General features: G+C 39.6%; 1 protein-coding gene across 1 annotated transcript; it reads right to left on the reverse strand.

Moving 5' to 3' along the window:
- Positions 1–4,281: 4,281 nt before the first annotated feature.
- heatr1 (HEAT repeat containing 1) lies at positions 4,282–37,625 on the reverse strand. Its single transcript, XM_053639937.1, has 45 exons — positions 37,576–37,625; positions 37,127–37,280; positions 35,258–35,474; positions 34,941–35,082; positions 34,455–34,556; positions 34,211–34,357; positions 32,905–33,116; positions 32,567–32,697; positions 31,332–31,437; positions 31,120–31,224; positions 30,352–30,469; positions 28,971–29,078; positions 28,728–28,823; positions 28,287–28,375; positions 27,953–28,164; positions 27,713–27,834; positions 27,382–27,576; positions 25,199–25,367; positions 24,915–25,063; positions 23,516–23,708; positions 23,234–23,406; positions 22,905–23,066; positions 22,103–22,345; positions 21,423–21,554; positions 21,195–21,298; positions 20,967–21,104; positions 20,604–20,719; positions 18,359–18,480; positions 18,121–18,249; positions 17,528–17,758; positions 14,360–14,489; positions 14,015–14,184; positions 13,850–13,902; positions 13,644–13,767; positions 12,648–12,788; positions 10,810–11,111; positions 8,664–8,814; positions 8,258–8,416; positions 7,950–8,084; positions 7,693–7,797; positions 7,435–7,603; positions 6,817–7,001; positions 6,146–6,304; positions 5,866–5,974; positions 4,282–4,674 (listed from the first exon to the last, which is right to left on the reverse strand). The coding sequence occupies exons 2-45, from the start codon at positions 37,266–37,268 to the stop codon at positions 4,586–4,588; spliced, it is 6,486 nt and encodes a 2,161-aa protein (XP_053495912.1). The 5' UTR covers positions 37,269–37,280; positions 37,576–37,625; the 3' UTR covers positions 4,282–4,585.
- Positions 37,626–72,089: the final 34,464 nt, after the last annotated feature.

The raw sequence follows: 72,089 nt of genomic DNA on the forward strand, positions 1-72,089 counted from the left end.
AGAGCAAAGGTGTTGCTATTTGTTGGTACCTCGAATAGCGAAGGCTACAGCAGGGAGAAGAGCTTGCTCTTATAGAGCCCCGCAGTTATGGAACAGTCTTCCAATTAGTGTTTGAGACTCAGACACAGTCTCAGTGTTTAATTCCAGGCTGAAAACATTTGCTTACTCAAGCTTACGATAAATAGACTTTCTTTTACGCAAAGCACAGTCTTAACAATCTCTCCCTCTCCCTCTCTCTTTCTGTCGAGCCACATATGATTTTATGGAGATGCCAGTGATCCTGATCCTTTCTGCTCTCCGGACCTGCCTGATCCATTCGGATGCCCTACCTATGGATGGAGCTCTCATCAAATCCAATTCCACATGGACATTCTCACTGTGGTTGCTGGGACTACGGTTGCTGCTATGGCCTTGGGACTGCAATTACAACACGCAGTTTTGCACTCGGTCTCCTTTGAACAGTGGACTAGTTCAACAAAGACGTCATGTACAAGTCATAATGAACTTTCTTTTACTTTTACACTATCTGTTGTTACCCAGATGAGGATGGGTTCCCTTCTGAGTCTGGTTCCTCTCAAGGGTTCTTCCTCATATCATCTTAGCTCAGCTCTGAGTAGCTCAGTAACCTTCTTTGACTCGTATACTTGGGGTGGGATTTGTGATTTCCAGTACAATATCATTTAATTCTTTCAAACTGTTCAAACACATAAAATTTTCAGTACACACATATAAACCACTTTATTTACAGCTGCAACATTTATTCAGTTGGTCTGCAGTGCTCTATAATACAGCAGAATCAGAAAAAAGGAAAACCATGGATTTTCCCCAGAGGCTAAATCTGAGAAAATAGTACACATTTCAGAACATTCTGTAAAATTCAATGTTTTAAAACTTTGTCAACAAAATAAGCCTATTAAAACAGAATACATGATTTTATACTTAAACGTCACACGGATTAAATATTGCATTTTGAATGGGTTTCAATGGGGACATTTTTGTCCTTAAGGTCCTGAGTGTAACTATTTTGTGTAGCTAGTTTAAAATAGATTTATAAAATCAAATGAGGGTGAAATATTAAAATTCCAATAAAAATACAATACCGTTTGCAAAATCTATGCTGTTTGCATTAACACAGACAATTATATAAAACAACAAAAATAAAAAGACAAAAATGTCCACAAAGGGGTTAAAAAAACGCTGAACAGCGACTTAAAAATTAATCTGACATTATTCTGCTGGCATGCTGACATTCTGCTGATGGTCTCTAATCGTATTTGTAGTGGAAACCATAAAATTTCTGAGATTTTTTTTGTGTAGTTTTTCAGCAGGGATGTCACATTGACACCGCTCAATGAGAAATCAGGCCACATGTGGGCAACGTGCATTAGACATGCAGTTTCTCTTTGCTCACCCAGCAGGCACACGACCGACCTTCAAGGCTGAAACATGCTTGAAATAATGCCACAGTTGTTTCAGCATTTAATGTTTAAACAACAATTGATGCTAAATGGTTGCAGAAAGGTCAAAAGCATACTTATAAAGCAACGTTGAAATTTTGCCAAGATCTGTAGGTTGTATCAACACAATGTTTTCAACAACATAGTTGCATTTTAAATTATTATTTTACAACTAATAATAATAATAATAATAATAATAATAATACATTGTAGTTGAGTATGAGTAGATATACAGTTACTAAAGAAATATCACAGGCCTTCGCTGATTGGAACTTCAGGACCTGGTGACGTAATCACGCGAGACTGTAGCATGTGACTTCTGCACATGTATGTATTCAGCGCGAAAATCTGCAACGGCAGCTCAAGGTTTTAGATTTAAAGGTAAGTCAGTATTTGTAAGCCAAAATGCTGTTTAATTTACATATTAATAGTGAAACTGCTAAAATGACTAATGCCTAGTGGTGGGCAGAGCGAGGGTTCGTGGAAGCAAATGTGCCGTATTGTGTCGAGACTTCGAAACAATCCGACTCCCGTCTCCATGGTGACACTTAGTGGTCACTTGCAGGTGTTGATCTGTGAGGGAGCTGATAGAGATCTCGACTGGTACACGCTGCCTTGGGTTCAAATCCTGGGTGAAGTGTCCCTGTCCACATCGTTGTAAGAGCCATTTAAAAATTTGTGTTTTTTTTAAATAAATGTGTTGAGTTTTTAACATCTGTCTGACAGCTACATGAGCTTGGTTTTGTAACCTGTAGGCTCCTCATTGTGAATAACTATAGGTTATTTTGGTCATGATGACCAAAATGAAGATTAATAAATGTAATAACCCACAACATCTGGCCCTGTCTTTTATTTTTATCAGGAAATTTGGTGGAATTTTGTCAGGTGATTAACAAGGCATCCTGAGGCCTGACCATGGACTATTGAATCATTTCAGTTTTATAAACCTATATAATAAAACTGACCGGAGAACAGTTCAAATTATAGATTAAACACTATTTCATTGGTTCACCTGGAGATCGGCGAACACCCCCTAGCGGCGAACTATGGAAATATCGAAACAGTAATGACCAAACGAAGCCTCGTTTGCTGAAATCACGTGACATGCCCAATATGATACACGCGCCGAACCCCTGAATCAAACAAAAGATTCATAAAGGTTTCAAAGCTTCAATAAGCAGTGTTTTGAAAGCGCCCATGACTGCTGATGCAATTCCTGGTAAAGCAAACACCACAGTTTGCTAATGGCTAGTTAGTCGGGGAACAAGCCATATTTCCTGTGATATAAATACATGTTCATTAACACAGCACACTGTCAACAATTTTCAGTAACTTTTCATTCATTCATCATTCATTTCACTCATTAGTTTTACTTTGTGATATCAGTGTACAGTGAACTTTTTAGAATTTTAAAAAGAAGGACTTGTCTCTCCAAGTGCAGCACTGCATTATCTGACAGGTCAGTGACATAGCATTTCCTTTGGCGATGCTGTCCATGTTTGTGCAAAGTGCTCGGTGATGGACTGCCATTCCACCCAGGGCGTCTTCCCGTCTTGTCTCCAGTGTTCTCAGGATGGACTCCAGATCAACCATGACCAGGATAAAAAGCTTATTGAGAATGGATGAATAAATGAATGAATATTGAGGTTAGTAAACCATGTTAATCCGTTCTGGGCAGAGCTTAATTTACTCAAAGAGCTGTAAATGTGTGATTTTCGTCGGGCTACTGCTCAGAAGGTCATGAGACCAAACCCTAGCACCGCCAAGGCGCCACCATCGGGCTCCTGAGCAAAGCCTTTAACCCTCAGCTGTTCAGATGTATAAATGAAAGTAAGTCTCTCTGGACAAGGGTGTCTGCCAAATGTAAATGTAATAAATTGAAAGGCATGTTTAGCACCAGTTTCTGAGGCCATGTACAACGGGTTGGGGTATAATAATTCATATGGACAGGGGAAAGTTCAAATAGCTGTTTCTGCATTGCCAGGATGTAAACGGTATAAATTTTGTAAAATAAATAAATAAACAAACATGGCAAGAACTGGTCACTGTGCTGTTTGTGATGGATGCTTGGACCACATAGCTTGCTTGTGTTTTTTTTTTTTTTTCTCAGATACATGACTACAAGGTGTCCCAAAAGTCTCCATACATGGGGGAAATGAACACTTTTTAGCTAAATGTCTTCCAAACATTTTATACTAGTTTTTAAATATTATATATTTTTCAGATAGCCTTTAAGAATGACTTTGACAAAAGAAGAACGTATTGAACTCATGCTTACTAACAGGAAACATGGCAAGCACATCACACAACATTGTTGCCAAACTTATTAACAAATCAAAAAACTGGAGGTGTTGCGGACGAACCGAAAAATGGACGTCCACAAACATCCACTGATGAAGACACAACCAACGTGGCGCTGGGAAACAGTCCACTATGTATGGAGACTTTTGGGACTACCATGTATATAAACTTTATAAACAAATAAATACACCTTATTACCGATTTGTCCGATTTGTGCTTTAAAAGACTAAATTCTTTAGAAATGGAAGGGTTAAATCCAAGGTGATGTGCCACTACAATCCTTCAGCACTCTGTCCAGAGGTGACATCACTGACCAGACTGAGTCTGGGTCAAAGGCCCAATAGGAGCAAAGTCCTGCAAAAGTTGATGTATAAAAGTTAAGGCAAACATGTAAAAATGTTAGAGTGTGAATACAGGGTGCAGCCATGGTGTTGTTTGTTAGTGTGAATAAAGTAACAACCGTGTTCAACCGTTTAGACGGTTGTAAGCGTGAGAGAATAAAGGGAACAGAAGACAACCCACATCATAGCACTCGGCAGACGAATTTATTGGAGACAATCATCTGGATTTGTTGCTTCATTACTAAACTGTGTTAAACAGAACACTTGCAATTCAAATGTCACTGCTGGCAGAAGAAATGCACAACAGATAGTCTGTTATGCAAAAGGTACAAAGAAAGACCATCTTGGCAGTGGCTGTGAAGGCTTTTTAAAAATTACTTAAAAAGTGTGTGGTACATGAGACAGGAAGAGTGGCAGAAAAAAAAAATTATGCTGAATCTGCAATAGAGCATGTTCCCATTAAAGAAGGTTTTTTAGATGCTTGTATTAGAAGTAGCTCTGTAACGATTCTCCCAGGATCATCTCCATCTCCTGAATAGTCTTCTGTACCTGGTGTTCCACTTCCTCACATTCATCTGCAGCAACAAGACACATTTACATGTTGAGATTTTAAAATACCCAGAGCTGATAATGAATTACCATAACACAACATGGTTAACAGATTAATCAACAAATTGTTCAGAAAAAGAAAAGTCACATGAGCACAGTCACGTTTATCAGATATAACCAATAATAACAATAATAATAATAATAATAATATCTTGAGTGTAATCAGCAGAACAGGGAAAACTGAGGCCATGATTGAGCAGTGAAAGCTGTAATAGGAGCGGTAGGTTGTTTATGGTCTGTCTGTAAAGTAGGAAATTGACTGGGCAGCACCAGTAACACCAGTAACACCAGTAGCAGAGAGTTAGGCAATAAATACATCATGGGAGATGGTATCAAATACAGAGCTGTGGTCAAGCAGAAGAATATTAAGATCACCAGAGTGAGTAGCAAACGAGGAGGTCATTAACAACCCTTATTAGACCAGTCTCAGTGCTCTGGAGGAGATGTAAGCCATGCTGGAAGTGTCTTTATTATTGGCTACAACTGCACTTGGAAGGTAACGACTTTTTTTTAGCAGGCCAGCAACAAAAAGCAGATTAGATGTTGCCTGGTTGTTGTTACTTAGATCAGTAGAACCTAAATCACATTTCTTCAAACCTGGTATAGCTGGTCAAGGCTCTATATTAACTGCTTTCATGACCCGGGGTTCAGGAGTGAACCAGGTAGAGTGAGAGGAAGGTACAAGCCTAGCGGCATGTAAATCAAGGGCTATGGAAACAGTGTGGCTGGAGTGAGATCTTATCTAGCATTAACATTTTAGTAGAGAAGCAGAGAAAAATTGTGAATTAATTGATGTAAGATCGCAAAAGGATATGCAAGTGGAAACTCCAGTGTGATGCCAAGTCAGATGTTTTGGTTGCCCTGCAATGTAACATAATGTCTGGCTAACTAGTTAGCAAGTTAAGTGGATTAATACAGACAAATGAGTATATGAGGGCACATTGTGTTTGTGTCTTCAACATAAAGTCAGCAAGATCAGTATCAACATGTATATTAATAGCACTTAAAAATAACAACACAAGTCAGAGACCAGAGCGAGTAGTCTACTAAGCTCAGTTAAAAATGTCAGAGTTTGGTTTAGAGGTGATAGATTAAGACCATGATTAGTGGAAGATACATAAGGAGGGACTGTATATGAACACACTCTCCTGGCTTACCTTCCATAAGCTCAGCCAGAAACGGGATGCTCTCTGGCAGAAGCACCATGTAGTTCTCCTTTAGTTTGCTTGCCAGCTCCACCAACATCAGCAGAGCAGAGAAGCGCACCTGCACCACAGGAGAAACACATACACAAACTTTGAGCAAATTACATGTGACATCATCAATTTACATATATGTGAGAGGCGAAACTGAAAAGATTTATAGTTTATTTATATATTTTATTTATATATAACAGTGCGACAATAGGGAGTGTTCTGCTATTTTTGCTGCTGTTACCTTGGGAGAGCTGTGGCGTGTCTTCAGCAGGATCTGGTAGTTGAGAACTTTCCACTGCGAGTCATCACCCATGGCAACAGAGAATTGTGCTACACACGGAACCAAGTGCTTGGTGACTCTGGCCTCGTAGACCTGCTCTCCGCCCAGCATGTTTTCCAACTGCCAATGAACAACATGAATATGTGAGTGCATAATCATCATAATCACAAACCTGATGGCTCTTTGCATGTTTGGGTCACATAACCAAACAGCAAGTGCATTACTGCCACTCATCCAGTTCGAGAAATTATTTGTCTTTAATCCAACAAAATAAATTTTATTTAATTGTATTTTCTCTTAAAAAGTGGCACATTACAGACACACTAATGACTATTTTGAATAAAAGCAAACAAACGGTCATCCTATTCTATTTTTATTTGCTCTCCGTGTCAAACAATTTTATTTTTGCCTTTGCTTAAATTTGAATATCCCATATCTTTTTTGTATATTTGCACTTTTAACAACAACAACAAAATAATAATAATAACAACAATAATTACCAAAGAAATGACCAAAAACTACACGCAGTTAAAGTGTCATTAAGCATCATCAGGGATATAATAAAGTTTCAAAATTTGCCAGGAAGTGTGCACATAAAGTATATAAGAAGTATATAAAGCTGTTAAACCCACCTGATCTACCAGGGGGACAAGGAGTGCATCCGCTCTTTCTTTGCTGAGGAATCGTTGTGTGTCATACAGAAAGATCTTATGAAGACAGTCCAATGTGTATTGCAGCAACAGACTGCTCTTCTGCTTGGCACCATCATCATCATCATCATCATCATCATCATCCTCTGAGTCAAAGAAGGCCTCATCTACAGGGGTTTCAAAGGCAAAAAGGCACACAATCATTTACAAGGGTGTTTGTGCCACTGGAAGACATGCACCTTAGTAGGCACCATATCAATTCAATCAACAGTGCTCTAGTTCTAATTATTAAAGCACAAACAGAGTCACAGGATCAGGCCAGTTCACGAGCTCTCAGGGCAGTGTAAAAAGCACCATTATAATTATGAACATCAATATAATTAACTATAATGGAGTTGTGTTTGGCAGACCTATTCTGTTATGATTAGGAAATACTAAATTTGAATGAAAAGTGCCTACATTAGATTCACTCTTTAGCATGTTCACACTACAGTATGTTCTTTCACTAATCTGTGTAAGAAGTGAAGTTGGGACGGAGGACACTCCTAAAAAACAATACAAATGGTGAATAAAGTGGCTCTGCAAAAAGGATTTCTCTACCGGTGTGTGCAGTATTCAGTTGACGGAGAAGGTCTGAGAATGGTTTCACCAGCTGCCCAGCAAACAGAACGAACAAGCCCTTCAGTCTGTCTGCAATGCAATCAGTCAGCCTGCAGAAGGTCAGCATTCGGTCTTTAGGCGCTCCCTCTGTCTTACTCCAGTCAAAAAGCTGCCACAAAAAAAGGTTTTGTTTTTAGCTTATTTATTAACTGATTAATTTAATAAGATCGACAGATAACTCGTGTTTTTTCCACTTACCTTGAAAAACAGTGGTCTAAATGTGACCTCAGAAAGCTTCATGACCATCACGAGAAGACAGTCTATCACACAACCCTCGATTTCAGCCGTCTTTTCCAGATCTCCCTGCCCAAACACATCAGGTGACACGTCACCATGATTCTATATCAGGTCCTGACTACACTTACTACACAATTCACATTAGCTTCGGCAGCAGAACTACTAACCTTATACTACTAACTACTAACCTTTAAATGTATGCTCAGAAGGAGTTTTACCTGACAATGTTTGGTACGGATGTCCAGAGCTGATAGGAAGAAGGAGGTGAGCTCTGACTGGTGGGAATTGAGTTGATCCTTTTCCATATGACCAATATGCTCTTTCAGGATGTTCATCAGAGGACAAATATGGCTCTGAACCAATGAAAAGAACATACAATAGACATACATGTGATTTTGTACTATAAAAGATTATCAATTTCTTTTAAAATGTAAAATTTCTCTACATACCCAAAAAATAAATAAATAAATAAATTACATGATACGATCAAATCTTTATGCTGTAAATAAAGGATAATCACACAAACCTGCTGAGAGTCCACCATGCTGTTATAGCACCTTGCCAGGGTGGGCATTAAAACCCTTGGTGGAACCTTTGTTGCGAGTGTGGAACTCAGTGAGGAGAGTCTAACGGCCAGCTGAGGGCAGGTGGAGAGACGTTCAGCAACTCGTGCCAGACGTGCCACCTACTCCACAAAGGCAGACAGCAGCAGATAGGTTAAAAATGATCATATACAGCATTGCATACAGACTATACTCAACAGAATATAGTAATGGAACAATTAATTATTTATCTATTATTGGTAGATTAAGATTCAAATTAATTAGATTAAATGCTCCTGTGGGGAGTTCATTCCACAAATCAGTAGAGTTTTTCTGCGAAAGTTTGTATATATGAGCATGTGTTTTTATTATTTATTTAATTTTGTTTACCTGTGATATTGTGTCCTCAAGGTAAGGGCTGATGAAATGAGGGAGAGTTTCTGCTGTTTTCTGTAGGGCTGTAACTGCACTCAACAGATACACCTCTGTAGAAAAAAGATCCTTGCGCTCCTTCAGGGCCTGTAGAACCGCTGGCATTAACCTTACCAACACACACACACACACACACACACACACAGTATAAATATTATTGAGTTTAGACAAAGGAGAAAATACAAGTTAAATAAAGTCAAAGTTAGTAACGAACAATGTACAAGTAAAAGACTGACTAAATATGTAGTTAGAATTAATGACTTCAATGACTTAATGACTTCAATAAACTCACTCTGCATCAGGGGGTAAGAAATTCTATTTTAAAACAGAATCATACTTCAAAAGCATTTCAGGGCAATACAAGTTAAAGACCTGAAAACACCAGCCACTTTATTAGGAACACCTGGTCATCCCTGGGATTTTCACTCAAAATAGTTTGTACAGAATGGTGTGAAAAACAAAAAACATCCAGCAAGTAACAGTTCAGCAACATAAACGCCTTGTTGATGAGAGAGGTCAGAGGAGATTGACCACATGACTGACAAGCTGGCCATGGTAACTCAAATAACCACTCTTTACAACTGTGATAAGCAGAAAACATGGCCAACATTAAGGTGGATGAGCTACAACAGCATGGCAAATTCACAGCAAGAATGTGCAGCTGACAGTTATGTGATGCAATCACAAAAAAATGTGATGCAATCAATCAGAATCCATGGGTGAGTCATGTGTCAAAAATATAAATTTTTTCAGGCTGGATCACGATCCACAATTTTTTGCTCATGTTGGTTTCTAAGAATATATGTACACAGAGGTGCTGAAGATATACTAGTAAACAGTGAACTTTTGCACTTAACATATTTTGGGGAGAAAAACTTGCTGCTTTCCATCTAGCTCGGACACCTGCAGTAACTTACCCATCTAAATGTTGAAGTTTGTTTAAAAACGAGGGACTGGAAAATGTTACCAAGTTACTTTGAGTGTTAGCTCAAGATCAATCAATAAATTATGAAATTTTGCTGTGTTAGCTGCCTTGGTTTATGCAATCACTTCAATCACACTGGTTTGCTAGTTAGAATACCAGTGGCTAGTACAATACCAAAAGGCTAGCTTAGACATCACCATGAACAACATACCAGATAAACTACAAAGACCTCCTCACTGAGGGTTTTTCCATTACAAAGACAAATATTGGGGATAATAAGGTCAACTGAACTTCCCAAAAATTTACGAATTTATGAAGATGTAATTTGGTTGAAAATAATAAATAAATATTATCAACTGACATGCTGGCTTTTCTGGTGTAGTGAAAGGTGTGGTTTCACCTATGAATGACCATATTAGCTTGAGAAGTATTAGTCCTAACACTGTCAGAAACCCCCACCTACAACATGAAAAAAATGTTTAATCCCATCGTGAAGAACAGCTTGGAGCTTCCTTCACCTGAGAATCACTCGGTCCTGCCGAGGATGGCCCTGCCGTGACATTGCTATGGACTGCACCGCACAGATACTCTGAAGACTACTGTGGATTGGTCTCACCTGGATAGCCTGAAGTTCGCACTTACTGAAAACAATGCTCAAGTCCCATTCATTATTCAGTGGATAACTGAAGATCTTTTCAAGACACTCAGTACAGTTTGACTTTATAGTATACAGCTGTGGATGAGCTGATAATCGCATCTGGTGTCACCCTGAAGAAGATAGGTTCCCTATTGAGTCTGGTTCCTCTCGAGGTTTCTTTATGTCATGTCTGCAAATCACTGCCTCAGTTGAGCTCTAAATCTAAATCCATATCTGTATTTCAGTAAAGCTGCTTTCTGACAATGTCCACTGTTAAAAGTGCTACATACACCCACCTAAACATTTTTTATTCAATACATATGAATTCATAATTCATAGGCCTCAATTATGAAACATTGGTGAGTTTGTGGCACCCAGCCCTAATTACAAGAGATCGATTTAAACGTGATCAAAAAATGTTCTACAGAGTAATATACCAACAAAGCTAAAATGTTAGTAGTGGTAGAGGAGAATCATTTTGACATTTGTTAGCATGTAGGAAGTTCTTTACACTTAATAGAACAATAGAACTAGCCCTGTACCTGTGTACTTGGGTGATGGCAAGAGCCTCCAGTGTGCTAGTGACTTCGGCCACACAGAGCAAAGCGCTGCTCATAACATTTCTCTCTTCCCTGGGATTTGCCACCAACTCCACTGTCCTACTCAGTACAGGTAAGAATGCCTTCTGGTGGTGGGCACCAAAACTGCGGCACAGCAGCTTCAGACTGTAGAGGGCTGTTTGCCTGTTAATGGCTTGCTCTTCTTCCTCTTGTCCTCCAATCTGGCCACAACCCCGCCCCACAATGCTCAAGAGGTCATCAATGAGTTCCAGCAGCACAGCCACCTTAAGCATAGAAAAGGCCAAAAGACTAAATACAACTGGTATATTCTACAGTTGCAGCTCAAAAAATGTTTATATCTTGGAAAAGTTCATTTATGCCCATAATTTTAATTCAAAAAGTGGAACTTTCATATATTCTAGATTCATTACACAAAGTGATATCTTTCAAGCTTTTTTTTTTTTTTTTTTTAATCTTTTTTGATAATTACAGCTTACAGCTCATGGAAATCAAAAATCCAGTATCTCAAACTATTAGAATAAAGAATTTATTTATTTCTTCTGAAAAGTATGTAAATTTATGCACTCAATACTTGGTCAGGTTTTTTTTGTGTGTGCATGAATTACTGCATCAATGCGGCGTGGCACTGCTGAGGTGTTCTGGAAGCCCAGGTTGCTTTGAGGCCTTCAGCTCGTCTGTATCGTTGGGTCTTTTGTCTCTCATAGATTCTCTATGGGGTTCAGGTCGGGCGTGTTGGCTGGCGAATCAAGCACAGTAATACCATGGTCAGCAAACCAGTTACTAGTAGTTTTGTGGGCAGGTGCCAAGTCCTGCTGGAAAAGGAAATCAGCATCTCCATAAAGGTTGTCAGCAGATGAAGCATGAAGTGCTCTAAAATCTCCTGGTAGACGCTGCATTGACTCTCAACGTGAGAAAACACAGTGGACCAACACCAGTAGATAACATGGCACCCCAAATCATCACTGACTGTGGAAACTTCACACTGGACTTCAAGCAACTTGGATTCTGTGCCTCTCCACTCTTCCTCCAGACTCTGGAACCATGATTTCCAAATGAAATGCAAAATTTACATTCATCTTCCCTGTGATTATGGTTGTGTACTGAACCAGACAGAGATTAAAGGCTCAGGAAACCTTTGCAGGTGTTTTGAGTTAATACGCTGATTAGAGTTCTTCTCAGGTCATCAGGACATTTCTGTATTATAAATTCTTTATTCTAATATTTTGAGATACTGGATTTTGATTTCCATGAGCTGTAAGCCGTAATCCATCCATCCATCCATCCATCCTCTACCGTTTACTCCTTTTCAGGGTCACAGGGGAACCTGGAACCTATCCAAGGGAGCATCAGGCACAAGGCGGGGTACACCCTGGAGGGGTGCCAGTCCATCGCAGGGCAGTAAGCCGTAATCATTACAATTAAAATACAAAAGGCTGGAAATATTTCAGTTTATGTGTAATGAATCTAGTATATATGAAAGTTCCATTTTTTAAATTAAATTACAGGGAAAAAAAAAAAAACCTTTCCCACGATATGAATTATTTATTTTATTTTTACATGCACCTGTATATATATTTCTATTTCTAAAAGCTACTAGTCAACTGTTCATCTCAGAGAGAATCAATAACAAATACCCAAACACTGTATTTGTGCATGAAACATCACATATTCTGAAACTAATCGGCCACAAAATGTATTCATTTGAAAAGAATGTGTCTCTGACTAGGATAAAGCCTGAATATGAACTAAGAGACAAAATTGACAGCCATAAAGCCCAAGGAGTTAATGTAGGTGTGCACCTGCTGCTCCTCCCACCGTGTCCTCTGCTGCAACCTGTTGTTCAGCAACTCCATTGCCTTCCGCCTTACTGATGACAGCTGATTACCCATCAGGCCCCGCACCACCATGATGAAAGTGTCAGTAGGGAGGAGGGCATTCACCTTCAGAGAAGACAAGGATCTTAAAATCACAAACACACACCCACCTTGAATACACCCAACCCAACACATGCACGCAGACCTGCAAGAGGAACACTGAGTATTCCTGGAGTGTAAAAACATTTTCGATATAGCCTTTTCACAGATCACTTGCATACGGCATAAAATTAAATACTGAAGAAAAACCCTCAAGACCACAGCTAGAAAGTTAAAACATGGCTACAACTGTGTCTTTCAGCAAGACAATGTTCCAAAGCATACCTCCATAGTTGGCTTAAAGATAACAAAGTGAAACTATTGGAGTGGTCATCACAAACCTCAATCCCATAGAAAACTTGGGGACTGAATTGTGTGTACGAGCAAAGAGGAACACAAAACTGACTGAGGTACAGCACTTCTGTCTGGGGGAATGGGCAAAAATTCCAGCAAGGTATTGCTAGAATACTTCTAGCAGGCTAACGCAAGAGTCTGATTCAAGTCAAGCAATTCAAAAGCAATGGCACCAAATACTAACAAGTGCATTCACTTTTGACCCACTACAAATCGATATACTAAGTAAAAGCTGAAATAAATCTGCCTCTTAGCTTTTATTTTGAAATTACTAATGCGAGATGGGGGAAGGGCACAGTGGCTTCTAGGGTGTCAGTTAATACAAAACTGTCAATCATTCTCGAGTTACAGAAGTGTGTATTTTTTCAGTGATAAATCATAGCAGCATACTCTGACGTTAAAATGCGGAGTTCACACGCAAAGGTTGGCAAGTCTGTGCTTGGGTCATAATGTAATCCACAATATGTTACTTTTAATATGTTTATGTTTAAAACATTTGTGGAAGTATCTGTGATGAGCTGATTGTACCTTATCCAAGACATCATACGACTTGCTAAGCAATGCTCTCCAAAACTTGGCTGTGGGTTTGTCAGAGTTCTCCTCGACACACTGAGCCACAGTGTAGATGTAGCGCAGGTTCTCCTCCAACAGGCTAGAAAACCATCATGATATCATAATATGTTTACAGAAGAACAGCATAAGCACACTGAAAATAATTTCTGACAGACACTCACCTTTGCTGAAGTTCCTGCAGACAGCTTTCAGTTAAATCCTCACAATCAGCCACCTAAATTAGTACATTAAAATAACTTAAAATGAATCGAATATAAAAGGTGTAGTTATTTTTAACCTTCCTTAAACTAGACCATGATATCCTTAATTGAAAATACACAGCTTACCTTTCCTACAAAGCTGCTGGCGGCTAGTAACTGTCCCATGAAGGACACAGACAGGAACTTGAAATGTCGGAGCTCTTTTCCACTGTGGGCCTCTACATTAAAAACCAGATCTAAAGCACTTTCCTCTGTTTTTTGACATACGGTTCCTCTCACCAGTCTCTTCTCCGGGACTGTAGAGAATGAACATAAACAAAAATATATCCTTTTGTCCATGAAGGAATTTAGAAGATTTTTCATAGGCATCACTGCATAACGGTTTGCAAAACCATACGTGTTACCTATATACTTGTTATAACATGTACTTATTACAAGATCTGGACAAGAGGGAGAACAGGGTGCACCTACCATCCTCTTTTTCCTTCGGGAGGCCCAAGAGGAACTGTAGAATTTTAATGAGAGATGTCAGCTGCTCATGAACTTCAAACTCACAACACAGGAAGACCCAGAACTCTTGATCCCGCTCCAGTGCTGCTTCCTGAAACACAGTTAAATCGTCAACAAGACTTCTACAATAAATACAACACTACTGCAGTTAAGAACCTTGATGTACACATAGATGCTGGCTTATTATTTGATTTGTAACATCTCTAAAATGGCAACTTTCATATAATTAATAGCCAAAATAAGAAATGCGCTAAATCCACAGAACACTGAAACTAGTGCATGCTAACTTCTACAGTACATTACGTCCTCTTCCCAGCATATTCATTAGAGCTCTGTTTAAAACATCTAAATTATTGTCCTAATAGTGGATATGGCCTTTTTTGAGAATATTGCCATTTTTATAGCTCGATTTTTGAAGGTCAGCAAACTTTTATCTAATTTTTTGTGTATTCTCAGAGCTTCCCCATGTTGATGAATTACTCAGGAAGAACTGGGAAAGAACTGAGGGAAAGATAAATACAGCCAAATACAGAAAACCAGAAGAAAACCATCTTCAGAGTGCACATGACCTAAAAGTAGGGTGAAGCACGATAATGAAGTCTCTGAATATCATAAGTGAGGACAAGGACAAGCAGTGTACAGTTTTGTTCTCTATACTTCATTTAAGTTGGCTAGACACAGTTTGTGGTCCTGCCGTTTGCAACATACCCCAGACATGTGCAGAGCCTCGGGAAAAGCTCATGGTCTGGTGCGGTAAGCATTAGGAGTGTAAATCGCAAGTTTCATGACAATACGATGGAATATCGATTCTTTTAGCCAGCGACTTGACTGCCACGATGCGATTGCGCTTTGACCGATTCAAGGGCCTGATATTAAACAGTGCATCAATTTCACACAATCTGTAACATTTCTATTAATTCACAGATGTGACCGAAACGTATTTTGAAAACATTTATTGCGCTTTTCAGTGCAAATAAGGACCCGTGATGAACTTAAACTTTGACATGAAGTGGCTGGAATTAGAGTGTCCTAAATAAAGGTCTATCTCAGGGCCGGAGTGAGACCCATTTTCAGTTTAATGCACAAGACCTGTCCATATTCTTTCATGGTGGAAGAACTTCTTACTACCCAGTTAGATTACTTACATGTTTCAACAAAAGTATAAAGATAAATAACAAATGACATACTGAGTATTGTTTTCTGTTACAAAAAGTCCAACTGTATCATTATGAAAAAAATGTTGATTTGCACTCAAACAAATATGAAGTATCTCAGTAAGAAATATACTTTTTTTTAGGCAGCTACCTCGCGCCACGGCATGTGACGACGGTTTGTTTCTCCATGGTAATGACCTGGGTATATGCGCTTGTGTATGCATGCATGCTCTGAGCCAAGTGATGTGAGAAAATGTCACATTTTAATGCATAAGAAATTTATGCGCTGCATTAAATATAAATGTAGTGTAATTAATTACTTTAGTTATCAGTCACGCAATAATGTAACACACATGCCTTTTCTGCTTGTGTGTGAGATACAGAGAGAAAGTGGGCGAGTGGCAGTCTGCCGGCCCGATTTATGAGCGGCCCACCGGGAATTCTCCCGATTCTCTCAATTAGCCACTCAGGCTATGGCCCATCTTAAAAATTATACACGCACTGATGTTTGCGCATTGCACTGATGCATCAGAACGTTGGTTATTTGATCGATACATCCATCCATACTAAGCATGCCTTGAGATCACACTTTTCCCTTCAAACAGCGCTAACACTAGGTGACTAGTGATTCTCTGTAGAATATTTGCTGATTACGAGCTCACAGAATGAGCAGTTGCAGCATGGCATGTTGGGAGTACGCGGACACTGACAGTAAGAGATAACCAGCTGATGGTAGACAAAACACAAGATCGTGCTGAGGGGAAGCGCAGGGCGATAAAACGGTAACGGTATTTATCGACGGTACACCTTTATCGGTAATGAAAGAAAAAATGTTCGGTATACCGCGCAATTACATTTAAACAGACATTAAGTTTGGTTGCATGAACAACGCTCATGCTTGCGCGGTCCCTGGATCATAAATAGCCTATCATATTCTTGATAAAGGAGTGTGCTACAAGTGTCAAGCAAACAGCCAATAACAAGTTGAGTATCTATGGGGTTCGGTTGTGCCATCGCCACGTGACATTAGAACACAAGAACACATTTGAAAATGAGTTCAGAGCCTGCTGAGGAGATTGTGAATAAAAAATATATTTTTTTGGTTTCCTTTCGTCTGACCAACATCAGAACACCGTTGTGTGTAAGCTTTGCAAAAAAATAAATACAAGCTGCGAGAGACTTGTTCTGCTCATGCGCAGTGCTCCGCACAGGTACATTGCGTGTGACTCTGAACAGCGGGCAAGGAAGAAATGTGACATTTTGCCGCTTTTTGTGTTTTCTGTTAAAATGTCGGCTCAGGACAGTGAGTGTTCTCAGAGCAGGAGCTCGACTCGTCAGACAAGGACAAGGACAAGGCTAGGCTAACTATGCTAACAGGTTGAGCACAAACCAGAGCACCAAGAGTCACAGGAATCTCCCTTAAAGTTTGCCTTGATTGTTCTACGTTTACACTTACATTGCACACATTTTTGTAACATTTTATTTATTAAGTTCAAGAGTTTCTTCAACACTTCTTTATTTAATTTTCATATAAGATATAAGAAAATATTTGTTTAAATTCTGTTTTGTTTTTGACTGTTTAAAATTATTTGTTGTTTGCCTTAATAAAGTGGGCAAATGAAAAACACAGTGGTTAAATTCAAACCTTTTTCCTAATGGTCTTCGTTTAAAAAACATTCAAATTTATAAATAAACAATGATATGAAACATTATATCGTGATAAATTGTTTAGCTGTACCGCCCAGCCCTACTGAGAGGTTTGGTCTTTCCTCTGGTACTCAGTAGCAGTCACACTGATGCACACAATCAAATTATTTTACTCTCATGACAATAGGAAAGTAAAATTGCACAATTGCAAGTTGCAAATACTAACAATATACAAATATGCAACTCAATTATTTTAGTAAATGTTGCTGACACCAGTATTCAAGAAACATTAAAGATTAAAATCCTAAGAAACATTAAAGCAGCGTACCTTCTCAGCTCCTGTGCTGCTGATAGCAGTGCTGGTGGCATGCTGTTTGAACAAGAGCAGCATTAAGACCCAGAGGAAATGTGCAGGCCCCAGTGTGCCCAGCAGCTGCCTGAGGATGGGTATACGCCTGTGTTCAGGGACGTGTGGAAGAGCATCAACAAAAACGTGTATAACACGCGTCACCACAGCCTGCATTTGCCCCTGTGGATGAGTACTCCTACCGTCATGAGCCTTATGGACAAAAGAGAAGCAACAGGTTCATGTGTGGCAACAGACGGAAAGAGGATCAGCATCCGTTTCAGATCAGTGCAGCATAAACGCGCAAACCCCCAAAAAAGTCTAATCGTTATAAAGAGAGGAAGCTATGCACACCAGTAAACAACAGGTAAAGCAGTTTTAATAAATCCCTAAAAGAATCCTACAACCTACTGAAATAAAGTGACTATAAACTGCTCTCCGCTACTCAAGTGTACCCAGGTATTCATCATCATATATGAGGAAAACATCCTTTAACATTTTCTATGGCACAATTAACCCATAGCCATTGTGAACATTGGTCCTCCTCAAGCAAAGCCACCATGGTTTCAACATACATGAATGAGGGCAGGGATAACCATCTGCACAGTCCTGTTGATGATCTGGAAGCTGTAGGCGTCATCAAGTCGCATAATGTTGGCCCCCATAAACGTGAAGATTGGCATGATATTGTGCAGAACTTTCTCCTGAACAGCAAAGAACAAAAAGAATCATTAATAGTCTTTGTAAAAAAAGATTAAAAAAAAAAAAGTGCAGCCACAAGCATGTTTATGAAAACGTATGCACATTACTCACTGGAAAGATTCCAGCTACGGTACCCAGCAGCAGGAGTGCGTGGTGGTGTGTTTGAGGTGTGTTCGAGGTCCTCACACATTGAACCACTAGCTCCACACTAAATTTATCCTCATCCAAGATGTCTGTAAAAAATGCGAAACAATTAAGCCAACAGAAAAACACTTATTTCACTGAAAATAAATATAGCTTTACAATTTCATTAAATAAATCCCTGTGGCACAGTCGATATCGGGGAAATTCTTTAAATGGTTCTTAAAGCGTCATGAAACACTAAACTACATTTTCTGAGATTTTAACAGAGGTGTTCGTATCGCACATCATAAAACACAACCTTAGCATCCGTTAATTTTAATCGTAGGAGAAAGCTGGTTAATTTTGAGCTTTTTTCTGCTTCCTGGTTTAAAATCTTGTCTGGTCATACGTCACAGGCAATGAGTGACATGGCAATGTACTGTAGTACTTTGATGACATGTTGGTGTCTCAAAATTATTCATGAGCCTGCGTGTTCTTATCCTACGAGAAGATTCTGTCTCTTAATTATTCATGACAGCACGTGGTGCTTTCCTACAGATGTAGTAGATGAGAGAGGCATTCAAATGGGACGCAGGTGTTCGTTTCAGTGGTGTAAGAGTTCAAGTGTGTTTACTTGGGAGAGCTATGAGAATTGGAGAAACGTGGACTTCAGACTTGCTCATACAAACAGTTTGTGTCTACACAATGATGCGGTACTCAGTCTCGAGGACTTTTGCATCCCTTCAAATTAAATACGTGTCTAATTTTTACATTTACATGTATATTTACAGTGGTCAGTGGTAGCTCGGTGGTTAAGACATTGGACTGCTGATCAGTGCATGAGTTCAAATCCCAGCACTGCCAAGCTGCCATTGCTGGGCCTTTAACCCTCAAATGCTCAGTTGTATAAATTAGAGAAATGTAAGTCGCTCGATAAGGGCGTCTGCCAAATGCCATAAAAGTAAATGTAATTTTTAACCATGACAGTTTTACTTGCCTTTTAGCTAATTAAACCGCTTAAAGCTCCTCAGGCCATCGCGTGCAAAACCATGCAAGGAGAGTCCGCGTTGAAGGGAAGAGCCTTCGCCTTTTTATTTGTGAAAAGCTCGAGCCTATTACCTAGTTACCATTCCCACACTTCTCCCATGTGCACTGCCTCCGGTATTATTTTATGTTTTCCTCCACAGTCACGCCAGGGGCTAATGATTCAAATAGATAGAGCAGAGGACCTGCACTGCTAGCTACTGTGTCTCCATTTAGCCCTGGGGGTTCAGGAGGAGAGAAGTCCTCTGCCTCGTCTGCAAACTTTTGGTCACTATCCGTCTTTAAGTCCTGCCTTTCCCTGCCACGCCTACTCCCCCTCCCTTCTTCGCACAGCCATCCACGACCATTTAAGTTGCATTTTTCAAAAACAGTAGCTGCATTTACATGGACAACAACAATCCACTCTTAATCCAATTAAGACCATACTTGGATTAAGAAACTACCATGTAAACAGCAATTTTTACATACCTTAATCTAATTAAGGTCATAATCGAATTAAGCTCTAATCGAATTAAGACAGGTGGAGTACTCCTGTTTTAGTCGCATTATGGACGTGTATTACAGACATGTAAACACCTTAATCACATTATGAACGTCGTGTGAGAGTTTTCACCGCATTTTGCGACAGGACACGATCACACACGGCAGTTTTACGTTTTAGGGCGAACAAGATAGTTCGGCTGTGACCCAAACCGCGTACTTACCTACTATAGTCCTGTAGTGGGGAAAAATACATGTATCTCGGCTACTATATAGACGGTAAGCACGTGGTTCGAGACGCAGCCCACGGCTTCAAGCAGTTGTCTATTAGCACGTATAGCATTACAAATAATTAACTGCATTTAAAGCGTTCGTAAATTTTTTTTAAATAAAAAAACACCCAAAGCTGTATACGGTACCATAACGAAGACGAACTGTATGTTGATACGTGAAATTCTGGAGGGACGTCGGACGGCGGATCTAATTATGCTCTATAACATGTAAAACGGGAACATGAAAGGAATATTCTAAAAGCGACTCATGTAAACACCTTAATCACATTATTATCTTAATCAGAGTAAGGTCAATAATTAGATTACTGCTGTCCATGTAAACGTAGTCATTGAGAGGTAGACTTGAGCTGAAAGAGGGAGCTTTCATGACCCTTTAAACCAGCATTTGCCTTTGATGTGGGCCAGTAAATACATACCCTTGCTGATTGGTCCACCCTGTGGGGAGAGCTTCTGACAGACATTGAGGAGAACACTGAGGAGAAGCTGTTTGGTGTACTCCATATTCCCTTGCTCCGTTGACACCTCCAAACATCTGCAATGCGGTAAAGAGCAAGCAATGGAGCATTAAATACAGATCTGTTCCACTAAACACACATTACATTGTGAGGAACTCTTTCATTAAAAAGAACCGCTACATTTATGATGATGAAAAGAATCAGATTTTTTAATTCACTGCTCTTATCACAAAATAGGACATTTCTAGCAGAGTGTACTTAAAAAACCTATGGTATTGCAAGCAGTTAAAACATTTAAATATGTATAAATATGTATGGCTGTACCTGGAGAGAAGGCTAAAAAGAGCTGGCACCAACATCTGAGGCCTTTTTAGCTTCTTCTTGTGCTGTAGGAGCTCCAAAATAAATGTGACCCTCGGCCAGGAGACTGCTCCACCATCTGTTGGGGCATCCTGCGCAGTCCTTTTGGTGGGGGAAAAAATATTAACATGCTTGACCAACACTTTAGAGTAATTCAGGTTGGGTTTGGATGAATTCAAGTTGGCCACTTACTTAGGCTGCACCTTGCTCCGGCGAGTCTGCTGCACACTCACTGACATTTTTGGCTTGTCCATTGGAGTCAATTCATTAGCCACTAACTCTGCATCCACAGCAATCTATAAACAGATATACCATCTATAAGGCATAAACCAACAAACACCATAGAATAGGAAAACTAATAATAATAACAACAAGATTTTTTCTGTTTCTGCAAGTGTCTGCAAGAAACTGCGCCCCTACCCCTTTGAAGACACTACTGATGGTCTGGGAGCAAGTCGGGTTTTTATTGTCCACCAGCAGGTCGAATAACACTCCCAGTATCCTCTGTTGAATGTTCTCATCTCGCAGGGCCACAAAGAAGGGCTTAGTGATCTGAGTTCAGAAGAACCACAACTCATTTAGGATTATTTTATGTACTAGTGATTAGTTTATAAGCATTAAAACTCATACAGCTAAAAATTTCAGAAGCTGTTTGAAAGAAAGCACCCCACCAAAAAGTAGAATGGGATGGGAGATGGGAACAAACTCTAGCAATTTGGCACAGAAGGGAAAGCACCTGATACCTTCTGTAAAATATAGTGATGGATAATTCAGTATGTGTCCATGTAAACGTACTGATTGATGATCTAGGGCTGTTTAGCAGATGGTGTGAAGACTGATGGTCTCAGGAATTTTTCCTTATGTATCAGGATATATTAGCCCAAAACCTAGTTGCCTCTCATAGTGTTTGTTTTATGTGTTCAGTGGGATCTAGTCATGTCTCCAGACTCATTTGTTAGGATATTGCAGGGGTGTCCAATCATATCTGCAACATCTTACCCCACGTGGCTTCTGCTTGGTTGGAATGAAAACCTCCACCCATACCGACCCTTTCCGGATAAGACCGGACACCCCTGTGCCAGAAGGGTACGGCTGCCTACCTGCTCCATGGCAATGATCTGGAAACTGTCCATGTGTGAGTAGGGTTTAGAGGAGCTGCCCAGTGCAGAGATAAAGAGCTCCAGGCTCCTAGCATCTCGAGCAAGCAGTGGGGCAGAAGCCTCAGAGTACTTGCCCAGAAGCAACTGCAGGAACAGAGCCTCATCTGGCAGAAAAACTAAAGTGTCTGGAGCACACTGCTCCAGCAAACGCTCAATGGCTGGCAGGAGGATGGCCAAAACCAACTGGAGAGACCAAGAGACAGAGAGAAACACACAAACAAGTAAAAAGACAAAAATATTCTTTAGTACATCTACAGCAATACCAATGGCCTTTCTACTATTGTCAGTACTCATTCACCCAGGATTCACCCACAGTAAAGTGAGCCATGGCATTTATTTGCCAGTATAAGCTATACACAGATCATTTGGTTATTTTCACAGCTCAACAAACAAAACAAGCATTAAACAGTCATATGGAATGCAGAAACCACAACCGTATATGCAGCCTTTTCTTTATAGTTTTATAGTATTGTTCTACTGCTGTATAAATAAAATTTAATAATCCCCTCTAATATCTCATTTATAACCAAGCCACTAAACCTAATTTCTTTAACTATACTCTAACTCTAACAAGCGTCTGGCTGAGAAGTGTGTTCTGATTGTGTGGTTAGTCTAAAACCACTGGATTAGTTTATGTCACAGTCTTCAATTTATGTCTAAAGCCAATCACCAGCACCTTGTAAAACATACCAGTACTAGATCTTTATCAGAAGAGATAAATTCACAGAAAAATTGCTTATACCTCTCCATTGACGTCTTGTAGTGCTCGCAGCAATACTTTAGCCATGTAGCTGGGGCAGTCGGGAGACCTCACACATTGTAGAAGCTGCTCTATAGCCGAGAGCAGCTTGTTTTTGCCCTTCCCTTTCATAGAAACAGCTTCCTCATACAGCCTTGACAGTGCCTAAACCCAGATAAGGACACAAACAGTAAGTAAAAAAAATCAATACAGCTGTTGCTCCAAGTAATCCCAAGGCAATTCTTTAAGAGTCCTTAAGCATAGGCACAAATGGCATTGATATTATACAATTATTTATGTATAGAATCTGTTAGCAACTGGCAGTGGACAACCTGAGCGAGGTAGGTTGGATCAGCGATGAGCTCTTCAGCTGATAGAAGCAGCTTCTCTAATAGAGGGTGGTATGGAGAGGTGGTGACTCCAGCAAGAGGTTGCAACACTGCCACTGCTGCCCTTCTCACCTCTTTCACCCCACAACTCAGACACCCCAGGAGAGATGGCACCACTGCCGGCAGCAAAAAATAAGCTTTCAAATTCAGAATGAACACAAATAATAAGTGCTTTCTGTAAGAAAATAGCATTCTGTGTTGATGAAGGGGAGTACGTTTCTGTACCTGTTGAGGAGGGTGAGGCCAGAATGTTGAGCTTTTTCACAGGGAGGGCACTAAGAAGCACTTTACCCACATACAGTGCTTGGGTCTGCAGCAATGCTGTCACACAGAACTCTAACTGGTCACTTAGGTTATTGCTGTAGCCCCACAGCAGAGACAGAAACTTAAAGAGATGCTCTGGCTCACTCAGGTGCACCTGAGAATCCACATTAAAAGCAGAAAATAAAATTAATCGGTTACCTAGTGAGGGGGGGGGGGGGGTTAATTTTGCATAATCAAAAACCATTTCCCAGTGGTCCATATGTTTGACAGAGAAATAATCAACAGAGGAAACTTTACTGCAACAACTTTACTGAATGTCACTTTTCTCACCATGCAGCAGCAGCTTGCACTCTCACCTCAGTTGTACTTTGTAAAGTTTAGAGAGTTATAACTGTCCCAGAGTTTAAAAGGCTAAAAAGCATGTTAATATTTGTGCGCAGGGCATCGGAAATTTTTTTACTGGATTAACAACATTTATACGATTGCCACTGTTTATAAGGGGGCAGTGGTGGCTTGGCGGTTAAGGCTCTGGATTACTGATCTGTAGGTCGGGGTTCAAGCCCCAGCACTGCCAAGCTGCCACTGTTGGGCCCTTGAGCAAGGCCCTTAACCTTTTATGTATCATGGCTGACCCTGCACTCTAACCCCAGCTTCCTGACATTCTGGGGTATGCGAAGAAAAGAATTTCACTGTGCTGTAATGTAAATGTGATCAATAAAGACTCATTATCATAACAATCTGGAGGTCAGTACAAATATCTCATATGTGTCATATCTACAAAACCAGTGAAATTTCCACAGAACAGTAGGACGCAGCGTAAAATAAAAAGCACTGTGGAGCAACTGGAGTCAGTGTAGTAGAATACTTTCAATGGAGATGTATTAAACTTGAATGTAAACGTAATATCTCACCCGTGTCCTGCTGTTTCACCCACATGAGAATGAAAACCACCTGTCCCCGAGATTTGTTTTAGTCCTGTTATCTACATTATCTACACTGACATACTGAGAGAAGTGTTATTTCTTTTGCCTCTGTCTCTACGCATCTTTATATCTGCGTAGTGATTTCAGTACTTGAACACAGGTGCCTCATACAGTTAGCTAGACAGTCAAATACATAATAAGCATGTTCTGTTCTGGCGTGGCACTGTTTTTGTTTATAGCAGTTTTGTGGCTACAACCCAGAACACACTGCTACCAAAAATTAGACTACTGGCAAATATTTCTGCTCACGCAGCATGTTCTGGGTGTGGCCCTTGCAGTGTACATAGAAGGGTCATAACAAAGGCCTATGAGCATTTGGGCTACTTTGTTCACAATGCACCACTAAGCAGTTAATGCAAATAATGCTGTTGTGGTACCTGTAATAAGGGCTGCAAGAGGGCTCTAAAACTGGAGACCAGGGGTCCCTGACTAGCCCCAGACATCGCCATGTCAAACAGGTGGCACAGCAATTGCAGGTAGCAGCAAGTATTCATGTCTAGCTTCTCTGGGTTCCACCAGAGCTCACCTAAAACATAAATAAGATCCTGAAAGTCAAATGACAAATACTATCTGGGTTCTCACACCATATTAAAAGGTAATGTCAATTTAAAACTAATAAAAATAAAAAACTCAGGATGAAAAATAAATCACTCAACTCTACCTTTGAATGTAGATGCAGGACATTTGAGGTTTTTAATGAATTGCTGGAGGAGAGAGAGGAGCAGCAAGCTATATTCCCTTTCTCCTTTCTTCCCAGTGCGCAGTTGAACTAGGAAGCCTGCAAGCACCTCGTACATAGGCAAAGATGCTTTGTCCTGGCCCTCGTATAGCTGCAACAATGCAACACATTTACCACAAACCAACATATATGGGGTCCATCAAACACTTAAAATATTGTTAAACGTGAAGGAAAGCTCACAGTGCCATGAGGTATTTCTGATTATTAAATTAAATCAACAATGTTAACATTGATACATGAAAAAGTACAACAGTCCAAAAATCATCATCACAAACTGTCTTCAATTTTCTTTCAACTTCAATTTCAGTTTTTGATTGTAATACATTTGCAAAGAAATTCCAAAAACCTTGTTTTTGATTTGTCATTATTGGTTATTGTGTGTAGATTGATGGCCAGAAAAGTAAATTTAATCTATTTTAAATTAAATGTATAACAGAGTAAGTCTGTAAAAACTGAAGGAGGCTGAACACTTTCCAAAGTAATAATTAGATTATTACCCCACTGAAGTAAAAGTGACCAAAGATCATTTGAGCAAATCATGGTCAAATTGCTTCAGGTGATAAAACTAGAGAGGCTAACATAGGTGAATCTGATAACCAAATTGTGACCAAATTAATGGCCAAAACCCTGGACAAATTACATAAGTTATTGAATAAAAAAAAATAGAAAAATATAGTAATTGTGTCCTGTGCAAAATATTGGACACTCTTCCAGTTGTAAAGTTTCACAGTTTAACTAGTTAGCCTTAAGTGATTTGTCATTAGGAATTCCACAGCATAAAAATATATCTGACTCATCAAACCTTGTCCTAACACTTAACCACCATCGGAGGAGCTGACTAAGGATCTGAATATGATGCCTACAGAAGAGAAGGTGGTAATAAAAAGAAATTGAAGTGTTTCCATCTCCAATTTCCATTGTCTGTTCCAAAGATCTTTAAGAAATGGCAGTCAAGGGGAACTGTGAAGTCAAGGCAAGATCTGATATAAAACTTAAAACTGGAACTTACTGGCCACAAAATCAACAAGGGTCTGTTTAAAGGACAAAAAAGAAACAGGAGACTTTGGTGAAAAGAACACCTTGCCAACTGCTAACATGGAGGTGGATAAAGTTTGTGTGACAGCCAGTGGCACAGGAAACTTTATAGGCAGATGGTAGAATGGATTCCAGCAAATATCAGTAAGCAAGTGTAACACCTTTATCCAAGAAACTGAAGCTGAAAAGAGGCTGGCTTCTGCAACAGGACAATGATCCTAAACATACCTCAAAATTCACCATGTACGACTTCAAGAAATGCAAACTGGAAGCTTTTGGAATGGCCCTCACAGTCCCCTGACTTGAACATCATTGAAAATATGTAGGTATTTAGAATTGTAAACAGTTATCCAATAACACTATTAATATTTTTTTCCCATGAATAAATTAGGTTACAAATGTAGAGGTAGGCAGGAAGTTTGGGGTTACAACCTAGGATAATTTTAATCACATTAAGATAATTCTGACGTTAAATAGTTCATGAATTAAATATAATGATTTTTAAGTAATTATAAAGGTTATTTGATCTCCTAAAATTAAAAAATATTTTCTTATTTTTATTACAACATGGAATGACTGCTTGATGGGTGAGACATCCGAGTAGTTTATCAGGCAGCTATGAATCTTTAAGAGTAATTTTCTCTTTCTCTGAAGGAAACCAGCTTTTTAAATTGCACTACCTTGTGACTGAGATATGTGCAAATAAGACAACATGAACAACATACAGTATGAACAATTTACATCATAAGTTGTGAACAAACTATTTTTTAGAACAACATATAGTAGAAAATGTCAAAACTTCACTTTGTGAAAGGTTTCCCAGCCTACTTGAGGCATTACCTCTTTAAAATACCATAAAAATACAAATGTATTCTACACAGAATTGGTAAACTTTATACTATTTCTCTCCAAACCTGAAAAGTGTCATTTTATGAATACAATACTTAAAAATTAGTATTGTATTAATTTGATATCCTAATATTAATGCCCTTAATGTTTCAATGACACCATCATGTAAATAGTAATTTATTTTTTTCAGTGCAAGTGTAAGTATAAAGCAGTATCGAGACCTTTTCAGTCTGTAGTGCGTACAGCTTTCTCAGCGAGGGCTCAAGCAGTCTGAAGAATGTCTGAGCTGTGTGGAGGTGCATGCTCTCATTCAGAGACTCCAGAGACTGCAGAAGAGCACAAATCAACACCACGAATGCTGCCCTCTCTCTCATTCCAGTACCCTGCTTGGCCAGCAATGCGCACACACTCTCAATCTGTCTCACACAAAGAAAAACAAACAAACAAAAATATCAGAGAGCCCTCCTCTGGATCTGCTAAATAAGAAAAACAAGCTCAATGTAATCAGAACAATCAGCAACCAAGAATTCCAACAGCCGGATAATGACTTACAGCATTGCGCTTAGTGGATGGCTCCATGCGGGCCAGGTTTTTTGTCAGAGTGTTGATGAGCATCTGGTTGGCCACTCGGATAAGATCTGCTGGAGGAGTTTTCTTCAGCACCCCGTGTAATACTGTAACAAACAAAGACACACCATACTCAGTCAAAAAACAAAATTAGTAATGACGAAAATTTCTCTATGTCAGACACTAGCAATTGGGATGTAAGAGAGTCAGCAACTGTGTATGTACCTTTGGCCCAGCCCTCGGTGAGAGGATGCTGGGATAATAGATGCGTCTCAGCCACAAACAGCGCCAGCTTCAGCTCTGCTGACTCAGGTACCGAATTTGTTATTAGCAGGAAAGGTAGTAGCTCCCAGCTAATTTGGGCTCTCAGATTAGGGTTAGCCTCCCTGACGGGCAAGTCATCAAGAACTCGAACCGCCTCCTTTAATACTGAATACCTGTCATGGCATCAATCGCAGAGATTATTAGTTCTAGAAGGTGCACATCCGGCTGGACAACGCCGACACTAATAAAGCTCATAACGTGGAAATGTGGCATGTCTATTGCTTTGTGTACGCACCAGGGATCAGCGTCGGCTGGCTGGACCCGGTGGAGAAGAGAAATCAAACAAGAAATTGTCTTCTCTGAATCCATATGATCGATATAGAGCTGGCGAGCCATCATTAGAAAGAAAACCCAATCAGAGTTCATGCAGAAAAAGGAACAAGTATTCAGAACATTCGAAAGCAAAACCTTTCCTCATGTATTTTGATATTAAGTATAAAAGTGTTTTGTGAAAGAATTAGGTAAAGTCTCGTGAAATCGCAATGTGTTACATGTGCGTTAGAAATTTAGAAGCTCATGACATACTGGAAAACTTTTGCAATAATTTGATATTTAAATCAATCATGCATTTGTGATTGCATAAATAATGGGTGAACTTTTCTTTAAAAAACAACAACATATCTGTATGTCCATTATACAGCATGCTTTACTGGTGGCCATAGGGCTTTTTTCCTACCCGCAGTGCCGAGAGTGCTGACAGGACAACATCAGGCACATCATCCTTCAACCTCTCAAGCAAAGCATCCTTCAGGAATGCCTCATCAAAGCCCTCCTTATAGAAGACACACACAAACCATACAAATTACAATACATGCAATTTCCATAAATAAAGGTGTTCACACAATGAAGTATAGGGTCTTTCGGAACATTTCCTGCATGCCGCAACACAGCAACCACGCAGCATTAAGGCTGAACAAACCTGTCCAGCAGCGAGAATCTCTTTCACATATTCTACAGCCATGTTCCTCACAGCGGACACAGGGTGTTTAAGACTGAGCATCAGAGAGGTGTCCGAGTTTGCCAGAACCTACACATTAAGTACACAAAATGGAGCAGATATTACAGTTAGAATTATATAAATATAAACTAGTGATAGCAGAATTTTACACAAGAAATTACACAACAGCGCAGCAGATACTGCTTTAGGTTAAAAACAACAATTAAAACAACCGAAACAATGAAATGTTTCAGAAATGAATTATGTAACAAAAACAGCATGCAGCTTTCATGATCAATTAACACGCCAAACAGTAATATGATCTAAAATTACTACCACTAGCTAAACAGTAATGGCAGCTTGGTGATGTATACTCTGCAAGTACTAAACCAAATGATTACTCAAGTAAACCTGTATTTGTATTCAGTTCACTTTGTTGCACATTATATAGCTTACGAAGTAACATTAAAAAAAACAACTAAATAAATAAAAAATTTTAATCTAAATAGGGAAATGCCCTGGAGAACAAATATTTGTAAAGGTTACATGAATGCACAATAAAAGTTTTATTGTCAATGTTTTATCATCATTTTAGTTTATAATCCTTTTAGTTGACTGTTCATGGCTGTGTGAAGCCCTTAAATAAATTGAATAACATGCAGACAAACACTCTAGCAGCTATATTATAGCTTAGGAGCTATACCCTCCGAAAAGCTATATCACTGAGATAATCTGCAAAATGATTTTCACTCATTGATGATCACGAACATTTCTCGTGAGTAACTACAGTCACTCTGATGGTAATCCATAATTATGAGTGGATAACATTTTAATCCAATTCCTTAATACAATTCTTGATAGATTCTTCAGTCAGATTTTAACCACGTTGCTAGGCTATGCGGGTCTCTTTTTGTTTACAAACACCCAAGTGATATAGTAGCATGTCACACATGGCATACACTTTTAGTACAATTCATTTACAAATGATGCAGCTGGTGTAAAAGGATACCACTGATACCATATTCACTGGGTCTGGTTTAATATGTTCTTAATTAGATAACATTTTTAATTTGCTGTCAAGTCAGTAGGGTTTCTTTTCACCTTTGCAGTCAGATGTGTGCGTGTGCACCTAATCTAGACTTGGTAAACAGTACTGTTATGTTTCAACTTGGTACAGAAGCACCAGTTCCAATACTGAACTGAAGGCAGCTTTTGCATTTTTACCAGCTTTTAGAAGTACCAAACATCTAGTCCAGATTATCCTCAAATCTTCTTTACATTTTTATCTTCTTTTCATAACACTTCCTGGTCTTAAACTGTACTAACATGCAGAAGGAAAAGACACAAATGCTACTCTGCCTACCTGGTGCTTGCCACAGCACACGGTAAGAGAGAGGAACTGATGGAGAAGGTTCTTCTGCTGCGCTGCGCTGATCTCACCCACACAAGCCACCAGAACAGCATCCAGAGCACCAGGATACCTGCAACACAGCATTAGCATTAGAGATAAACACTCTCTTCTCATCTGGATAAAGTCTGGGAAAGAATGGGCACAGTTATTCAGATATTTGCATAACTGAACCCAGCTTCATGTGTGAATGTGACTAAGGCATCTGCAAATTTGAATCTAAATAAAATAAACTGTTTATTACAGTGTCGTTTTTAAACGTGCATGCATAAAACTAAAGAGAATGATAGAACACAAGCAGCAAATATTGTGATTCATCAAGTGAAATGAAGCTAACAAAAGCAAACAAAAAGGTTCAACTGCCAGATTGAGAAAATACATTATGTACATCTATAGTAAATAGAAGAATGTAGAGTGACAGTGAGGCTCTGTAACCCAACACACAGCTGTGGTGGAAAAAACACAAACTCTTAGCTTCTTTTAGCTGGGAAAAGTTTCTTAAGCTTCTCGTGTATATTTTCAAAAACTATTCATGTAGGAATATGGATATTTGAGTATCACAAAAGGTTACAGTGCTCAACCCTTTTCCAGATACTACATCAGCAATATGCACATCCCATACCCGGTAAAGAAAGTCAAGACCAAGTAGGGAGAAAACAAAAAAAGCTTAAGATTCTAGATTCATCACAGTTAAAGCAAAGTTGGAGGTAGCTGAAAACTCACTTGTGTTCAAAGAGTCTGACAACTGGTTGGATCTTCTGATTAAGGACGGAGAGTTTGTCTGAGGGGAGCTCTGTACCACAGCACATGTATCCCTCAAGGAGTAGTCTAGAAATGCCAACAAATCCTTATTATTAGTCTTCAGCGTTCATACTCCAGAGCACTGTGCACACAGCACATAATGACGACACAGATTTGAGCCTAAAGCAGATTACCGTGCCACTGTGCTCGCCAAGCCAGTGGTCAAGGGAAGGTTCTCGATGACTGACTTGAGAAGGCCGCAGTTTGAAGCACTGTGCGAGTCCTCCTTGCCTGACTCATCTGTTGGCAAGCAATTTCAGTCAAATTATTATTATTCAAAAAAAGGTATAGAAAATTGCTCAGGTAGCTCCACAAACACTATTTAAACATACTATCTTTACTATTTAACATAAATGGACAGACAATCTGAGTTCATAGAACATTATCAATGAGTCATTAGTCATTAAAAGAGAGCACAAGGGGACACGAATTTCATGCACACAAAGTTATCCGAGAGCGCGAAGCAATGACGAGAAGTTGCTGCATGTGAGAGTGAACACTGAGCCCTTAGACAGGTGCACTTCTTTTCTGCTCACCAGGGTCTAAATTTTTCTTGTGGGTCAAGTTGATTTTTTGAGACCTTTGGGGCAGGGATAAGATGTATGTTCCCACTCCTATGATTCTCAGGCCAACGCTTTCTACCGGAGAACCAGATCTCGATCTGTCTCTTATAAGAGTTACCAAGATGGAGAAGAATTACTTTTTACCTATTTGAGTTCCTGTATTTGTCACTTAAACACAAAATCAGTTATAAAATTGTATTGTTTTAGCGACCAACATTTTTTAAAAGAAAATTTCAAGCAAGTGGCACTACTTGGCCACTTCTTACGCAAAGGTAAATAAACTAAATTTAAAGAAAATCTATAGAGTGATATAGATTTATAGATATAGTGGAATTTATAATGGTGTGTGATGATTTCAACATGACCAGTGGTTAAACTAAGGCATCAAATGGATTCCAACTTGAAACCATCACAAAACATTTGAATCCTATTAGCAAATATCCCAATATCAACTATTTCACTGCTCCATGTTCTTGGACACTTTTGTGTACACGTAGTTCATGGCAGCTTGTGCTCTTTTAATATCCATGCTCACTGTAAACTACTGCGCACTCATCTCTCCTTACACTATTAAAGATACTTTTTAAACGCCATAGTTCAAGAGCCAAGTGACAGAAGAGAAACTTATGGATATTTTTTTTCTCTGTAATTGAAACGGGAAAGAGAATATATTCCCGGCCATGGGTGACTGTTGCATCACTAGGATTCTGATCCATGATCAACAAAAAATACTTTTCAGGCATTTATCCAAGATTAAGCCCAAACATTTATCTAACAGTTTTAAAACTAGCAAATATGAACTCTACCATTTTGCGTGATGACCATGTGAGTGAGATGTGGCAGGAGGTAGTGCAGCAAGGGACTGATATCGTAGGAGGCCGCTATACACTGCAGGGTGGGCACCAGAGAGGGAACTTGACAGAGGTACTCAAATGTCCTGGGTGGAGGAGGATGGGGACATTACTGATAAAACTCCATCCATCCATCAACAGATCACAATCACATTCAAAATTAATTTAAAAAAATTAATAAATAATTCACTGACTGAAAAAACAATATGTCTGATTTACTGAGTAGATCGGTTATTAGTACAACAGATGAAAATAATCAAAGTACTAGTTTTGGAGCAAGCAGAAACACTCACCTTTGTCTGATGACTCTTTCCTTCTGATTTTGGAGGAGGATTATGAGGCACGACAAGCCCTCAGAAGTCAGCACTGGAGCTCTACTCACTGACCTACTCAACTGCCGTGCCAGTGAATCCAGCAGGTCTGGCTGCATCACTACCTTCACAGCAAGCTGACACACAATCATGTAAGTGGCAGCTTTGTAGTCCAACAGCTCTGATTTCAGGCCCTGCAAAAAATGTTTGCTGTAGTCATCTCTGCTTTTTCCAGTGCTCTGAGGCCTCGCTTTTATGTCAAATATTTAAATTGCGCAATTGCAGTTTTAAACAATTTTAAGTTAAAATCTTAATGCTGTCTTTATGATTTACAGTCAACCCTTAAAGACTGTAGAAAATAAACAAGACAAATAAGTATTCAGATTTTCAAATTTATCTGAGTGGAGATTCTACTTATTGTTCTCTAACTGTACCATTTCCCCAAGAACATTTTGAAATAATGTTTTTTCTATTGCCAAGTTAAAAAAAAAACTTGTAAAATTATTACTCCTAAAGAATATCTAAATACTTATTCAAGCAAACTACCACTTTTGGGGAAACTAAAATATATATATATATATATATATATATATATATATATATATATATATATATTAATATAAATGTTTTTTTTAGTGAATTGTTTTCAGTCTCCACAAACTCTACTGTTAACTTAACCTTTTTTTTTCATTTCTGCTTCCTTATGGTATAAATATGAAGTTACACACATGTAAAATCTCTATTTTATCATGTCATCCATGACGATAGTAGATTACCTGCATAAATTATAAGTAATGGATACACATGCAGTAAAACTGTGCACTATCAGAGTCGTAATAAAGATGTAATAACGGTCTGGAACAAGTGAACACCTGACAGGAATTTAGCCAAAACCTAGTTTCCTCTCCAGATAGAGATAGATGGCCATAAATTGAACTTTCAACAACTCAATTACCCCAGCCATGCACCCAAATGAACAAAGAAATGGTCACAGAATGCCAAATTAATGTTTTGCATCTCAGTCTCAGGTTTTGAATGCTACTGAAAACCAGCAAATTAGCTGAAGAGGTCAGAAATTAGACAAAATCCTAAGTACAAGTGCAAGGAGGAGTGTACTTTAATAAAATATTCCCCATACAAAAATGGTTTACGTTTCAAAGAAATATTGTGCTAAAATGAAATTAATTACTAAAGGCATGCTTTTTTAAGTTTCAAGAAGGGGGCCAAGAATTGTGGAGTTGACTGAAAGTGTATTAACATTTTTAGGTTAAGTAAGATCTGGACTTACCAGTTGTAAATATGGAAGCAACTTGGCTAAGACAGAATCTGTGATTTTCTCTACTGCCTCCAGTGCGGGAACAATAGTTGCCGAATAGAAAGAAAATATCACTCGCAGCTGCGCACATTTCCCATCGTGAACAAATCGCGAATAGGCCTAAAAGAACAATAATGTTGCCCAGTTAATCAGGCTACAACAGTACAAATCTCTTCATGATACCACAACAAATCAGGCTGGGGTAAAGATGGTTTACCTCGACTGACTTTGTCACCAAGGTGCAGATGAAATCCATAAAACCCAGATCTTTATAACAGTGAGTCAGAAGAGTCCCTCTTGGTAAAGGAACTCCAGGTTTCTATGGAGCAGACAGACAGACAGCGAGAGAGAGAGAGAGAATTCATCTGAGCAAGTTGCTGTCTCGCTGTACTGACTAAAAAATGCTGCCGGAATATTTCAAAATGGAATTGCATAACACAGACAAGTAGTTTATTTTGTTTGGGATGAAAACATTGGATGAAGACTCCCTAGCTTTATCTTATTTACTGCTATGGAAGAGTGAATAACTGCAGACTTTCTCAGTACTCATAATTTTAAAGAAGCACACCTATTATTTGTCATCAGTTGTATAAAATAAATAAATAAATAAATAAGTAATTTTTGACACATCTTTGAAATATAACAGACATTTACAAAAGCATAAAAGATCTCCCCCATCGCAGAGCAATTTAAAAATGTTTACCTGAAGTGCATGCAGCCAATGCCACCTGTGTGTGGGATCCTCTATCTTAAAAAGCTGAATGACTCGTACAAACAATTTGGTCTCATGATATGGCAATACACAAGCAATCAAACTGTCCTGGTTGTACAAGTGAATGTGGAACCTGAAATACAGTCATAAAAAAATTAAATAAAATAAAAATTCAGTGTATGCCTGCCTACATGTGTTCAAACATGAAATAACCAACAAGAACATACAGATAGCCAACAGCAGACAGTCATGACAGTGCTTAATAAATCATGAGCAAAATAATGATGTTATTATAAGAGATATTCCACCTGTGTACAAGCCATTCCAAACACTTCAGCGCAGGCTTGAGCAGGAAGTATGGGGATAGACGGACGAGGAACAGTGAGATGTCCTTGTCTAGTTTCTGGTTTACCTCCTTGGACTGCACGCTACGCTCAAGGCTTAAGGAAGCCTGGCTAAAGAGGGTTTCTTGAAACTCTGCGAACGCTGCCTCAATTCCAAGTAGCTCATCAAGCCCTGTGCAACCTGCATAATGGACATATAGACTTTAGCAGAATATTATTAAGGCATGATTTAAGCAATCCAGGAATCATGTATTATATAGCATTTAAGTAATCTGCAGTGTGTGTGTGTGTGCACATACTGTGTCATGTTTTGTAGTGTGTGTGTGTGTGTGTGTGTGTTTGAGCTGCATCAATATGGAGCTTGGAAACTGATAGTATCTGAATATGCATTTCATATATTAGAATTCTATCTGTCACAGAAAACAATTTTTTTCTGTATTGTATTTAAGAAATTTATGTGGGGGTTTTTTTCCCCACCAGTGTTTCTCTTTGTTTTGTCTTTAAATACATAATTAGAAATTACAGGTTACAGTTTTGAGATAATAATAAAAATAAAAACAAAACAAGAACCCTAAATACAAATCTAAAAAACAAAAACAACCTTAAAAATACATTTTATGTAAATTAGGTCAAAGGCGAAGCATCTGCGATTCCCAGGGAACAAATAAAAGTTTTGAGTTTTCTATGGTGATGTTAAACACTAAATGCCAAACATAACTATTTAGGTGGGGTTTTTTTTTTAACTACTAGAGCCCACCCATGTTTACAAAGCTCTGCCCCAGGATCGATTGTGATCTGTAGAATCTACAAATGGAATTTTCCACTGCACGATACGGCTCGACTCGTCTCTGCTCGCTTTCCACTGTGGATACCACGTACCTTTTTTTTAGTACCACCTCAGTTGAGGTTCCAAGTGGGCTGAGTCGATACTAAATGTGAGGTATGCACTGAGGGAGTAAAGATTCTCCTTAACATGTCATTCTGTATTGTACCTGAATAAATGTGTCATTTAATACATACTTTATGTATGGTAATATTCTATTAATTGAAAATTCTCTCATACAAAATATAATTACAACAAAGGTTTTTGATAAACTCCTGTTTGGAAATTGGTAACATGCAAGATATAAAAATCTAAGAAGATTTTTAAATCTTGCATGTTACCGATTTCCAAACAGGCATTTATCGAAATCTCTCCTGTTACAGCTGAATCTAACTTATATCATAACTTGTCATATCGAGCACTACGTAGGTTCTAGAGCACTGTTATTTTATATCCTCAATAGGGTCCATGTTTGGTGAATAGGAAAGGCATTTGGAATACGGCCTGAGCATGAATTTGTACAGGGTTTCGATTATACAACATTATTCCAGTGTGAAGGTGAGTGGAAGATGGCACCCACATATATATATATATATATATATATATATATATATATATATATATATATATATATGTGTGTGTGTGTGTGTGTGTGTGTGTATATATATGTGTATATATATATATATATGAATATATATAAACAAATTACTGCACCTCTAAATCTCAAAACAGTAAAACTTATTTTTTAATGATTAGTTTTCAATATGAAGAAAAAACTGGCAAAAACATAAATGTATTAAATAAACTGCAGAAAACATTATTATATATAGAGCATATAATTCAATTGTTATTATTTTTTTGTTATATATGGTGTGTATATAATTCATATTCATACTTTTGTCACCTTCCAAACTCCATACATCACGTTCTATATTGGGTGTGTGTGAGTGAGCTGCATAAGCATTCTGTAATATATATGTATGTGTGTGTGTGTGTGTGTGTTTTCATACCCAGGGCATAGATAGTGCCCCTGTCCATGCTGGCAGCATCTTTAGGATCAAAGAGAACCGAGGCGACCTCCCTCCGGCTCAGCAGACTCGGGTCACTTTGCGGTAGAGCGAGCCGCTTCAACTGGTGTGCTAATGACGTCATCTCAACTACTTTCTGTAGGTCAACACACAAATCTTGATTTAAATATGTTTATAACTACATTGATCTATGTTACGTTAAAAATGCCGAGGGGACCAAAATGTAACATCTGTCCAGCTGTGTGTATTCTGTGGGCCTTGCTGCCCGGCACGTTACAGACAAAACGAGCAGCCAAGATTATTCGTGCTCTTTCTTTGTGTTCTTCGTTAGCCATCAAAACGAATAATACAGTTCTAAGTAAAAACCGCTCGTTTTTGACATTTAATTGCCATTAAACTGGGAACAGGGTAAAAACAAAACAGACACTTACCTTCCTCACACGTGCTGCTGGAGCGTAAACTTCTTCGACTGTTTTGCAATAAGCGCGATGGTCCCTCTAGTTCCCTCTAGTGGAGAGGAGTCAATATTACTGCATTGTCGACTAGAGGTCGTAACTCGTAATTCCCGATTTTCTCACCAGGAAAAACCAAAGAAACCCCACCTCAACTCAGAATCCATACCCTATATATAAATATAAGGTCCCGTTTATATCTTAGCACCTGTTAGTATATGTTATGAGTTAGGGCATAACAGTGACAGCTTTGGGGGTCTGATAAAATGGAATCTGACTTGGTATGTTGAGAAGAATTTTTTTCTTTTAAGAGTTTTATAGGGAGTGGTAGTTGACAGACTTCTTTCAGCGAGTTAAGGTTTTTGACCCCTGTTAAGCAGGAGTACACTTTAGTGTAGTCTGTGGTGAAGTGTGTTTTGTATTTTCTTTCTTTTTCTTTTTCTTTTGGACATTACAGCGTTACTGAACTACAGTGGTACAGTGAGAGAGGTCGACTGTAAAGCCCGCCCACAGATCAAACTGATAGGTCTAGTTAACCAAAAAGAGAGACCAATCAGGATACACTCTCTGTCACTAGCTGCGTTTACATGGACAACAATAATCCACTCTTAACCCGATTTAGACCATACTTTGATTAAGACACTACCATGTAAACAGCAATTTTTACTTACCTTAATCTAATTAAGCTCATACTCGAATTAAGCTCTAATCGAATTAAGACAGGTGGAGTACTCCTGTTTTAGTCGCATTATCGACGTGTATTACAGACATGTACACACCTTAATCACATTATGAACGTCGTGTGGGAGTTTTCACCGCATTTTGCGACAGGACACGATCACACACGGCAATTTTATGTTTTAAGGCAAACAAGAGAGTTCGGCTGCGTCCCAAACCGCGTACTTACCTACTATAGGCCTGTAGTGGGGAAAAATACATGTATCTCAGCTACTATATAGACGGTAAGTACGCGGTTTGAGACGCAGCCCACAGCTTCAAGCCGTTGTCTATTAGCACGTATAGCATTACAAATAATTAACTGCACTTAAAGCGTTCGTAAAAAAAATGAATAAAAACACCCAAAACTGTATACGGTACCATAACGAAGACGAACTGTATGTTGATTCGTGAAATTCTGGAGGGACGTCGGACAGCGGGGGACGTAATGACGCGGGCTGTTAATCTAATTATGTTCTATAACATGTAAAACAGGACAGGAGTATTCTAAAAGCGACTCATGTAAACACCTTAATCACATTATTATCTTACTCAGAGTAAGGTCAATAATTAGATTAGTGCTGTCCATGTAAACGTAGTCTATGTTAAACTCTTGATATCGGGGTGAACTGCATCACCTACACAGTGGAGTCTTTTTCACTCTTCTTTTATTTTTATTTTTTGCATTCAGCCTTCCAGCTCTACAGAATTCGGATTTTTATTGAAGATATTGTCGTTGCATTACTTCGCCTAGATTTTGTGGACTTACTCCTCTTAAAATTACTTCTATATTAATGTGGTTCTCTGTTTTGATGCTCTGACTGGGTTACAGTTTCTGTTTATTTAATTTTATTAGTGTTTTTTCCTCAGTTTTACGTGCTACACTGTTATGTTACCTGTTACAAGTCTATAAAAGTTAAGAACATTATATTTGTTATTGTGTGCAGACTGTTTATCAGACGTGAAGTCAGTAGGGGCTTTTTCTCTTACCGGAAATTTTTGTTGAGGTAATTTTGTTGGTTAGTTCAGCTCACTCCCCAAGTTGTTTTCACATTGTGGACAACTTTCGGTTTTGTGGGAAACACTGCTGGGGGGGGGGGGGGGGGGGGGGGTCCCACTTTGGCTCTAATTGGCTATTTATATTCCTATGGTTTACTTTATTCAAATGGTTAGAAGTAATATGGGACAGGCACCCCTTTAAGATTTATTAGTTGGAACGTCAGAGGTATGGGTAATCCTGTCAAGAGATCTAAGGTTTTTACACATTTGAAATGTTTAAATTCCGATATAGTATTTTTACAGGAGACTCACCTACGTATTAAAGCTCATCATAGGTTACACTGCTCTTGGGTGAGTCAAGTCTTCCACACGAACTTTAATTTGAAGGCAAGAGGGGTCACTATTTTAATTGAAAAAGGTCACAGTTTTCCTCCACTAACGTTATTGCTGATGTGAATGGTAGATATATTATAGTTGCTGGTACTCTAATGCAAAGACAGGTGTTGTTGGTAAATGTATACGCTCCAAACTTTGATGACGTGGAATTCGCTAATAGTTTGCTGAGCAACATTTCTTTCTTAAATACTCACCTGTTGATTTTCGGGGGAGATTTAAACTGTGTTTTTGACCCAAACTTGGATCGGTCTAATCCCCGTTCTCTGAATCAATCTGCTATGTCTAAAATATTTTTCGATTTTATGTGTCAGAACGGTCTCGTTGATCCCCGGAGATCCCGTAACCCCTCTCTAAAAAGTTTTCTTTCTTCTCCCAGGTGCATCATTCCTATTCGAGGATTGATTCTTTTTTCATAGACAGCACTCTTGATCCTTGTGTAGTCTCTTCTAACTATTTGGGTATTGTAATTTCTGATCATGCGCCTCTACAATTAGATATACATCTTTCTATTTATAAACGTAGCCCACTGCCTTGGAGAGTTAATTCTCTTCTTTTGGCAGACAGTGTATTCTGTGAGTTCATTTCTACTTCTATTGATGCCTTTCTTTTCTTCAATCAGAATGACTCCACCTCTTATTCATTGTTATGGGAGACACTTAAATCCTATGTCAGATGGCAGATTATTTCTTACTCTGCTCTCTGTAATAAAAAACGCACCGCTAGGGTGAATGAACTTACATCTGTGATCATTAACCTCGATCAGAGATGTGCATTGAACCCCTCTCCAGAACTTCTTAAACAGCGTCTCGACTTACAGGCAGAATTTAATCTTATTTTGATAAAGAGGCGGAACGCTTGTTGTTATGTACTCCTGGTTCATACTATGAACATGGCGACAAGCCGAGTCGTTTACTGGCACATCAGCTACGGCAACAGGCCACTTCCCGTCTCATACCTAGTATTAAAAACACTTATAATATCGTCACTACAGATCCCATGGAAATTAATGCTACTTTTAAATCGTTTTACTCTTCTCTTTATAAGTCAGAATTTCCTACAGATAATACTAAAGTGAATGCATTTCTTCAAAACCTTTGTAACCCTGTTATTGATTCGAATACTGCCATGCAACTGGACTCCCCACTCGCTCTTGAAGAAATTTTAATTTCAGTTAAAACTATGCAATCTAACAAAGCTCCTGGCCCGGACGGGTTTCCAGTTGAATTTTTTAAAACGTTTATTGGAAAATTAGCTCCACTGCTTTTGGCTATCTTCAACGAATCCTTGGAACGTGGGTCTTTGCCTCCAACTCTGACACAAGCCACGATAGCTCTCCTTCTTAAGGAGGGTAAGGATCCATCTTTCTGTGGTTCTTATAGACCGCTGTTTAATCTGCTTAATGCAGATGTAAAGGTGTTGGCAAAAGTAATGGCATCTCGTTTAGAGAATGTACTCCCTTATATTATATCTGAAGAGCAGAACGGCCTTATAAAGGGACGTCAATTGTTTTTCAACACCCGTAAACTCTTTAATATAATTTATTCAAAGCATTCGGCTGAGCTTCCTGAGATTGTGATTTCTTTAGATGCTGAAAAAGCATTTGATAGGGTTGAGTGGGAATATTTGTTTGCAGTCTTGAGGAAGTTCGGATTTGGGGAAAAGTTTATTTCTTGGATTAGCCTCCTTTACTCATCCCCTAATGCCAGGGTTCAGACAAATTATATTTATTCGGATTATTTTGCTCTCGGACGTGGGTGTCACCAAGGTTGTCCTTTATCCCCTCTGCTTTTTGCTGTCGCTATCGAGCCGCTGTCTATCACATTAAGATCTTCCCCCTGGTTTAAAGGAATAGTTCAATATGGTGTAGAATACAAATTATCTCTATATGCTGATGATTTGTTATTGTATGTAATCGATCCTATTGCCTCTATGCCTGCTGTCTTGGGTGTTCTGGAATCCTTTGGTGTTGTCTCTGGTTATAAATTAAACTTGGACAAAAGCGACTGCTTTCCTGTCAATACTGAAGCATTTTCTCTCCAACAGTCAGATCTACCTTTTCGATTTAGTCAGTCAGGGTTTAAATACCTAGGTATCAACGTGACACGTTCATTATCTAATCTTTTATCAGCTAATTTCACTCCCCTTATCTCAAAGGTTAAATCCAATATTCAGAGTTGGGGTAACTTACCCCTTTCACTGATTGGCAGGATCACTGTCGTCAAAATGAATATATTACCGAAGTTTCTTTTCTTGTTCCAGCAAGTTCCTCTTTCTCTGCCAAAATCATTCTTCGACTCATTGGATAAGATAATTAGTACTTTTATTTGGGGAGGGAAGCCACCAAGGGTTCGTAAATCTTTATTGCAGAAATGTAGACTTAGTGGAGGACTTGCATTACCCAATTTTCAATTCTATTACTGGGCTGTGCACATCCATAAACTTTGCTACTGGATTAAATCTCCTGGATCTTCTTGGTCTAAATTAGAACTATCTTCTTGTAGGGAATCCTCTTTACCTGCTTTACTCTATTCCTCTCTACCTACAAAACTCTCCCTATATACTGATAATCTAGTTGTTCTCAACACACTTAAGACTTGGTATTAATTTAGACGGCATTTTAAATTTTTAGGTGTATCCTCTTTGGGTCCTTTAGTCAACAACCATCTATTTCCTCCGTGTTTTGACTCCACATTCTCAGTGTGGTATGACAAGGGTATTAAACAAGTTAGAAATCTGTATGCCGATGGTGTCTTTGATAGCTTTGCCAATTGTCATCTACTTATGACCTCCCTGTGACGCATTTCTTTCGGTATTTTCAAATTCGGAATTTTGTTTCTAGATGTTTTTCTGATTTCCCCTCTGCACCTCCTGAACAGGCTTGAGAAAGCTTGTTTTCAAACAGTCCACATCAGAGAGGAACGATTTCTAGGATATATGATTTTATTCAGGCGTTAGGTAGTGAGTCGAGCACCAAATTTAGGAATGCATGGGAAACTGAGTTAGGAGTACAGATAAGTGAGGAGTGTTGGGAACATGCTATAGGGAGGGTACAGTCTACCACTTCTTGTGCTCGTCTTGGACTTATCCAGTTCAAAGTTTTACACAGAGTCCATCTGTCCAAGTCGAGACTTTCTGCAATATATCCAGACGTAGAGAACAAGTGTGATAAATGTCATGGCTCTCCCTGCCATCTTGGCCATATGTTTTTCTTCTGCCCTGATCTCCATGGTATTTGGTCTGGTTTTTTTTACCATCATGTCCACTATTCTTAGGGTAGATTTAAAGCCTTGCCCATTGATTGCTGTATTTGGGATTCCTGACGCCTCAGTTCCACTGAACTCGATACAAAAGGATATTATTGCTTTCACATCCCTTATAGCAAGACGTTCCCAACTGTTGCATTGGAAGTCTGCTAAATATCCATCTATCTCCCAGTGGCTAAAGGACGTAATGTTTTTTTCTAAAACTTGAGAAAATAAGGTATACGATGAGGGGTTGTACGGACAAGTTTTTTTTTAATAAATGGCATCCCTTTATTGTATACTTTATGGAGTTACAGACACTTCCCACCTAAATTTTTGTGCCTGTTGTTGGGTTTTACAATATCTATATAACCAGCGACGGGGTGGGGGGGGGGGGTTGTTTTTGGTGTTTGTACTTTTAATTTCATTTTCCTTTGTTAGTATATAAAAAAAAAAAACTGTGAACGATTTCTGCTGAGTGTTGCTTGGTTTGTTTTTTCTTCTCAATGAAATATTTGGGAAAGGGAAGGGAGCAAAAAGTATTGTTCAGCAGGAATGTTCAGCAGGAATGTTCAGCAGAAATGTTCAGCAGAAAGGTTCACTAGAAATGTTCAGTAGAAATGTTCACTAGAAATGTTCAGCAGAAATGTTCAGTGGAAATGTTCAGCAGAAATGTTCAGCAGAAATGTTCAGGAGAAACGTTCACTAGAAAGGTTCACTAGAAATGTTCAGTAGAAATGTTCAGTAGAAATGTTCACTAGAAATGTTCAGCAGAAATGTTCAGTAGAAATGTTCAGCAGAAATGTTCAGCAGGAATGTTCAGCAGGAATGTTCAGTACAAATGTTCAGAAGAAATGTTCAGTAGAAATGTTCAATAGAAATGAAACTGGAGATTGTTAGTTTGAGCTGAAATAAAATATAAACACACACAAATAAATAAATAAATAAATAAAACAAAAAAAGCACATTTACATAAGTATTCACAGCCTTTGCCACGACACTCAAAATTGAGCTCAGGTGCATCCTGTTTCCACTGATCATCCTTGAGATGTTTCTACAACTTGATTGGAGTCCACCTGTGGTAAATTCAGTTGATTGGACATGATTTGGAAAGGCACACACCTGTCTATATAAGGTCCCACAGTTAACAATGCATGTCAGAGCACAAACCAAGCCATGAAGCCAGGAATTGTCTGGAGACCTCCAAGACAGGATTGTATCAATGCACGGATCTGGGAAAGGGTACAGAAATATTTCTGCAGCATTGAGGTCCCAATGAGCACAGTGGCCTCCATCATCCATAAATGGAAGAAGTTTGGAACCAGCAGGACTCTTCCTAGAGCTGGCCGCCCGGCCAAACTGAGCGATTGGGGGCGAAGGGCCTTAGTCAGGGAGGTGACCAAAAACCCGATGGTCACTCTGACAGAGCTCCAGCGTGTCTCTGTGGAGAGAGGAGAACCTTCCAGAAGGACAACCATCTCTGCAGAACTCCACCAATCAGGCCTGAATGGTAGAGTGGCCAGACAGTATTGGCCAGGTGATGACTGGAGGAAACCAGGCACCAGGCATCACCTGGCCAATGCCATCCCTACAGTGAAGCATGGTGGTGGCAGCATCATGCTGTGGGGATGTTTTTCAGCAGCAGGAACTGGTAGACTAGTCAGGTTCGAGGGAAAGATGAATGTGTCATGTCTTGTGACGTAAGGAAGATGAGGACGGATGCAAGTGCAGTAGGAACAGTTTTATTTAAGAGAGGCACAGACAGGTGAATCCGAAACGTGATCCAAAAACGTAATCCAAAAGATGCAAAAGGTCAGGCGATCGGCAAACAGGCGTAAACGGGGCAAGGCAGGAAACTATGTCGTGGTCACGGAAAGCAGGGTCGATATACAAAACATGAAACATAAGCTATGACTATGAACTGGGAGCGGAGAAACCAGCGTGAACTAAACAAACAAATCTAACATGAAACATGAAACATGACATGGACTATGACTATGGTTAACTATGGAAAGGACTCTAAACTAATCTACTCTAATATATCTTATCTATTCTAATATTCTGCGCCGTGTGCTGGGAGGCGCAAGGTATATATACAAACATAATCAGCCTTGTAATGACTGACAGCTGAGGGCAATTCAGACACACCTGAAACAATAACCAATGACAGAACGAGGAGGAGACATAACAGAAACATAAACAACTGCACGAGTCGAAATGTCACGATTGTCAACAAGGGAAAAGCAGGTGCTCGCACACCTTGCTTGTCCATGCGCGCTCACATGCTCTCCCGTGCGCTGCCTAAAGGGGAAACTGTGACAGAATGCAGCAATGTACAGAGACATCCTTGATGAAAACTTGCTCCCGAGCACGCTGGACCTCAGACCGGGGTGAAGGTTCATCTTCCAACAGGACAACGACCCTAAGCACACAGCCAAGATGAGGACGTCGCCCAGCGTTCCAGTCCCTCTGAGGACATCACCCAGCGTTCCAGTCCCACGGAGGACGTCGCCCAGCATTCCAGTCCCGCTGAGGACGTCGCCCCGAGCGGGTTACACACACCTGTATAACCATGTTATAACCATTTTACACACATGTTTTAACCATGCAACACACGTGTATAACAATGTTATAACCATGTTGCACACGTATAACCATGTTATAACCATGTTACCCACTCACACATGTGTATTACCATATTACACACCTATATAACCATGTTTTAACCATGTTACCCACTCACACATGTGTATTACCATATTACACACCTATATAACCATGTTTTAACCATGTTACACACACACGTGAATAAGCATGTTATAACCATGTTACACACATGCGTAACGATGTTATAACCATGTTACGCACCCACACGTGTATTACCATGAGATAGGCATGTTACACACGTGTAAAACCATGAGCTAACCTTTTTACACACACGTGTATGACCATGTTATAACCATGTTGCACACACTTGTATAACTATGTAATATCCATGTTATAACAATGTTACACAAAAAATCAAGCTATTATTGTTACACACGTATATAACGATGTTAAAACTATGTTACACACATGTATAATCATGTAATAAATATGTTAAACACACGTGTATAACCATGTTATAACCACGTTACACAAACGTGAATGACCTTGTTATACCCATGGTACACACACGTATAACCATGTTACACACACGTATAACCATGTTATAACCATTTTACACAGATATGTGTATAATCATGTTATAAACATGTTACACGTGTATAACCATGTTATAAATATTTTACACACGTTTATAACAATGTTAAAACCATGTTACACACCCACACACGTGTATTACCATTTTATACACGTTTTAACCATAATATACCCATGTATCTGACAAGTGTAAAACAATGATATAACCATGTTACAACCATGTTATAACCATGTTACACAGACGTGTATAAGCATATTATAACCATGTCCACACATGTATAACAATGTTATAATCATGCTACATTCACATGTGTAACCAGGTTATAACCATGTTACACACACACACACACACACACACACACACACGAATAATACGTTATAACCATGTTACACGTGTATAACCATTGTACACAGGTGGATAACCATGTTTTATCCATGTTACACAAATATAACCATGTTATAACTATGTTATAACTATGTTAAACACGTGTATTACCATGTTATAACCATGTTACACACTTAGATAACCATGTTATAACCATGTTAAACACTTGTGTAATACCATGTTATCCACACAAACCCATGTGTATTACCTTGTTATAACCATGTTTCACACGTGAAAAACCAAGTTATAAACATGATACACACATGTATAATGTGATAACCATGGTATGTAATGGATATTACATGTTTATTCACGTGTGTGTAACATGGTAATAACCATGTGACACACTTGTATAACATGTTAAACACCTCTATAACCACGTAATAACCATGTTACACACACGTTTATAAGCATGTTATAACCATGTTACACACACGTTTAATGATGTTATAACCATGTTACGCACCCACACATGAGCATTTGCATGTTACACACACGTGTATAATCATGTGATAACCATGTTACACACAAGTATAACATGTTATAACCATGTTAAACACCTACACACGTGTATTATGTGATAACCATGTTACACACATTTATAACCATATTACACACGTGTATAACCATGAAATTTCCATTTTACACACGTTAATAACATGTTACAAAGGTGTATAATCATGTTATTACCATGTTACACACATGTATAACCATGTTACCCCCACACACACATACACAAGTATTACCATGTTGCTTGTGTATAATGATGATATAACCATGTTACCCACACGTGTAAAACCATGTTATAACCATGTTACACATATGTGTAAAACCATGATAAACACACAGATGTATAACTATCTTATAACCATGTTACACACATGTGTATAATGTGATGACCAGGTTACACACGTTTATAATCATATTACACACGTGTATAACCAAGTAATATCCATTTTAGACACGTTAATAACCATGTTAGAACCATGTTACACACGCATATAATTGTTATTACCATGTTACACACACGTATATAACCATGTAAAAACTATGCTACACACATATGTATAACCATGTAATATATTATATGTAAAACACACGTGTATAACCATGTTATAACCATGTTACACAAACGTGAATTACCTTGTAACACCCATGTTACACACACAAGTATAACCATGTTACACACGTATAACCATGTTACAACCATGTTATAACCATGTTACACAGATGTGTATAAGCATGTTATAACCAGACACACACACACACACACACACACACACACACACACAGCCACACACACACACACACACGCACACACACACAGACACACACACACACACACACACACACACAGCCACACACACACACACAGCCACACACACACACAGCCACACACACACACGCACACACACACACACCACACGCACACACATACACACACATACATAAGGATGATGAAAAATAAGTAAATGATTAATAATGAATTTCCATACACATCCAACCAAAAATATCACACACACACACACACACACACACACACACATACATACATAAGGCTGATAAAAATAAGTAAGTGTTTAATAATGAATTTCTGTAAACATCCTACCAAAAATATGACGCACACTCACACACACACACACACACACACACACACGCACACATACATAACCTGTCCAATCAGAACAAAAGAAAATAAAATTGATCCATCCGGTAGGTGACGTTATAAGCACCATAAGTTTATAGAAGAAGAAGGCCTCACCCACCCTCTAGGTTTAAAAATACTCTGTACTTCGAAGATCGTGTGTGAGCTTACAACATGTCTGCTGCTTGTCCTGATGCACCGAAAAAAAACTCACTCTTTTTTGGGAAGATTACAAAAAAATTTAGAGCATGAAAAGATTCAATATTGGGTAATGTCAAATGGATGTATAGCCGGATTTTTTTTCAATGCAGAAAAAGGAACCGTTGTGCTTTTCAAGTTCTCGGTCCCGGGTCACATCCACTGGAGCTGCGCTACTGAGAGCGTAACTTTTAACGAGTGTGACTGGAAAAAGTTCAGAAAATGGTGCAAGGATTTTGACTACATTATTAGAATGGACTTCTTTTCCCCGGATGCGTACAGGCATAAATGGAGCAGTACATCTCTGCAATGCAAATACCGCATCAGAGCAACAAATTTCTGCAAGAACCAGGTTTCGCTGCACTGTGTTTCGGTATTAACCGGTGACGATACACCCCATCACAAAGAGATCATAATTATTGCTGCATGTTCTTTACCATATAGCTTTCCCATGAATACCAACCCAACCCACTATCCCCCCCCCCCCCACACACATATATACAAACCTGTCTATAAAAGCGAACACTTCATTAGTTGGAAAAATCAGCAAAGAGTCGAATAGTTCGAAGGGATCGAAAGAATTTCCAGACTCTATCCTTCAAAACTTCCAGACACCATGGATTTCTCAGCAGGTAAGAAGATGTATTTTAAACAACTGAAATAGTTAATTATAAATTGAAATACAATGTTTATGTAATTATCCATTTGATATTGATATTGATATAAATTTAAAATTATTCTTTCTGAATACAACGATCATCATCCTTATCTGGTCATTATGTAAACAGGTACGATACTATATCTAAATTTAATGTTCAATACACTTATATTACAGAGCAAGACCGAACTAAGCTCGTCTGATTCTAGTGTATAGGATAACGTATCAAACGAATGCAAGTCTACTAGGTAATAAAATTTCGTCTCTTAGATCTGTGTAGCAAGCTAGAAAGGGAACTGTTAAGGTACTAAAAGTATGTTTTATTTGCTTTACTGTTTGTAGATAACAGTGTCGTCATAATTTCTGACGATGAAATTTCCGAGACATCTGATCGAAGCCTTTTGAATCTGAGCTCTACACGTAAGTCATAACATAAAATCATGAATGTTTCATGCTGTAAAGTCTTTCATACATAATTATAACTTTTTGTTTGTGTCATATTCAGAAGATGAGGGCGTCGTGACTATCAGTGCTTACGGCGGAGATATTTCAGGTGAGATGACGTATGTTTTACCTTCTATTTACCCAGCTAAAAATAAAAACAAAAATAAAAACTCTTTCACTTGTTCTGTGACTTATAGATACGAGTGATGTCGAAAATTTTGATGCAGTAAAAGGTCGAGAGGAACTCAACTCGGAAGCCGACATTCAACCCGATCTCGAATTGCAGGAGATCTGTACAGCGTGGCGTGAATTCTTCCAAGCAAAGACTGCTTTATTGGAAAACTTTGGGCAGCTTGATATTACATTTGAATCTGGTAAAGGTACGGATTTTGTCCCTTTACTGTATAACACACTTGAAAATTTGAATAGTTGTCTCACAGTGAATATAAAATTGATCAGAAAATTGTATGATAGATATGGCGCAGAAACGACCGAAATGCAGTTCGGATACAGTGACTAAAAAAATGAGAACCGAAAATAATCCATCACCGCATGATTTCTGTTGTGATGGAAACCAGAGTTCTTCAAATGGTCTGTTACATCGTGATCCGTACACAACCCTGAACCCATATTTAACTGAAGCGATCAACCGGCTGAATGAAAGTTTAATTCCGTCACACCAGGTTGTTAGTGAGAGACCTAATCAGAGTCCAAATTACAGCGTAACAAACACACCGGTGACGCCATACGATATATTTTCTGAATTAAATCAATGTTTGTTAGAGTTACATAATAACCTAAATGAACACGGTCATTCAGTACAATTAAACCCTGATCTAATCGATGCAGTCAATCAGTTGAATGAAAATTTAAGCTCGTCAGAACAGAGCAATACTCAAAATGAAAACCCCAGCCGAAATTCCAGTCAAACTGTATCAAGCACGCCGGTGGCGTCGCACAACATATTTTCAATCAATGTCTTTTAGACTTACAAAATAACCTAAACGAACAAAGACAATCTATGCAGATAAATCCATGTTTAACAGAAGCAGTGAATCAACTCAATGAAAATATGTCATTATCACCCGAACAGAATACCGTCTCAACTCCGGAAAATGCTCAGGAACCTAGACCGTCATCTTCTTGTGATATGATATACAAACTTAATCAAAGTCTTATGAGGATAAATGACAGTCTGGTTAACTTAATCGAAAACCCTGACAATATAACACAAAATTCGGAAAACGATAATGAGTACAACTATCCTTTGGAAAACATGCAATCGCCCAATATCCAAAATTCTCAAACGGAAAACATGCATTCGCCCGATATCCAAAATTCTCAAACGGAAAACATGCAATCGCCCGATATCCAAAATTCTCAAATGGAAAACATGCAATCGCCCGGTATCCGAGTTGAGCAAGATGGGGGTGGGTTAGATCCTAATATTAGGATAATTAATCGTGAAAGGTTCAACAACACTGAGATTAGGCGAAGACTGAATTTTTCTTTAATTGCTAATGTTGACAGCTTTGCAGATTTTTATAATTATGTTTTAGAGATTTTAAACAGTGTGATTGAAATTGCTAATAGTTTAATTTCTGCTGAGGATGCCGTCACCATTGAAATCAGAGGTGATACGGTCAATGTTTCATCACGCGTTCAATTAGACAACGGTGTCATCGATTTACATTCTTTTCTGACCATGCTCAAAAATGTAATTCAGAGTAAATGCGAAATTTTTACGGATGATACCCTTGAAATAGTCGTCCAGATCATCCGTCCACCTCAGGGTGGTGGAATTAGAAGGAAAATAGGCCATATATTCTATTCAGAAACCATGCGGAAGAAAATGAAGCATCTATACGTTTTTCACAACAGAGACAATATGTGTTTCGCCTTGTGTGTCACCCAACTTTTGAATCGCGAAAAAAATGATTTTGAAACCGAAAAAATCGCTAGACAATTACAACACGATGTGGGATTATCCGTAAACACCGCAGTCAGCTTTGCTGACGTACCGAGATTTGAGAGTCATTTGAATTGTAAAATCATAATCTTACATTGTTCTGTCAGCAAAGCCGGTTACTCTTTCTATCAAACTAGCAAGACTCCCCACGAAAAAACGATTTACTTGTTTTTGCATGACAACCACTATTATGGAGTAAAAAGTATCACCGGACTTTTAGGAACGAGTCATGTATGTCATTTCTGTCACTCAGGGTTTGACGTTTTTTGGAAACATGAATGCGAATATAGCTGCAACTTTTGTCAAGACCCCGAATGTTACAAACACCCAAAGAATGTAACTAAATGCCCAGAGTGTCAGAGATTGTGTAGATCACAATACTGTTTCAAGAGACATAAAGCGAAGATTCAGTCAAGCAAAGGCGAATATTCTATGTGTGAAATGGGATTCTACTGCAGTAAATGTAAACGTGTGATGAGGGATAAACCTTCTAATCGTGAGAAACATGAATGCACACATCTGAAATGCATGCTCTGTGGTCAAAAACTCGACGAGGATATCGATCATAGATGTTTTATACAGCGGGCTAGGAAAGAACGCGAAAATACGGATTATGTATTTTACGATTTTGAGACTAGGCAGGAAACAGGAACTCATATAGCCAATTTCATATGCTGTATTGATTTTAAGGGAGAGGAGTGGGTGGCTGAAGGGGATGATTGCGTCGGTGCCTTCTTTAAAAAGTTTTGGTGTAATACATACCACGGTTACATGTTTATCGCGCATAACGCTAGAGGGTTCGATTCATACCTTTTGTTAAACCATTTAGTGAAAGAAGGAATCACACCCGAAATCATAGCGCAAGGTGGTAAAATTTTGTGCATCATCGATACCGCGTTTCACCAGTCCTACATTGATAGTCTTTCGTTCTTACCCATGAAGTTGAGCAGCATCCCGAAAGCCATGGGTTTTTCGGAAAGCAAGAAAGGTTATTTTCCCCATTTCTGGAACACCGTAGAACATCAGGATTACGTAGGACCATATCTTGACCCTAAGTTTTACGGTGTAGATGGCATGATGCCTAAGGATAGAGAAGATTTCCTTAAGTGGTACAGAACGGTTTCTGACAAAGTCTTTGATTTCAAGAAAGAGATGGCAGAATACTGTGTGAACGACGTAGAGATTTTGAGAAAGGGGTGTATAGCTTTCAGAGAAGAAATTCTGGAAAGTACGAAGGTCGATCCTTTTAAATGCATAACGATCACTTCTGTGTGCATGAAAATCTTTAGAACCAAGTTCCTGCATAAAGACACTTTAGCTATTCCTCCGCTTGATAATTACATCACCACTCAGAAATCTTACTCATCACCTTCCATACAACGGCTCGAATATGTTTCTAAAACGCAAAACCTACCCATTCGCCACACTTTGAACGAAGGTGAAGTCAGGTTTGGTAACTATTACGTAGATGGTTACTGTGAGGATGGGGAAAAATGTAAGGTTTTTGAGTTTCTTGGATGTTTTTTGGTTGTGAAAAGTGTTTTCCCTCAATGACCCCGCATCCTCTTACCAAATCCAATGCTACCTTTTGAGATATCCGTCAGAAATCGATGGAGAGAATTAAGAATTTGCAAGACACTCTCAATTTGCATGTCACTCTGATGTGGGAACACGAGTGGAATGAAATGAAAAAAAACGACAACCGCGTGCTAAACTTTCTAAAAGACTTTGACTTTCCTGAGCGTTTAAACCCGCGAGATGCTCTTTTCGGCGGTCGAACAAACACGTTACATTTGCATTATGTAGCTCAACCCAGTGAGAGAATCGATTATTTCGATTTTACCCATTTGTGAATAAGACAAAGACATATCCAATCGATCACCCTATCATCATTTATCGTGACTTTCAACCTCTGAAATATTACTTTGGTATCGTCAGAGCAAAAGTATTACCGCCTAGGGGTCTGTGGGCACCTGTTCTACCGTTTCGTGTAAAAAGCAAACTCCTCTTTCCTCTTTGTAGAACATGCACCGAACATCAGCTAAAACAATGCAATCATACGGATCAGGAGAGAGCTCTTACCGGAACATGGGCATCTATCGAAATTGAGAAAGCTATCGAAAAAGGTTACAAAATTCTAAAAGTGTTTGAAGTGTGTCACTTTCCTAAAAGGTCCGATGAGCTTTTTACGAGATATATTAAAATGTTCCTCAAGACCAAACACTAAAGTTCAGGTTATCCGTCCTGGGTCGTTGATGAATCCTCTAAACGTGAGTACATTCGCAAATATAAGGAGAACGAAGGGATCACGTTGGATCCGAAATTTATCACCGTTAATCCTGCCAAAAGATCCGTGGCTAAACTCGCACTAAACTTGTTGTGGGGTAAGATGTGTCAAAGACCTGACAGATCAAACACGACCTTAATTCGCGATCCTACCGAGTTTTTGCAGTTCATGTTCTCCGATATTGATAATGTGAGTCAGTTCTCTTTTTTGAATGAGAAGGTGGCGATGGTGCAGTGGTGTTACACAGACGAGAGACTAATTAAACCACTGAACGCTAATGTATTCATCGGAATTTTCACTACCGCATACGCTAGACTTGAGCTGTACAATTTGATGGATCGATTGGATCAGCGTTGTTTGTACACAGACACAGACAGCATCATTTTTAAAAGTACGGAAGGTGACTGGATGCCGCCCTTAAGCGATTACTTGGGTGGTCTTACCAGCGAACTAGATGATGGCGATCAAATCGTAGAATTTGTAAGTGCAGGTCCTAAAACCTACGGTTACAAAACCGTAAAAGGAAAAACAACCATGAAAGCTAAAGGCATTACTTTAAATTGTATCAATTCTGAAATTGTCAATTTGAAATCACTGACAGAACTGGTGGACGAGCGAGTGAAAAATCCGGATCAAACCGGTCAACTCGTAACCATGCATAACCAAATCGTGAGAGATAAAAAGGGGTTTCATTTGAGAAACAAAACACAGATGAAAAGGTTCAGGGTTGTGTACGATAAGCGTGTTCTATTACCCGATTTTACAACTCTTCCTTATGGCTATTAAGACTATTCATGTATATATGTGTATATAGTCTCTGTTGATGTGGTTTGTAATGGAAAATATGAATGTGACAGCTTTTGATGTTAGGATGCAACTTCCCTTTTCATGTATAGTATGTGGACCGAGTAATAGCGGAAAATCTTATTTTATCAAAATGTTGTTGGAAAACTGTAAAGAGGTAATGTCGGTAGTACCCGAAAACATTGTCTGGTGTTATACGTGTTGGCAACCTCTGTACGATGAATTGATGACCAGAATAAATATAAAATTTCTTCAAGGAATCCCTGATTCTTTGTGTGATGACGAACTATTTCCTCCCAATAAAAAAAACTTGTTGGTAATCGATGACTTGATGGAATCCGCCAGTAAAAACGATGAAGTAGAAAAGGCTTTTACAAAATACACCCACCACAGAAATCTGAGTGTCATCTACCTCGTTCAAAACTTGTTTTTTTCAAGGCAAAACTAGCAGAACAATCAACCTGAACACCAACTACATGGTTCTTTTTAAAAACCCTAGAGACAAATTACAGATCAGCATACTGGCTCGTCAAATGTATCCGGGTAACAGAAAGTATTTTTTAGAATGCTTTCTCGAAGCCGTCTCTAGACCTTATGGGTATTTATTTATTGACCTGAAAGCACAAACGCCAGAAGAACTTCGTCTCCGGTCAGGGGTGTTTCCAGGGGAGAATCCGGTTGTGTATGTTCCTAAGAAGAAGAAAAAAAAACTTTAAAGTATCGACAACAAATGTCTGATCGATTGAAAAAAACCCTCCCGCTACTGAACACAGGTCTCCACCCCAAAGGAGAAAGGGTATATTACGTGATGCGCCCACAGATCTCACACTGAGCATATGTGAACTAGCTTTAAACGTACTCAGGGGAAACATACCGCTGACGACAAAACAGTACCGGGTTTTAAAAAAACAAAAAAAAATGGATCAAACTATTTGCGGATAAAAGAGCGTCCGTAGAAAGAAAAAGGAAAGTTATTAATCAATCCAGAGGATTTCTTCTGCCTTTGCTCAGTGTAGCCATTCCTTTTATAAGCAGCTTAATCGCATCCCGCAACAATTAACATGGAGACTGCAGAGAAAATGTATTTAGTCCCTCAACATCAGATCGATAAACTTAGAAACATCACAGCAGAGAAGGAAAACTTAAGAAAGACTGTCGAAAACAACTTGGACGATGCAATACAAGGTATTTTATCGAGGACTGATCTGAATGATTACAATAAGGCGAAACTCTACGCGTCGGTGCTGCAAAGTTTTTTAAACTTGGTTAAAGTAGGAGAGCAGGAAACCGCTCAATTGACCTTGTCTCTACCTAAAATACCGGAAAGCAAAACAGAAGCAGCGGTGACCGAACCACCCAAAGACGAGATCGTACAAGAGGTCCTCTCTAACATTTCTGCGAGAAACAAAAGAAACGCTTCGTACGTTATGGAAAAACTTTTAAAAGCCGGTGCATCGTGGAACGATAGCGGTGAATTTATTTTTAAAGGAAACACTATCAAAGGATCTCACATGGTGGATCTGCTTAAAGATCTCACTGCACATCATACAGTAGCCGACGATCGAGGCCTTTAGGCTGGAAAGAGTTCTTACAGACAGTAGCCAACCTAAATATACCCTTTTCAGCAATACCTAATGGTGGCATACGACGCAAAATATCTGACATAAAAAGATCTAAAGATATCTCTCATCTTGTTTCCCCACCTAAAAGCAAAGACTATGATTCTGAGCCAGTTTTCAAATCCCCCATTTTTTTTTTTTTGTAATTAACACTTTTATTGATTCACAAGTTAACACAAATAGACAAACAACATATATAATGAATCAAACTATTTTAACATAAATCCTCACTATAACCCCTCCCCCTACCAACCTCCCACCCCACCCTGGTCCCCCCACGAACACCCCTGTGGTCAATAGAATATAAACTCACATATCCAAAAAAAAATAAAATAAAATAAAAAAAATAAAAATACACACAATTAAAAAATAAATAAATAAATACAATAATCAAGTATAATCATAGACTAAACCCTAAATTATTCTCTCCACTGCCCCTCCTCGAGAGTCCCCCAAAAACGCCAAAATAACTACTCCATTTCTTCCTGAAGGAATTCCCAACTCCAATCCTTCTGCTCGACCCCTCCTCAAAGGCAGCCACCCTCCCCATCTCCATACACCACTCTGGAAACGAGGGCGCTCCATCTATTTCCATCCCCTTAAAATAACCTGTCTACCAATCATCACACTGGTCAAAACCCAATCTTTTTTGTACCTATCCTCCAATTTTGTGACCTCCCCATCTCCCAAAATACAGGGTCTAGGGCAGAACGAGATCTGAGTGTTCAACACCTCACATACAAAGCTCTACACCTTCCACCAAAATTCTTGGATCTTACAACACTCCCAAAAAACATGGGTGGTGTCTCCATCTTCTGAATGGCATCGCCAGCAGGTTGGTGTGTCTTTAAGACCGAGCCTATACAATTTAGAGGGGGTCCAATAGAACCAATGTAAAATCTTAAATTGTATAAGGCGCACCCTTGCGTCTCTAGATGCAGTTTTTATATTTTTTAAAATCCTAGCCCACTCTCCCTCCCCCAATTCCAAATTTAAATCTTTCTCCCATAATCTCTTGAGAGTGGTCGAGACTCCGTCCCCTAGACTCTGAATCAGTAAGGAGTAATACACTGATGCTTCATGCCCTCTTCCAAAAGCAGAAATCACCTCTCCCAGAGTATCTGCTGCTTTAGGGGGGTGCATGCTATTCCCAAAAATAGTACAGAGCAAGTGGCGTAGTTGAAGATACCTAAAAAACTGAGATCTGGGGATCCCAAAATGTTGAACCAATTTTTCAAAAGATATCATCACACCACTCTCATAAAGATCACCAAGTGTATTAACCCCCCCCCCCCCCCCCCCCCCCCGTGATCCACTCTGACCAACAAAAAGGGGACTTATTAATACGTAGTTTGGGGTTTAGCCATAGGCTCGAGGCAACATTGAGATAAATATCAGAATCAAACACTCTGGACACTCTTGTCCACACTGAGTGCAGATGTGAAATAACGGGGTGTGATTTAACTTCTCTGGTTAGATTAATGGAAAGGCTTTGCAGTGGCAAAATAGGGGCAAGAACTTCTTGTTCAATGCAGAACCAGGGAGGGGCTCTCTCAGGTGGAAGTGACCAATGAGCCAAATGTCTGAGACCAAATACATAATAATAAAACAGAATCTTGGGTAGGCCTAGCCCACATTTGTCAACCGGCCTATGTAACTTATTGAAATTTAACCTGGGACGCTTACCATTCCAAATAAAAGACTTTGCTATACTCTCAAATTGCTTGAAATAAGAAAGAGGGACATCTATAGGGAGAGATTGTAGCAGGTAATTGAATTTTGAAATACAACTCATTTTAATAACATTAACCTTCCCCATCATAGATAAATGTAAAGAAGACCTCCTGTCTACATCACTCGAAAACCTTTTTATTAACGGGTCAGCATTAACACTAACTAAATCGGACAAATATTTTGGAAATAAAATACCCAAATACTTAATGCCCTGTTTGGGCCACTGGAAGGCACCAGGCTGAAAGGCCGTTACAGGACAGTACGCTGTCAGAGCCAAAGCTTCGGATTTAGACCAGTTGACTTTGTATCCTGAGAATTTGGAAAAGGAATTAATAATTCTGTGGAGGCAAGGCATAGATCTAGTAGGGTCAGAGACGAATAATAAAATATCATCTGCATAAAGCAAAAGCTTATGCGCCACACCTCCCGCCACCACCCCTGGAAAATCATTCTCCTTTCTTATCGCAGCTGCTAATGGTTCCAGGGCAAGACAGAACAATAATGGCGAAAGAGGGAAACCCTGCCGGGTGCCCCTATCTAGAGTAAAATAATCTGAAATTAGTCCATTTGTTTGTACTGCCGCTACCGTGTGTCTATAAAGTAGCTTAATCCAACCAATGAAAGTATTCCCGAACCCATACACTTCCAAAATCTTAAAAAGATAATCCCATTCTACCATATCAAACGCCTTTTCAGCGTCAAGTGAGATGGCAGCAACCAGAGACTGATCATTTGCTACTACCACATGATATCAATGAGACGTCTAATGTTATCAGAAGAGCTACGGCCCCGAATAAACCCCACCTGATCTATATGTATAAGAGATGTCATAACTTTACTTAATCGGTTAGCCAGAATTTTCGACAAGATCTTTACATCTAACTGGATCAGGGAAATTGGACGATAACTTTTACACTCACTTGGATCTTTGTCTTTTTTAAGAATCAGACTGATCCGGGCTTGTGTCATGGTTGGAGGAAGCTTTCCATTCTTTAATGCTTCTGTATAAACTTCTAACAGAAGTGGAGCCAGTTCTGTAGCATAAGATTTGAAAAACTCAATGGCAAAGCCATCTGGCCCTGGAGACTTGCCTGTAGGCAGGGCCTTAATTACCTCGCCAATCTCCTCCAGGGTTATCTCAGAATCAAGAGCATTTTTTTGCTCCGTCATCAATTTCGGGAGTTCCAATGGTTCCACAAAGTTTCTAATATCTTCATCAGTAGACGAAGACATTGAACTATAGAGATCAAAGTAAAATTCTTTAAAAGCATTATTAATATCAATGGCCGAGGTAAAAATTTCACCACTAACAGACTTCAGTGCGGGAATGGTAGAAAGGGCCTCCCTCTGTTTTATATCTAGCCAAAAGTTTTCCTGCTTTGTCCCCCGACTCAAAGTATGACTGTCTTGCCCTGAATAACCAAAACTCCACTTTCCTCGACAAAATAGTATTATATCTATATTTCAATCTGGTCAACTCTCTGAGACCATCAGACGACATTCGGCGCTTCAGCTCTGCCTCTGCACTTTTGATATGTCCTTCCAACTCCACGAGTTCTCGTGCTTTGGATTTTTTAATGAATGAGGCATACTGTATGATCCGACCCCTAAGAACCGCCTTAAGTGCCTCCCACGCCACGCCCACAGAGGATACTGAGGACCAGTTGGTCTCCATATAAACATCAAGTTCAGTCTTTAACATTTGTCGGAAATCAGGATTTTGTAAAAGAGATACGTTAAAGCGCCAACTAAATGATTTCTTCTTCTCCATTTGTGGCCACATCTCTAAACTCACCAGGGTGTGATCTGAGACTAGAATGTTTCCGATTGAACAATCAGCAACAGATGAAATGAGTGATTTGGATATCAAAAAAAAATCTATTCTAGAATAAATCTTATGGACTGAAGAAAAAATGTATAGTCCCTACCAGATGGGTTCAAAAGTCTCCAAATATCTGCAAGACCAAGATTTTTACACATCCTGTGAAGCGTCACTGTTGCTCTAGGGGGCTTACACACTTTTGTACCACTATGATCAAGGACTGAGTCCATCAAAAGATTAAAGTCTCCTCCCAATATTATATCATGTGCGGTGCCAGCAGATTGCAACATCCCTTCAAGATCTATAAAAAAAGCCCTGATCATCAGCATTGGGTGCATAAATATTAGCCAAAATAAGACTTTGCCCATGAATTTCTGCTAAAACAATAATTACTCTCCCTAATTTATCTTTAAACTGTTTGAGACATTTGAATTGTAGATGCTTATTTACCAATATAATGACTCCTCTGCTCTTACTTGAGCCAGCACTAAAAAAAACATGACCACCCCATATCTTCCCAAATTTTTCAGCTTCCTGCGGGGAAAGATGCGTTTCTTGAAGAAACACAATATCATATTTCTTACGCTTAAGAAAAGTAATGACCTTCCTTCTTTTTATGGGGTGTCCTAACCCATTCACATTCTACGTGGAGAGAGATAGTACACTCATATTAACATCTGACATTTTGATATAACAGAAAAAATTAATTGTGTGCCAAAAACAAAATTATGAAGACCACAATTCAACCTTGATGCAACAATAAAACCCCAAGCTTCCCCCCGAACAAAACAATCAGAAAAAAGAAAAACATGCGCATCAACCCCGCGCATGACAGCGCCAACCGGCGCCAATCCCCCTAAACTCAAAGAGTCCATGTACGCCTACGAGAGCCCCCGCGACAACTCTGCCATCGGATTGCACGATTCTGCCTCACAAATTTGTGAGGCAAAATTACATACCATATTTTCTAAAATAAAATACACCTCAACCAATAAGCAGAGTAAACACAAATAATGTATAGACTAATTCACAGAACTGCCTCAAAGGTGTTCCTTCACAAAACAAAATAAATTCCAGCCGATATAGAGCCGTTCAGTTTCCTCGGACAGACAAACGAATAATCAGCGAGCCGGCTGTTATGAAAGAATGACGTCATTATTCCAAAGTCCCGTGGAAGTACTCCACAAATCGGACTTCAGCCAACAGGAGGCACAAGCGCAAGGAGCGAGCAGAGACATCTGCCACTGTCCTGAAGCAGTGTTATTCAACAAAAGAAGCCCCGCCGCTAGGCAGAGCGAGCACAAAAGGAAACAAAACCGCATCCCGGTTCCTCTGATGGTCAAGAGCCAATTCACTCGGAGGCCGCACAATTTTGCGGTCATCTGTAGTATCTATTATTAATCTGGGCTGGAACTTCATTGTAAAAGTGATCTTCCGTCCATGCCAAAGTTTCTTTAAGGAAGTGATATTTCACAAAACAACCTCTAGCCGTTCGGCGGCGCCAACGCAAAAAGAAAAAAAAAACGGCACCCATTTTCCTCCGAAATCCAGAGTACGCACAGCGAGTAGACCCACTCACAAGAGAAACATCCAATGGATTATTCACCCATTGATTCAATAAAAGACATTGCCTGATTGGGACACGTAAATACTTTGCTGCCGTCTTTGGTGTTTATTTTCAGTCTGGCCGGAAACATCAGTGCAAAAGTGATCTTACATTGGTGCAAGACTTTCTTGCATTCCTTGAACCGATCGCGTTTCTCTCTTGTCGAGTTTGCAAAGTCCGGGAACAAGAAAATATTGTGATTCTTCCAAGAGAGCTTTCCTTTGCTCCTCGCCTGGCACAACACGAGATCTTTATCGGATGATCTCAGAAACCTGGCCAGGATTGGTCGTTGCCTGTCTCCCTCGCCAGATCTCCGAGCCGGGACTCTGTGGGCCCGCTTGAGTTGTAATTTGTGGTCTGTTATGTCGAGCAGACTCGGGAAAAGCTCGTCCAGAAATTTCACCATATCTCTGCCTTCTTCATGCTCAGGAACTCCAATAATCCGCAAATTATTCCTTCGGCTTCGATTTTCCAAATCTTCCAATCTATCAAATATTTTTTCCAAGTCTCTCTTGGTCGCGGGCGGATTAGCGGATAATGCCCTTTCCGAAGACTCAAGATACTCGATTCGTTTCTCAGCATCCGCCACTCTTGTAACTAACTCAGAGAATTTTACTTCCATCGCGGTAATCGAACGTCGTATTACAGCGAGATCTTCCAAGTCAGCAACAACCTTCGTCAACATCCCCGACATGTTGGACAGTTGGCGCTGGATTTCTTCTCCCGCCGCACCACCCAAAACAAGTCCGCGGTCCACGGGCTCGTCCGGGCTTCCATCTTGAACAAGTAAGTGTCTTTTAATGTCTCCAGAACTCGAGGATTTTAACTTCTTTGCCATGTTTACCTCAAACAGCAAAAGTGTAACTGGGTATACCGAATTTCACCAGATTATATCATGAAAATAATTAGAAAAATTATCAAAGTGCGCAGAGCTGTCTTTCACACATCTGCCCTTCGCATAGCGTCACTAAATCCCCCATTTTTAACAGTTCTGAATGGTTTGGTTTTTGAAATGACGATGGACAACGAATGTTATATTGTGTTACTCTTTATTTCAATAAATAACTTTTGTGTAACAATTTCTTGTGAAGCGTCATCATTTATCATTCCACTACACATGCAAATGAAACATATCTAGACAGTTAGCACATTGTACACAAGTAAATGAATGCTTTTTATTTACTCTAGGGTACATTTTTTTAACAAAAGACACGACACTATTATCATTTCTATCTAAGACATTGCTATACATAGACATAATACGGTTAAACGAATAACCTCTAGCTTTGTGACACAGAAAAAACACGCAGTGTTGCCCGCAGCAAACTGAAGTAAAGTTTTGAACTTGTACAGGGTTATATTTTATTTTGCAACAGTTCTTTGTCAAAAAATAATGAATTGATCGAGGAAAGAGTTTGTAGTCTGGAGGGTTTCCGTATGAGTCAAAAAATTCAAGGATATTGAGTACCGTCTACATAGAGAGCGATAAACTCTGTGTCGAGTTAATTAAAATTAAATGGGTTTTTATCGTACGACCCGCTGAAGGCATCGTTGTCTATCTGAGAAGAGCTTGCCCGTGACCGATTTTTACAGACGGTGAGACGGTTACTTTCTTCACAAAAAGAGAAGCGTTGAGTATTTTCAGAAGGAAATTTGCATTTCCTTCCTTCATCAAGCAGAATTCAGCTTTGCTGCGAACCATTTTAATCCTCAAATCGATTCCGTTCAGTAAAAGTTTATCCTGAAAAAATATATCCGAGTGAATGTTTCCAATCAGGTCAAAGGTGTTGCTTTCAACACTGAAACTGGCCCTTTTTTTGAGACCTTCGTTTTGGCCGTCTGGGTCTGTGGCATCCATATGCCCAGCTGTGTCTTTGTAGAATAGCCGGGTGCAAAATTGTGTTTCCAGGGTATCTTTTCCATAGTTGAGAAGACTTTCAAAGGTAGCTCGATATGGGTATGTACTGCTAGACTGAGAAATAAGACGATCCCCGAGCATGACATCCACTTGTGAAAAAGGTGAGGCTACGGGGTAGTTAACGACCCCAACCTTTGCATCGTTAGCTATATTGGAACCGTCGGGATTCACGATTTTACAGGACAGATGTAAAAAAGTATTGTTCAAGTCGAGGTAATCCTCCCCGTTTCCAGCCACGTAGAACTCCAGGGGCCCGTTGTCCGTAAGAGCGGAAAGTGGAGGTATTTCGACATAAGTGTACTTCTCGATACTCGTTTGAGTATAAGGTAATGTGAAAATATCCAATTCTGTCTTGGTACACTCTGAGGATAGACTGTGTAAGAAAGCCATGATGTTAGAAAATGTTCAGCCGCTTTCTCTTGTGAGAGATGGTAGGATGTCTGTTGCCTCTCTGCTCGGTCTTTTTCACACTGGTCTTGATTTTAGTAGCCTTACGTCTTTTATTCGGAATCATGTGTCGACGTCCTGGGAGCCTTTTAGATTTTTTACGCGCAATCAATGCAAGGCCTGATCCGTCTTGATTCTGAGTTTGTGTCTTGCTCATAATGTTGCTCACTACGTCGCTTACGAAACCTTTAGCCGCTGTTTTTAAATGAGGTTTTGCAATAGCAAATCCCCTTTTGAGGAACGGAACAGCCATTCTAAATAGACCCTTGAACAGACCTCCTAGCCCCGACCCATACATGGTGGGGGCGCCCTGAAACCCCGGAAGGCCATTTCCAGCCTGATGGACATAATAATCCACGCATGTCTGCGGGTGAACGTAGCCCCTATCCATCATTTTACATACGGAACGAATGTTTAGCGGGTCTAAAGTGTAGTTTAGCTATAAATTTTCCGTAACTAAAAGGTATAGGCTTGTTCTGATCCATTTTGACTTCGATTACTATATCGGTGATGTGGTTCTTGGTGAGAGGTACGTAATGCAGCTTATCATAAGTAATTGTGATGACTTTGTTGTTTTCTCCCGTTATATGTACACATCTCAGTAACGGGGCAAAACTGTCACCAACTCGCTGATACTTGATAACGTCTGTATATACATACATCGTGTAAAAGCCTGCGTGAATATCAGCGGGGTTAGGCGCGTCTGGTTCTCGGGCCGTTATCGGAACACCGGGGTTCATACCGAGCATATATGCTAATTTTCCATTAGCTTTGAACGCAAAATGTTTTTGGGATGCAAAGTGTATTTTATTTTTCATAGGGTTATAGGTTATCCAAGTTCCAATTTCGTCATGTTTTTGTTGATTTCACTAACCAGTTCCTCGATACTTTTGTAATATCCTTGAGTGATATTAAAGTAGCTGTTTTGTGTTTTCTTTCCATCCCTCTGGATAATATGACACGGACAGTCTTCCTCTGTTAACGAGTACCAACTCTGGATATATTGAACCTCCGCGAGCGAGACTTCCCATATCCCGCTCAAATCGATTGGTTTGGCGAATTTAGTAGTGTAGTGCGCGATCTTATTATTAGGGTAAATGTCCAGCGACGCGTTGCTTGGAAGCGTCACAAAGAACCCGCACTCTTCCATGTTTTAATGAATATAGATTTCAGTTTTGTTCACGACGATCCTTCTGTTATGTTAACTACGTCTTCGACCGGAACCCAGGAATTAAATTTATCGGGCCACCCCACCCATTTCACCAGGCAGACTTTTTTCCGGTTTCTGGTCTTTTCAGACAAGATTTTCTCAATTTTAAACATCTTGTCCTTCCTGATAATGATCTTTTGTAACTCGGGTTCATAAAATGTTCCCTCAATTTTTTCACCATCATGGTCTAGTAATTTATATACCGGGGGATCTCTCGAGATTGTAAAATATTCATCCGTAAAGTTTTGTTCGTATCCTTTTTCAAACTGTCTTTTTAAACGGGAAATTCTAACGATATCACTGACTTTAAACTTGAATTTTATTTTCTTTAATTTAGGTGAGAACAGTCCGTAGAGGGTTTTAAATACTCTGAAGGAATTGGCTTTGTTGACCTCGGCGGGTTTCATTTTGATGCTGGAATGGTAATTATGATTGTACGCTTGAATCAGATCCTGGACTACGTCGATGTATTTTCTCGTGTTAAAAGCGGTAAAATATCTCCACATCCTGGTCTTTAGCGTTCTGTGGAACCTTTCACACACCGATGCTTTTTGCCCCGTACCTGTAGCAAAGTGAACAATGTCATGTTTTTTCATTAATGTTTGAAAATTTTTGTTAAAAAACTCCTTCCCTTGATCAGTTTGTAGTTTTTTGGGGACTGTACCTTCCTTTAGAATGGAATCAAAGGCTTTAGTTACCTCGTGTCCGGTCTTGTTTCGTAACACACGTACCCAGGCATATTTAGATAAAATATCTATGCACGTGATCATAAATTTCGCGTTGTCATTGTTCTCTGACAGGTTGCTCATATCGACTAAATCAGCTTGCCATTGTTCATCGATGTTCTTTACAAACCTTGTTTCTTTTAAACTTTGTAGATACTGGTTTATGTAGACTGTACGCATCCTGCTCTGCTAACCAGTTTTTTATTTCAGTATCATTAGCTCTTTTACCTATTTTCTCAACGATAGCTCTTTGCAAACTCTCAACGCCACCGTATGAACCAGGTTCTGATGGTGTATAATATATATTCTTCATCAATCGCTCAGTCATTTTTGAGTGTCAAGACCAGAATGATCAAATGCGTGTGTAGATTAAACATTTTATCTCAAAACACATGAGCATGGTATTACATATTCAATCAAAGTAACATTTTCCATTCTAAACAATTTATATCAAACATTGGTTTAGAGACATGATTAGTTTTACATTCAATTGTTTGAGCAATACATGTAAGATAAAACTTGATACAAACAACGTGTTAATTACACACTCTATTTACGAATGTCTTCAGCATTTTTTGTTTTTTGGCTTCAGGCTTTTCTTGCAGTCAGAATAGACGTGGCGTGTTTTGAAGTTTCCCACGAATGCGGTGGGTCAGCGGGTTCCAGAGATGAGTGAAAGGTCCAGTAGTCCACAATGTCTTTGTACACCTGCTCGTTGAAAATGTCTTTGGTTTTCTCCTTGACCTCGTTCAGAACGGTTTTGATGTGAGGCTCGTCTTTCCATTCACACACGATGGCTTCAGTGATACCTTGAATTTTTTCCAGGGATGGAGTGTGTTTAATACCGCACAATTTCAGACCTCTTGCCAACGTTTATTTGACCCACGGTTTAAACAGTTTTTTCAGCAATCTGTGGGTGTTTAGGTGCAGATAGTACTCTTCAGGATCGAACAAACACGCGTGTTGGAGTTGACTCGGATGATCAATCGTGCAGCCGTGGCAGTTGTCCTTCAGATCTTGTTGTATAATTCTGTCCAACAGTTCTCCAGTGACCGTGCGTATGATGGCTAGCACGGTGCTGGTTATACAGCCGTCGGTTTCATCGTTCGTTGTCAGATAGGTCAGGTTTCTTTTTCCTAGGTTTTCGCCGTCTTCAAACCCTGAACTGGTCACATCATCATACAGGGAAGCATCAGAGTTGTAGAAATCAGGTCTGAGTTCAGAAGCCATATCGAATGTTGATGCTCAGAATGTAATGACTCGATATGTATTCGGCGTCAATTATATATCATGTGGGAGGAGTCTTGGGAAGGTGGAGTTTCTGCTCAGGAGTAGTATATTGATGATCTCAGAAGAGATCTTCTAGCCTTACTTTTATTTTCGCTGTTTCTTTGTCTCTTCCAATTTTTTGGAATAATTCATCGATTTGTTGGAAATAGCGTTGTAGTTCATGCCAGCTGGTTTGTTCATACCTCACTTCGCAGATCTCTTTGTGATGGGGTGTGTCGTCACCGGTTAATACCGAAACACAGTGCAGCGAAACCTGGTTCTTGTTCGTGTGTGTCTGTGTCTGTTTGTGTGTGTGTGTGTGTGTGTGTGTCTGCGGAACTGCTTCGGAGCTATAGGAAAAGCTATAGGAATGAACATGCAACAATAATTATCATTGACCTTTTTTGACCTAGGCGTAACTCAGGAAAACAACTAACAACCTAAGCAGGGAGGGGCGGGGGTTATACGCGTGTGAAAGCTATAGCGATGAACATGCAGCAATAATTATCATTGACCTTTTTTGACCTAGACCTAACTCATGAGCGTATCACAATCTATGGGAAAGGAAACAACTTGTGTGTGCGTGTGTCTGGAATACATCGGAACCGGATTTAACGTAATTATAAGTGATTATGATGACCCTTCGACCTGTCATTATATTTAATTATAATGATTATGACCTTTGACCTATACCTGTCACATCCAATTAGTGATTTTCTATGGCTTACATAATATACAAACTATATTATATATCATGTGTATAATGTGATAACCATGTTACACACATTTATAACCATGGCACACACATGTGTATAACCATGTAATATCATTTTACACACGTTAATAACCATGTTATAACATGTTACACATGCATATAATCATGTTTTACCATGTTACACACACATGTATAAGCATGTTAAAACTGTTACACACACACACACTTGTATAACCATGTTACACACGTGTATAACCATGTTGCCCCCACACACACGAGTATTACCTTTGTGCTCGTGTATAACAGTGATATAACCATGTTACGCACATGTGTATAATGTGATGACCATGTTACACACGTTTATAACCATTTTAAACACACATGTATAACCAAATAATATCCATTTTAAACACGTTATAACCATGTTACACACGCATATAATCATGTTATTACCATGTTACACACATATGTATAACCATGTAATATATATATGTTACACACATTCATAACCATGTTACACACGTGTATAACCATGTTATAAAGATTTTACACACATTTAACCATTATGTAACCATGTACCTGACACGTGTATAACAATGTTATAAGCATGTTACACACGTATAATTGTTATGCCATGTTACACAACCACACATGTGTATTACCATGTTATAAGCATGTTACACACACTTGTATAAACATGTTATAACCATGTGACACACACGTGAATAAGCATGTTATAACCATGTTACGCACCCACACGTGTATTATGCTGGCTCAAATTTAGCCTATTACCCGGAGGCACTTAAAAAATCAACATAGAAGCAAATACTCACATCTGCAAACCCAGTTGGAGATAGAAAAATAAGACACCAGCCGTGAGTGAGAAGAAGCAAGGTTCCAGATTTATTGGTTCCGTTCCACCACACAAGATCCATGAGAACCGATGAGAATTCTCAGAAGTGATCTGACACCTGGAGCTGAGGCTCCTTTATTTATACAGTGTTCTACACAAATAATACCATTATTTTTTAGAAAGAGCTTATCAAAAATACCATTCTGTTTTAGAAAGGGCTTATCAAAATTACCAGTACGTTTTGGAAAGAGCCTTTCCCGAACACCATTAGGTTTAGAAGTGGTACGGGACAACACATTTCGGAGAGACCTTGGTCTCATGGTTATCTCGCAGGTGCAACGTGACTCAACACCCTTATAAATGGCCTCTTGGTTTTCTCTTAAAACTTAAGGCCTTCGTCTGTATTACTCCTGACTTTTCCTCGTGAGATAAGACTCGTCCCCACCTCCAAGTATATTATGAGTAAGTTTCTTTCACATTTTTCTGTATTTCTGGTTTATAATTTATTTGCTGTACATTTCTGTTTCATATATGGTTATACTGCTTGCAAGTGTTTTACTGTACTCCATACTTCATAATATCATTATATTATCCTTATAATATCTTAATACTCCTTTTATTATTCTTATAAAGTTATAGTGTTCTTTTATTTTATTTCTTTTATTAATGTTCTTATATATCCTTTTATTATTCTTATAAAGTTATAATGGTCTGCTTTCCTTCTGGCGGCACAGGCCTCTGTGTGTGTGTGTGTGTGTGTGTGTGTGTGTGTTATGTCTGCACACCTGCCCTTGACTGTATGAGAGTGTGTGTGTGTGTGTGTGTGTGTGTGTGTGTGTGTTTCTCAGCCTGCACTCCTCAGCTCTTATATTTCTCTGTGACTAATAAACCATAGTGTGTTAATCTTAAAGTGTGAATCCAATTCATCATTATCCGCCTAATACCGCTTCTGTGTGTCTAGTTGCCCGTCATTTTACCTTCTCTCCTTTACTGGCGGGGCTGGATTTGGATCTGAACACTCGCTATCAGCTTGCACATCTCACTGCTGACATCACGGTGCTACTTGACGTTCTTCGCACCCCCTCTGGAAATGGAAATGCGGGGTTCCCCCCACCTCTCAGATACAGAATCCGCCCCGCGAATGTGTGCATTGACGACTCTACACAAACAGACCCTCTGCCTGACCCTCCCTCCAGCTTTCAGTCTGAGGATGATGTCACCTTCTCTGATCTGGGCTCTGACCATTCTTCCCTCTTCTCACCTGCCAGTCCCGAGTACTCCCCTCATTACACCTCAGTCAGCTATCCCACGTTCCCAGGACGCCCCCCCTTTTATCACCCGTTTTCTCCCTACCGCTCCCCACTAGTCCTGTGAATTTTCAATAAAATTACATGCTGTTCATACTTATTTTGTGAACCTCAATAAACTTACGTTAATCATACTTGGTCTCCCTCGTGTTTATTTCATGCCATTTTTATCCACAACAATTCCCCCATCTGAGGCTATAAAGCCTCATAAACTATCTCAATTAAGCGGGTATCTGTGGAGAAACTGGTTCTGCCGCACCCCATGGCCGTCCCCCGCTAGCTTGTCGGAGGATTACTCTAACGAAGCCATAATTCCTTCGATCATCCTCGTCATCAAATGGGTCCCTTACAGTAACCACTTCTACGCTACACTGATCAAGATAGGAGCTGAGGAGGGTTTGTAGACCAGGTGGGAGACGTGCTAGCGTTGTGCGCCCCGGGGCTTCATAGTAGATTGGCAGCTGGAGAATGGGCCTTAGGGCCTCCTACATCTACTTTGCGCCGGACCTATGTAGATGTACCTAGCCATAATCCTTAACTTCCCCTTTCAACTATATATATATATATATATATATATGTTATTTCGAATCTAACTACCTTGATTATACGTTTGTTCTGCCTACATTGATTATAAGTGTGATTAACTGCGTTCCCCTAATTATTTATTACTACTACTGCCATCGCTAGTCTAAGTATGAGTGGCCACTACAGTAACTACTTGATTGGATCTACACGTCCCTATCTTTCTCAACTGGGCCTGTCAGCCCACAGTTTTGTATTTGTCGCGAGACCTGCAGAGTCTTGCTTCCCCCCAAAAAACAAACCCCAACCCTTCGTAGTCAGGGGTGGGCGAAAAAACCTCCTATGAGGAAAAATTCCCACCCTGCCAGCACTATGTGCTCAACAGCACCATTATACTTTTCTCGTGCCTGATTGCGTCACACTTTGTTGCACATCACATGTCATATCACAAACATTTTATAACAATCTGACTTGACAGTCTCTGTTGACAGTATCTCTCTGTATGCTGGTTGTCTTCGGCTCAAGCACTTTACGTACTGTAGAGAACCACCCTTTGGGGAGAGGTTAGGCTAGCACTTACAGCCAGGGTATGGATCATCATATCTTCTCACCCCTCAGGGTTCAGTAGATCTGCAACACAGATGAACACATACAAAACACCAATATATAGGTCCTGTTTTTCTCGGATAGGCCCAGTTGGCCACTACCTTGTACAAACAGGTCCTTGCTCTTCCTTGCGCTGTCCTCATCAGTCCCGGCTCATGTCCTCGTAGACCCTCCTGGTCTCCCTGGTATTGCTGCTCATTGTCTCCCGTCGCATGGTCTCGATCACCACCCCCCGTTGAGGCGGTAACGCCTCACCCTTAACAATGTACTGGCCGGAAAAGGAGGCGGAGGACATCACCATCCGTCGTGCGCAGGGGATCACACAACAGGCCACCAGACCCAAAAGGAGAAGGAGGGCGAGCAGGGACACTCCCAAGCGGGTCAGGGCAGCAGTCCAATCTCCAGAAAGAAACCAGGAGAGCCACGGTGGGAGGCGGAGGCTAGACCCAAAGCCGGAGTTAGCCGCTTGCTCGACTTGGAGAGCCTGTAGTTGACCCAGGACCTTGGAGAGAGCTCCCTCGGCACCAGTGTGCAAAGGGATCGCAGCACAGCACTCGGGACCAATCATTGCACAGACACCCTCCTCCAGGGCACGCATCTGGTCCAGGACAAAACGGTTCTGAGCAGCCATAAGTGAGGTGGCATGGAGCTGACCACGGACCAGTCTGAAAGCACTCACCGAGTAGTTAATGAAGCATTGCTCATTGTACCACATGTAATTAATCCAAGCCACGTTGCGGTTGATCTGCATGGCCGGGAGCAAAATAGACGCCACACCGCTGCCAACGGCCGCCATGGCTCTGTAGCGAGCGGGAACGCCAACGGGGGTGCCCCCAAAGTCAAGATGGATGGTCTCATCAGCAGCCCAGTCAGAATAGCTCGCTGCACCAGCGTCACGGACATACTGAGTCACAGGGCCACGTCGCGGCGTGAACGGGACCGGCCGGATGACGGTTGGTCAGCCACCACAAAACACGGGTCTTATCGTCCAACCTAACACAGCACCCCTGCCATTCCGCAGGCAAAGTCTGGCATACACGTTGGCCCCTACAAAACCAGAAACCATCCGCAATGGGAACAGTACCAGCACTAAGATCAGGTAGGGGAATCGTCACACTCACAGAGCAGGCGGTGCATGGAGATGAATCACATCCAGAGAGGGTCTCAATTTGCAGATCGTTAGCGAACAGGGAGA

Source organism: Ictalurus furcatus, chromosome 13, assembly GCF_023375685.1.
Source record: "Ictalurus furcatus strain D&B chromosome 13, Billie_1.0, whole genome shotgun sequence".
NCBI lineage: Eukaryota > Metazoa > Chordata > Actinopteri > Siluriformes > Ictaluridae > Ictalurus > Ictalurus furcatus.

Coding starts and splice junctions, on each gene's coding strand:
- heatr1 (XM_053639937.1), bottom strand. CDS start 37,268: ATGACGTCATTAGCACACCAGTTGAAGCGGCTCGCTCTACCGCAAAGT. Junction 32,698..32,904: donor GAAAGAGTCATCAGACAAAG/GTGAGTGTTTCT, acceptor TCCTCCACCCAG/GACATTTGAGTACCTCTGTC. Junction 23,709..24,914: donor TCTTGCAGCCCTTATTACAG/GTACCACAACAG, acceptor GTGGATTCTCAG/GTGCACCTGAGTGAGCCAGA.